At 46.2% G+C, this 72089-nt stretch overlaps 2 protein-coding genes across 2 annotated transcripts in view; one reads left to right on the top strand and one right to left on the bottom strand.

The window, feature by feature from the left end:
• Window positions 1-15474, top strand: part of LOC120035934 (E3 ubiquitin-protein ligase HECW2-like) — a gene marked incomplete at its 5' end in the record, with an annotated part of 25331 nt that extends 9857 nt beyond the window's left edge. Inside the window, 9 exon segments of the mRNA XM_038982414.1 lie at window positions 1020-1133; window positions 1320-1472; window positions 6718-6816; window positions 8545-8674; window positions 8818-8964; window positions 9377-9491; window positions 12081-12166; window positions 12531-12643; window positions 13327-15474. Coding sequence (XP_038838342.1) covers window positions 1020-1133; window positions 1320-1472; window positions 6718-6816; window positions 8545-8674; window positions 8818-8964; window positions 9377-9491; window positions 12081-12166; window positions 12531-12643; window positions 13327-13438 — 1069 coding nt within the window.
• Window positions 15475-62595: 47121 nt separating this feature from the next.
• On the bottom strand, window positions 62596-71207 carry LOC120035935 (dystrophin-like; the record flags this gene model as incomplete). The annotated part of the gene is made up of 5 exons (XM_038982415.1): window positions 62596-63898; window positions 65387-65476; window positions 65695-65809; window positions 70086-70329; window positions 71049-71207. Coding segments are annotated over 5 exons (706 nt in total), but the record flags the coding sequence as incomplete, so codon positions are not given.
• Window positions 71208-72089: the final 882 nt, after the last annotated feature.

The raw sequence follows: 72089 nt of genomic DNA, 5'->3' as shown, positions 1-72089 counted from the left end.
AGTATGGAGTGGGGCTACGGCCAGGGCCCAGGGAAGTTAAAGTATGTAGTGGGGCTACGGCCAGGGCCCAGGGAAGTTAAAGTATGGAGTGGGGCCAGGGCCCAGGGAAGTTAAAGTATGGAGTGGGGCTACGGCCAGGGCCCAGGGAAGTTAAAGTATGGAGTGGGGCTACGGCCAGGGCCCAGGGAAGTTAAAGTATGGAGTGGGGCCAGGGCCCAGGGAAGTTAAAGTATGGAGTGGGGCTACGGCCAGGGCCCAGGGAAGTTAAAGTATGGAGTGGGGCCAGGGCCCAGGGAAGTTAAAGTATGGAGTGGGGTTACGGCCAGGGCCCAGGGAAGTTAAAGTATGTAGTGGGGCTACGGCCAGGGCCCAGGGAAGTTAAAGTATGGAGTGGGGCCAGGGCCCAGGGAAGTTAAAGTATGGAGTGGGGCTACGGCCAGGGCCCAGGGAAGTTAAAGTATGTAGTGGGGCCAGGGCCCAGGGAAGTTAAAGTATGTAGTGGGGCCAGGGCCCAGGGAAGTTAAAGTATGTAGTGGGGCCAGGGCCCAGGGAAGTTAAAGTATGGAGTGGGGCCAGGGCCCAGGGAAGTTAAAGTATGGAGTGGGGCTACGGCCAGGGCCCAGGGAAGTTAAAGTATGTAGTGGGGTTACGGCCAGGGCCCAGGGAAGTTAAAGTATGGAGTGGGGCTACGGCCAGGGCCCAGGGAAGTTAAAGTATGGAGTGGGGCTACGGCCAGGGCCCAGGGAAGTTAAAGTATGTAGTGGGGCCAGGGCCCAGGGAAGTTAAAGTATGGAGTGGGGAGTATTTTGTATGTAGTATGTAGTGCTTGTATTTTCATGTGTGAATACTGTAATATGAAAGAATTAATACATTATTGATCTAGCTAAATGCTTTGGTGTTCCAGCCAAAGAAATAGAATCTCATTCTAGTTCTGTGGTCCACCCACATACCCTCCATCCACACCCTCCTGCCCTTACCAGTTCCCCCCTGTGTGTGTCTCTTCCTCCCCCAACCCCCAGGTTGATCATCCGTAGAGACCATCTCCTGGAGGATGCCTTCAACCAGGTCATGTGTTACTCCCGTAAAGACCTGCAGAGGAGCAAGCTCTATGTCAGCTTCCTGGGAGAGGAGGGGTGAGTCAGACAGACTGCCTGTCCTCTACTCTTCCAGAAGCTGGTGGGGGGAAATGATCCTGGGTTCAATAGAATGAAACATTTGAGGAATATTTCAGTTAGAAATGCACTTTGTCTGCTCTATGACGTTATATTTCTATCTACGCCGTTCCTGTGTGATAATGTGTCTTCCTGTATGTGTTGCAGGTTGGACTACAGCGGCCCGTCCAGAGAGTTTTTCTTCCTGGTGTCTAGAGAGCTGTTCAACCCGTACTACGGCCTGTTTGAGTACTCCGCCAACGACACCTACACCGTTCAGATCAGCCCCATGTCTGCCTTCGTAGACAACCATCACGAGTGGTGAGTGGACTGAAGACTGGGAGGGTTTGGGGTCGGAGGGGTCTGTGGTCTGTTGGCTGATCAGCAGGGTTGGGGTCGGAGGGGTCTGTGGTCTGTTGGCTGATAAGCAGGGTTGGGGTCGGAGGGGTCTGTGGTCTGTTGGCTGATCAGCAGGGTTGGGGTCGGAGGGGTCTGTGGTCTGTTGGCTGATAAGCAGGGTTGGGGTCGGAGGGGTCTGTGGTCTGTTGGCTGATCAGCAGGGTTGGGGTCGGAGGGTCTGTGGTCTGTTGGCTGATCAGCAGGGTTGGGGTCGGAGGGGTCTGTGGTCTGTTGGCTGATCAGCAGGGTTGGGGTCGGAGGGGTCTGTGGTCTGTTGGCTGATCAGCAGGGTTGGGGTCGGAGGGTCTGTGGTCTGTTGGCTGATCAGCAGGGTTGGGGTCGGAGGGTCTGTGGTCTGTTGGCTGATCAGCAGGGTTGGGGTCGGAGGGTCTGTGGTCTGTTGGCTGATCAGCAGGGTTGGGGTCGGAGGGGTCTGTGGTCTGTTGGCTGATCAGCAGGGTTGGGGTCGGAGGGTCTGTGGTCTGTTGGCTGATCAGCAGGGTTGGCGTCGGAGGGGTCTGTGGTCTGTTGGCTGATCAGCAGGGTTGGGGTCAGAGGGTCTGTGGTCTGTTGGCTGATCAGCAGGGTTGGGGTCGGAGGGTCTGTGGTCTGTTGGCTGATCAGCAGGGTTGGGGTCTGAGGGTCTGTGGTCTGTTGGCTGATCAGCAGGGTTGGGGTCGGAGGGTCTGTGGTCTGTTGGCTGATCAGCAGGGTTGGGGTCGGAGGGTCTGTGGTCTGTTGGCTGATCAGCAGGGTTGGGGTCGGAGGGTCTGTGGTCTGTTGGCTGATCAGCAGGGTTGGGGTCAATTCAAATTGAACTCAGTCAATTCTGGAAGCAAACTGAAATTCCTATTCAATAATTGAAAAAAATGAATCTATTTTTGTATTACTTTCAAGAAGCTTTTTGTTTCAAAAGTTTTTCAATTTTTGAATTTTAACTAATTAATTTCCTGAATTGAGTACTTCAATTCAATGGAGCCCAGCCCTGGTGTTAAGATGAATGGAAATGCACTGAAGGGACGAGCCAAAACATCTGTTGTGTATACTAGGACCTGGGTAATAACATCTGCTGTCTATACTAGGACCTGGGTAATAACATCTGTTGTGTATACTAGGACCTTGGTAATAACATCTGTTGTGTATACTAGGACCTGGGTAATAACATCTGTTGTCTATACTAGGACCTGGGTAATAACATATGTTGTCTATACTAGGACCTGGGTAATAACATCTGTTGTGTATACTAGGACCTGGGTAATAACATCTGTTGTTTATACTAGGACCTGGGTAATAACATCTGTTGTGTATACTAGGACCTGGGTAATAACATCTGTTGTCTGTACTAGGACCTGGGTAATAACATCTGTTGTCTATACAAGGACCTGGGTAATAACATATGTTGTCTATACTAGGACCTGGGTAATAACATCTGTTGTGTATACTAGGGCCTGGGTAATAACATCTGTTGTCTATACTAGGACCTGGGTAATAACATATGTTGTCTATACTAGGACCTGGGTAATAACATCTGTTGTCTGTACTAGGACCTGGGTAATAACATATGTTGTCTATACTAGGACCTGGGTAATAACATCTGTTGTCTATACTAGGACCTGGGTAATAACATATGTTGTCTATACTAGGACCTGGGTAATAACATCTGTTGTGTATACTAGGACCTGGGTAATAACATCTGTTGTCTATACTAGGACCTGGGTAATAACATCTGTTGTCTATACTAGGACCTGGGTAATAACATCTGTTGTCTATACTAGGACCTGGGTAATGACATCTGTTGTTTATACTAGGACCTGGGTAATAACATCTGTTGTGTATACTAGGACCTGGGTAATAACATCTGTTGTTTATACTAGGACCTGGGTAATAACATCTGTTGTCTATACTAGGACCTGGGTAATAACATCTGTTGTCTATACTAGGACCTGGGTAATAACATCTGTTGTGTATACTAGGACCTGGGTAATAACATATGTTGTGTATACTAGGACCTGGGTAATAACATCTGTTGTCTATACTAGGACCTGGGTAATAACATCTGTTGTTTATACTAGGACCTGGGTAATAACATCTGTTGTCTATACTAGGACCTGGGTAATAACATCTGTTGTTTATACTAGGACCTGGGTAATAACATCTGTTGTGTATACTAGGACCTGGGTAATAACATCTGTTGTGTATACTAGGACCTGGGTAATAACATCTGTTGTCTGTACTAGGACCTGGGTAATAACATCTGTTGTCTATACAAGGACCTGGGTAATAACATATGTTGTCTATACTAGGACCTGGGTAATAACATCTGTTGTCTATACTAGGACCTGGGTAATAACATATGTTGTCTATACTAGGACCTGGGTAATAACATCTGTTGTCTGTACTAGGACCTGGGTAATAACATCTGTTGTCTATACAAGGACCTGGGTAATAACATATGTTGTCTATACTAGGACCTGGGTAATAACATCTGTTGTCTATACTAGGACCTGGGTAATAACATCTGTTGTTTATACTAGGACCTGGGTAATAACATCTGTTGTGTATACTAGGACCTGGGTAATAACATATGTTGTTTATACTAGGACCTGGGTAATAACATCTGTTGTCTATACTAGGACCTGGGTAATAACATCTGTTGTGTATACTAGGACCTGGGTAATAACATCTGTTGTGTATACTAGGACCTGGGTAATAACATCTGTTGTCTATACTAGGACCTGGGTAATAACATCTGTTGTTTATACTAGGACCTGGGTAATAACATCTGTTGTCTATACAAGGACCTGGGTAATAACATATGTTGTCTATACTAGGACCTGGGTAATAACATCTGTTGTCTATACTAGGACCTGGGTAATAACATCTGTTGTGTATACTAGGACCTGGGTAATAACATCTGTTGTGTATACTAGGACCTGGGTAATAACATCTGTTGTCTATACTAGGACCTGGGTAATAACATCTGTTGTTTATACTAGGACCTGGGTAATAACATCTGTTGTCTATACAAGGACCTGGGTAATAACATATGTTGTCTATACTAGGACCTGGGTAATAACATCTGTTGTCTATACTAGGACCTGGGTAATAACATATGTTGTCTATACTAGGACATGGGTAATAACATCTGTTGTGTATACTAGGACCTGGGTAATAACATCTGTTGTCTATACTAGGACCTGGGTAATAACATCTGTTGTTTATACTAGGACCTAGGTAATAACATCTGTTGTGTATACTAGGACCTGGGTAATAACATCTGTTGTCTATACTAGGACCTGGGTAATAACATCTGTTGTCTATACTAGGACCTGGGTAATCACATCTGTTGTGTATACTAGGACCTGGGTAATAACATCTGTTGTGTATACTAGGACCTGGGTAATAACATCTGTTGTCTATACTAGGACCTGGGTAATAACATATGTTGTGTATACTAGGACCTGGGTAATAACATCTGTTGTCTATACTAGGACCTGGGTAATAACATATGTTGTCTATACTAGGACCTGGGTAATAACATCTGTTGTCTATACTAGGACCTTGGTAATAACATCTGTTGTCTATACTAGGACCTGGGTAATAACATATGTTGTTTATACTAGGACCTGGGTAATAACATCTGTTGTGTATACTAGGACCTGGGTAATAACATCTGTTGTGTATACTAGGACCTGGGTAATAACATCTGTTGTCTATACTAGGACCTGGGTAATAACATATGTTGTCTATACTAGGACCTGGGTAATAACATCTGTTGTCTATACTAGGACCTGGGTAATAACATATGTTGTCTATACTAGGACATGGGTAATAACATCTGTTGTGTATACTAGGACCTGGGTAATAACATCTGTTGTCTGTACTAGGACCTGGGTAATAACATATGTTGTCTATACTAGGACATGGGTAATAACATCTGTTGTGTATACTAGGACCTGGGTAATAACATCTGTTGTCTATACTAGGACCTGGGTAATAACATCTGTTGTCTATACTAGGACCTGGGTAATAACATCTGTTGTCTGTACTAGGACCTGGGTAATAACATCTGTTGTCTATACTAGGACCTGGGTAATAACATCTGTTGTCTATACTAGGACCTGGGTAATAACATCTGTTGTCTATACTAGGACCAGGGTAATAACATCTGTTGTCTATACTAGGACCTGGGTAATAACATCTGTTGTCTATACTAGGACCTGGGTAATAACATCTGTTGTCTATACTAGGACCTGGGTAATAACATCTGTTGTCTATACTAGGACCTGGGTAATAACATCTGTTGTCTATACTAGGACCTGGGTAATAACATCTGTTGTCTATACTAGGACCTGGGTAATAACATCTGTTGTCTATACTAGGACCTGGGTAATAACATCTGTTGTTTATACTAGGACCTGGGTAATAACATCTGTTGTGTATACTAGGACCTGGGTAATAACATCTGTTGTTTATACTAGGACCTGGGTAATAACATCTGTTGTCTATACTAGGACCTGGGTAATAACATCTGTTGTCTGTACTAGGACCTGGGTAATAACATCTGTTGTCTATACAAGGACCTGGGTAATAACATATGTTGTCTATACTAGGACCTGGGTAATAACATCTGTTGTCTATACTAGGACCTGGGTAATAACATCTGTTGTCTATACTAGGACCTGGGTAATAACATCTGTTGTCTGTACTAGGACCTGGGTAATAACATCTGTTGTCTATACAAGGACCTGGGTAATAACATATGTTGTCTATACTAGGACCTGGGTAATAACATCTGTTGTCTATACTAGGACCTGGGTAATAACATCTGTTGTTTATACTAGGACCTGGGTAATAACATCTGTTGTGTATACTAGGACCTGGGTAATAACATATGTTGTTTATACTAGGACCTGGGTAATAACATCTGTTGTTTATACTAGGACCTGGGTAATAACATCTGTTGTCTATACAAGGACCTGGGTAATAACATATGTTGTCTATACTAGGACCTGGGTAATAACATATGTTGTCTATACTAGGACCTGGGTAATAACATATGTTGTCTATACTAGGACCTGGGTAATAACATATGTTGTCTATACTAGGACCTGGGTAATAACATTTCTAATCTAAGTATCTTCTCTCTCTCTCCTTCCCTGTACAGGTTCCGTTTCAGCGGGCGTATCCTGGGTCTGGCTCTGATCCACCAATACCTACTGGATGCCTTCTTCACTAGACCCTTCTATAAGGGCCTGCTGCGCATGTACGTATCCACCACCTGGACTGTCTACTTCTAGCTATACACCAGGGATATTCAACTCTGACCCTACAAGGTCCAGCGCTTGCTAGTTTTCTGTTCTACATGATAGTTAATTGCACACACCTGGTGTCCCAGGTCTAAATCAGTCCCTGATTACAGGGGGACAATGAAAACAGCTGTGGTCCAGTGTTGAATATAGGGCATTACACTATACAACTAGAGAGTATTTTTCTGATATTTTAAGACTGTACCAGACATGTGGTTATGTAGATTAGTAGAGTTAACTGACCTCTTGCCTAAATCCATTCTACTCTACTCTATTCTACTATATTCTGTTCTACTCTATTCTACTCCATTATACACTACTCTATTATATTCTGCTCTATTCTAATCTGCTCTACTCTATAATACTCTGCTCTACTCTATTATATTCTGCTCTATTCTAATCTGCTCTACTCTACTCTATAATACTCTGCTCTACTCTATTATATTCTGCTCTATTCTAATCTGCTCTACTCTACTCTATAATACTCTGCTCTACTCTATTATATTCTGCTCTATTCTAATCTGCTCTACTCTACTCTATAATACTCTGCTCTACTCTATTATATTCTGCTCTATTCTAATCTGCTCTACTCTACTCTATAATACTCTGCTCTACTCTATTATACTCTATTATATTCTGCTCTATTCTACTATACTCTATTCTATTCTGCTATATTCTAATCTGCTATATTCTACTCTACTCTGCTCCACTCCACTCTGCTCCACTCTATTCTACTCTGCTCCACTCTACTCTACTCCACTCCATTCTACTCTGCTCTGCTCTATTCTACTCTACTCTATTCTACTCTACTCTATTCTGCTCTACTCTATTATACTCTACTCTATTCTGCTCTACTCTATTCTAATCTGCTCTACTCTGCTCTATTCTACTCTGCTCTACTCTATTCTACTATACTCTATTCTATTCTGCTATATTCTAATCTGCTATATTCTACTCTACTCTGCTCCACTCCACTCTGCTCCACTCTATTCTACTCCACTCCATTCTACTCTGTTCTGCTCTATTCTGCTCTATTCTACTCTACTCTATTCCACTCTATTCTACTATATTATACTCTACTCTATTCTGCTCTACTCTATTCTAATCTGCTCTACTCTGCTCTATTCTACTCTGCTCTACTCTGCTCTACTCTATTCTACTATACTCTATTCTATTCTGCTATATTCTAATCTGCTCTATTCTACTCTACTCTATTCCACTCTCTTCTACTCTACTCTACTCTGCTCTACTCTACTCTACTCTATTCCACTCTCTTCTACTCTACTCTACTCTACTCTACTCTACTCTACTCTACTCTACTCTACTCTATTCCACTCTCTTCTACTCTACTCTACTCTACTCTACTCTACTCTACTCTACTCTACTCTACTCTACTCTACTCTACTCTACTCTGCTCTGCTCTACTCTACTCTACTCTACTCTACTCTACTCTACTCTACTCTACTCTACTCTACTCTATTCTACTATACTCTATTCTACTATACTCTATTCTGCTCTATTCTACTCCACTCTATTCTATTCTATTCTACTCTACTCTACTCTGCTCTACTCTGCTCTATTCTATTCTACTCTACTCTATTCTACTCTACTCTACTCTACTCTACTCTATTCTATTCTACTCTACTCTATTCTACTCTGCTCTACTCTGCTCTACTCTGCTATAGCCTATGTGAGCTGAGTGATCTGGAGTATCTGGATGAGGAGTTCCACCAGAGTCTCCAGTGGATGAAGGACAACGACATCGAGGACATGTTGGACCTCACCTTCACTGTCAATGAGGAGGTGTTCGGACAGGTGTGTGTGTGTGTGTGTGTGTGTGTGTGTGTGTGTGTGTGTGTGTGTGTGTGTGTGTGTGTGTGTGTGTGTGTGTGTGTGTGTGTGTGAGTTGTAATGTGTGTGTGAGTTGTAAAGCTTATGTGTATGTACTGTGTGTGTAGATCACAGAGAGAGAGCTGAAGCCGGGCGGGGCCAACATCCCAGTGTCAGAGAAGAATAAGAAGGAGTACATTGAGCGCATGGTGAAGTGGCGTATTGAGAGAGGAGTGGTTCAACAGACAGAGAGTCTGGTCCGGGGATTCTATGAGGTACCATCTAATATCTCCTCAAATATCTCCTGGTACAGATTCTGATAAAGGTAGACTCAGCAGTATCATCATACACACTGGGGCAACTTCCTGCTCACAGACATCAACAACAACTGAATTCTAATTGGGCAAGATGTAGCTAAAGGCTGTATGTGATAGGATGTGATAGGAAGACTGTATAATGGGATTGAGTTTGTTGTTGTTGTGTTTGTAATAATAATACATGCCATTTAACAGACTGTTTTATCCAAAGCGACTTACAGTCATGCGTGTATACATTTTACATATGGGTGGTGCCGGGAATCAAACCCAGCACCGTTACAAGCGCCAGCCTCTACCAACTGAGATACAAACGACCACAAAGGTTGTGGTCATGGTTTGTAGCCTGGATGCCCTGTGCTGTGTCATGCAGGTGGTGGATTCCAGGCTGGTGTCAGTGTTTGATGCCAGGGAGCTGGAGCTGGTGATAGCTGGCACCGCTGAGATAGACCTGGTGGACTGGAGGAGCAACACTGATTACAGAGGAGGTAGGAACAGGGGGGAGAGGAAGAGACGGGGGGAGACGAGGGGGGGGGAGACAGGGGGAGACGAGGAGAGACAGGGGGAGACGGGGGGGGGGGGGGAGACAGGGGGGAGAGGAAGAGACAGGGGGGAGAGGAAGAGACGGGGGGAGACGGGGGGGGGAGACAGGGGGGGGGGGGAGACAGGGGGGAGAGGAAGAGACGGGGGGAGACGGGGGGGGGGAGACAGGGGGGAGAGGAAGAGACGGGGGGAGACGGGGGGGGGGAGACAGGGGGGAGAGGAAGAGACTGGGGGGAGACGGGGGGGGGAGACAGGGGGGAGAGGAAGAGACGGGGGGAGACGGGGGGGGGGGGAGACAGGGGGGAGAGGAAGAGACGGGGAGAGACAGGGGGGAGAGGAAGAGACGGGGGGAGACGGGGGGGAGAGGAAGAGAGGGGGGAGAGGAAGAGACTGGGAGAGACAGGGGGGAGAGGAAGAGACGGGGGGAGACGGGGGGGAGAGGAAGAGAGGGGGGAGAGGAAGAGACTGGGAGAGACAGGGGGGAGAGGAAGAGACGGGGGGAGACGGGGGGGAGAGGAAGAGAGGGGGGAGAGGAAGAGACTGGGAGAGACAGGGGGGAGAGGAAGAGACAGGGGGAGACGAAGAGACAGGGGGGAGAGGAAGAGACAGGGGGAGACGGGGGGGGAGAGGAAGAGAGGGGGGAGAGGAAGAGACTGGGAGAGACAGGGGGGAGAGGAAGAGACAGGGGGAGACGGGGGGGGAGAGGAAGAGAGGGGGGAGAGGAAGAGACTGGGAGAGACAGGGGGGAGAGGAAGAGACAGGGGGAGACGAAGAGACAGGGGGAGGAAGAGACAGGGGGAGACGGGGAGAGACAGGGGGAGGAAGAGACAGGGGGAGACGGGGAGAGACAGGGGGAGGAAGAGACGGGGGGAGACGGGGGGGGGGGGGGAGACAGGGGGGAGAGGAAGAGACGGGGGGAGACGGGGGGAGACAGGGGGGAGAGGAAGAGACAGGGGGAGACTAGGAGAGACAGGGGGGAGAGGAAGAGACGGGGGGAGACGGGGGGGACAGGGGGGAGAGGAAGAGACGGGGAGAGAAAGGGGGGAGAGACAGGGAGAGACACAGGGGGGAGAGGAAGAGACAGGGGGAGACAGGGGGAGCAACACAGATTACAGAGGAGGTATGAACAGGGGGGAGAGGAAGAGACGGGGGGGACAGGGGGGACAGGGGGGAGAGGAAGAGACGGGGGGAGACAGGGGGAGCAACACAGATTACAGAGGAGGTATGAACAGGGGGGAGAGGAAGAGACGGGGGGAGACGGGGGGGGGGGGGGGGGACAGGGGGGAGAGGAAGAGACAGGGGGGAGACGGGAGGAGACAGGGGGAGAGACAGGGGAGACCGGGAGCCCAAATGACACCCTATTCCCTATATAGTGCACAGCTCTTGTCAAAGGTAGTGCACTATGTAGGGAATAGGGTGCCATTTAAGACACAGACAATAACTTTGTGTATTGCACCTTTCATTATGTCATTTTGAGCTGCTGTCTGGGTCTCAGGCAGCAGTAAAGACAGTCCATTGTTCCATTCAGATGGAGAAGGAAATGTTTTTAAATGTCTTTCCAATTAGGAAGAGCTGTTACAGAAATAAGTGTATATAACAGTATACCCTAGCTAGCTGTCTGGTTGAACAGCTGAAGTAACTAGGCCTACCAGAGAGAAAGGCCAGTATATAACAGTATACCCTAGCTAGCTGTCTGGTTGAACAGCTGAAGTAACTAGGCCTACCAGAGAGAAAGGCCAGTATATAACAGTATACCCTAGCTAGCTGTCTGGTTGAACAGCTGAAGTAGCTAGGCCTACCAGAGAGAAAGGCCAGTATATAACAGTATACCCTAGCTAGCTGTCTGGTTGAACAGCTGAAGTAACTAGGCCTACCAGAGAGAAAGGCCAGTATATAACAGTATACCCTAGCTAGCTGTCTGGTTGAACAGCTGAAGTAGCTAGGCCTACCAGAGAGAAAGGCCAGTATATAACAGTATACCCTAGCTAGCTGTCTGGTTGAACAGCTGAAGTAACTAGGCCTACCAGAGAGAAAGGCCAGTATATAACAGTATACCCTAGCTAGCTGTCTGGTTGAACAGCTGAAGTAGCTAGGCCTACCAGAGAGAAAGGCCAGTATATAACAGTATACCCTAGCTAGCTGTCTGGTTGAACAGCTGAAGTAACTAGGCCTACCAGAGAGAAAGGCCAGTATATAACAGTATACCCTAGCTAGCTGTCTGGTTGAACAGCTGAAGTAACTAGGCCTACCAGAGAGAAAGGCCAGTATATAACAGTATACCCTAGCTAGCTGTCTGGTTGAACAGCTGAAGTAGCTAGGCCTACCAGAGAGAAAGGCCAGTATATAACAGTATACCCTAGCTAGCTGTCTGGTTGAACAGCTGAAGTAACTAGGCCTACCAGAGAGAAAGGCCAGTATATAACAGTATACCCTAGCTAGCTGTCTGGTTGAACAGCTGAAGTAACTAGGCCTACCAGAGAGAAAGGCCAGGCTGCTGAGTGACTCATGTCTGTCTGTCTTCCTGCCTCCCCCAGGTTACCATGACAACCACATAGTGATCCGTTGGTTCTGGGCGGCGGTGGAGAGGTTCAACAACGAGCAGAGACTCAGGCTGCTACAGGTGGGGGTGCACACACACACACACACACACACACACACACACACACACACACACACACACACACACACACACACACACACACACACACACACACACACACACACACACACACACATACAAACAAAGACACACACATACTAACAAACAAACACACATACACAAACAAACACACACACACACATACAAACAAACACATACACATACAAACAAACACACACACACACACACACACACACACACACACACACACACACACACACACACACACACACACACACACACACACACACACACAGACATACAAACACACACACACACACACACACAGTGAGTAACAGCGACCTTCTTCTTTCTGCTCTGTTAGTTTGTGACGGGTACCTCCAGTATTCCCTACGAGGGTTTCGCCTCTCTCCGAGGCAGCAACGGACCCCGCAGGTTCTGTGTGGAGAAATGGGGCAAAGTTACCTCTCTACCCAGGTAAACTATTGTGCTGACTTCACTTGTAAGGCCAAGGGAACTGACTTCACTTGTAAGGCCAAGGGAACTGACTTCACTTGTAAGGCCAAGGGAACTGACTTCACTTGTAAGGCCAAGGGAACTGACTTCACTTGTAAGGCTAAGGGAACTGACTTCACTTGTAAGGCTAAGGGAACTGACTTCACTTGTAAGGCTAAGGGAACTGACTTCACTTGTAAGGCCAAGGGAACTGACTTCACTTGTAAGGCCAAGGGAACTGACTTCACTTGTAAGGCTAAGGGAACTGACTTCACTTGTAAGGCCAAGGGACGTGACTTCACTTGTAAGGCCAAGGGACGTGACTTCACTTGTAAGGCCAAGGGACGTGACTTCACTTGTACGGCCAAGGGACGTGACTTCACTTGTAAGGCCAAGGGACGTGACTTCACTTGTAAGGCCAAGGGACGTGACTTCACTTGTAAGGCCAAGGGACGTGACTTCACTTGTACGGCCAAGGGACGTGACTTCACTTGTAAGGCCAAGGGACGTGACTTCACTTGTAAGGCTAAGGGACGTGACTTTACTTGTGAGGCTAAGGGAACTCATGTAGTATATTATCAATTTGAGTATAATGTATGAAAAGGTATTATACAGACAGTATATTGTTGTTGTTTTCACTGTGTTTGCGGTTGTCTCCTCCCCAGGGCTCACACCTGCTTCAACCGGCTGGACCTCCCTCCATATCCATCCTTCTCCATGCTGCACGAGAAGATGCTCACTGCCGTGGAGGAGACCAGCACCTTCGGCCTGGAGTGATGACCCCTATCACCTTTAACCCCCACTCCTCCTACAACCTTTGACCCTGACCTCTGAACTGTAGTATCACAGAGGTAGAGGAACCCAAGGGGTTCAAGGGGATGACTGTCTAGTCTGTCTGGCACCCTGTTGTATCTTTATACACACTCACCTTCCTGAAGTGAGCTGAACAGAGCAGAATAGACCGATGTCTATCAGAGGGTATGACCCCTGCACAACGCCAGGGGTCACTGTGATGGTTAAGGTCACTTAGACACACTGCCAACACAAACCAAAGGAGAGCACCCTAACACTCACACCCTTGTTACTCCATTAGACCAATGGGAGAGATGGAGTCGTAAGCCTCCAACCAATCGCACAATGAAGGAACAAAAACCAAGACCTGGAGTGAGACTCCAGCTGGCTCATCACGTTTTATTATTTAAAATACGGATTTCCAATGGAGTCTCGTAAGGAAGGTGGTGGTCGAGCTTTTCCTGGAAAGCAGAAGAAACACAGATGCTTTATCTCACAGAGAGGCTGAGGCGGACATCACAGGACATCGCTCCTCTGAGAGGCTGAGGTGGACATCACAGGACATCGCTCTTCTGAGAGGGTGAGGTGGACATCACAGGACATCGCTCCTCTGAGAGGCTGAGGTGGACATCACAGGACATCGCTCCTCTGAGAGGCTGAGGTAGACATCACAGGACATCGCTCCTCTGAGAGGCTGAGGTAGACATCACAGGACATTGCTCCTCTGAGAGGCTGAGGTGGACATCACAGGACATTGCTCCTCTGAGAGGCTGAGGTGGACATCACAGGACATCGCTCCTCTGAGAGGCTGAGGTGGACATCACAGGACATCGCTCCTCTGAGAGGCTGAGGTGGACATCACAGGACAGTGTTGCTCCTGGAGAAGGGGATGAGAGGAGAGAGGAGGAGATGAAAGAAGACAAGACAGGTGCTCTTCAGCTGCTGTGGCCACGCCTCCTGCCCTGTCAGGGAGAGAACCAACCAATCAAGTTCCAGGCAGCTTTGTGACCTGCCCTTGTTGAACACTCTGACAGGTGTGTTCTAGAACAGAACACTGAAGTAGCCCATGGTGATGCGGTGGTGTCTGTGTGCTGAAGCTGACCTTGTTGAACACTCTGACAGGTGTGTTCTAGAACAGAACACTGAAGTAGCCCATGGTGATGCGGTGGTGTCTGTGTGCTGAAGCTGACCTTGTTGAACACTCTGACAGGTGTGTTCTAGAACAGAACACTGAAGTAGCCCATGGTGATGCGGTGGTGTCTGTGTGCTGAAGCTGACCTTGTTGAACACTCTGACAGGTGTGTTCTAGAACAGAACACTGAAGTAGCCCATGGTGATGCGGTGGTGTCTGTGTGCTGAAGCTGGACTCTCTCTACAGGCTTTTCATCTATCTGCAAAATGTCTTTTGTAACGGCCACAAACAATGATATGTTTTTGAATGTACTGACTGATATCACGATGATGCGCTTGAATGTGTCGTTTTTGTACGTCGCTCGATGACTCGTCAAATCAAAATGGCTGCCTCATTCTTAACAAACTTCAGGGCAAGCTATAAGCACGAATAACCAAACTCAGCTACGGTTTGTTCGATAAAGACATTACATTGAGTTGGCTTTCCCATAATGTTAGACACAAGCTCACACACACACTCTTTCAGTGTTTTAGCTGTTTTCATTGTTTGCAAGTATGTTGATTGTCATCGTCGCTTTATCATTGAACTACACTGCCAGAGTAGAGGGTGATCTGAACTTTTAAAATCCGTCATGGTTGTTTGTTGCTCTTGTTTTTAACTTGCTTCTACTTTTTCTCCTTATGTACATTATCCTGATTGGCACCTAATTGAATACGTTGGTTTGATCTGTTCCTATTTCAATAGGGGTTGGGACCCCGATATAACATCATATAATGACAAATGTTCGTATGACCGTGATAATGAAAGTAAAACATGGTGATTAACAACCTGCATGTCGAGACACACACACACACACACACACACACACACACACACACACACACACACACACATGCAATTATAATGTGATCTGTGTGTGGGTGATGGTGAGGTGAAGGGACATTTATAGCTTTATAGAGACTCGTGACAGAGAACATGTTGAAGTCATACACAAGCACAGATGCCCATGGTATGCTATTACACTGACTGTTTTGATGGGGGAAATGTTTTTTATAGACGCATCTACAGTACTGGGAAGTTTTAAGACGATGAGTAATGAGAACATGATTTTACAGACGCATCTACAGTACTAGGAAGTTTTAAGACGAGGAGTAATGAGAACATGATTTTATAGACGTATCTACAGTACTGGGAAGTTTTAAGACGATGAGTAATGAGAACATGATTTTATAGACGCATCTACAGTACTGGGAAGTTTTAAGACGAGGAGTAATGAGTATATGAAGGAAGAGTCATAGAAACAAATACATATTTGTCATGTTTTTCACTTCATACCCTGCCTTAGAAAGCATTAGTCTGCCTTCTGATACCACCATATTCTACTCTCAGGGTGCGTTCCAGGTCACCTTTATTGCAGTCGCGCTGCTGCTGAGCATTTTAGCCGATTACTATATTATATGTATATCATATTATTGTGGTTCCAGAGAGGTAAATACTTTTCCAGACGTTGTGAGGGACTATCATCTGAGCAGTGTGTCGACTGCAATAACGATTACATGAAACGCGCCCAATGTCTTTGTTTCAGGGATGTGACCCCACCCAGCCACCATCACATCCCGAGACTGTGGAATGTAGCTAACGGAATGTAAGGGACTGAAATAGAACAACTTCCTGCATTCTCTTCCATCATCCCAGGGCCAGTGAGACTGAGGGCAGATATATTACATGTTTTACGTTAAAAACATAATTTAAAAAAAGGGAAGTGCACAGTGGCATAACATGTATTTATTTTTGGACATTTTAGTAATTTATCAGACGCTCTTATCCAGAGCGATTTACAGTTAGTGCATTCATCTTCAACTGTAGCTAGGTGGGACGGGCTCTGGTGTAGTTTTGAGCATAGACTGAAAGACTGAAGCTAGGGAGGGACAGTTTCTCTTGCTGTTTCGTAGGTATGCACCATGGTCTTGTAGTGGATGCGAGCATTATGGGAATACTGTACATGAGCTGGGATGGCTTGCAAGAAGTTCTTCTAACTTTTTACGTACTGACAGTACACCTTTCTTTCATTCTGACTCCCTCTCTGTCTGCAAATGAATGATTGTGCTGTCCTGTGTAGGCTATGTATTTTCACCAGGGGTCTCCAACAGGTCGATCGCGAGCTACCAGTAGCTCGCAGTCTACCTATGAGTAGCTCGCCAAACAATTCTGAAAGTACTTGCAATTTTCACGTGTTCCACGACAAACTGTCATAAACAAATCCCACAAGTGTCAGACACCGCAAGCTCCCAGCTACTATCTAATTAACGCAAAATTGACATGTTAAAAAGCCAAACCTAACAATATCTGCCAATGAATTCCCAGCAATATTGCCCCTGTCTGTCTGTGTGGTGCGCGCGTTTGTCCATCACTCCAGACAGTTGACGTGATAAACCATCTTGTGAGTTGACCAAAATACTTTCCCCAAAACCTTTTCATTTAAATATTTATTGCAAGTAGGCTTACCTGGCATAAGTATATAATGAGTATCTATTATTTGTTATTTGAAAACTTGAAATGAAATGAAATGTGTAGCAGTATGGAACCATTGCTATACTGGCACATTCCTCACTCAGATGCGCAATTAAAGGGTCAGATGCACAATTACAGGAAAATTGCACATTTGTTAGTTTCCTTCCAGACCTAAAAAAAATTGTCCTCAGAGGCGATTTAAGAATTGACTTGGACTCAGAACATCCCATTTCATTGTTTCTCTATGAATAATTATAATTTTGAGAGTGAAAACAATTCTAAAACCAGGAAAAACAACACTGACAACAAATTTCTGATTTTAGAGTTGTTTATTAACCATTATTTTACCAGGTATATTGACAGAAAATATAGTGCACTACTTTCTCTTGTAGTGCAAGGACCCGGAGAAGAGTTACAGGGGAGAGGAGAAGAATGGGCCTATTTTAAAATCTAGAAAGAAATGAGTAGATCTAATGCCAGAAAAGGTTGGAGACCCCTGATTTGCACTGAATGTACCAATGTTTTGGGGCTTTAATTGGGACTTTTGACTCTCTTCATCCAAGTCTCGGTCTCTCAACCTCCATGGTCTTCACATTCACCACCATCACTGAGTAACCGATAGCCCATCACACCAAGCCACTACTTCTTTACTCACAAAAACACTTTAACTACAACACAACATGCATATATATATTATCACCAATTGTGACCAATTTGAAAGTTGCATCCATGTTTCAGTTGTTCTCACCTTTTTGTAATGGAATGTTCTGTCTGTTCCTCTCTGGCTGGCTGTCTGCCTGTCTGGTCCTGTGACCGGCAGGACTCTAGGATTAGATACTGTCTGCTGGGGGGTTCAAGGCTGTGTCTTTGTCAGAGCTTCACTCTATGCAAAGCTTTTTTCTCCACGTCACTCCTTATGATTGTATGAAAATGACGATAAAAAGACTTGATTAAATTTGTCTCTGTGTCTTTTGTGTTGGGAGTTGAACATGGATGAAGTTTCTACTAGTAGTGGTATATTAAGTATTACGTTTTTTTGGCAATTTCTTTCATAAATTAATAAATAAATACATTTCAAAGGTAAGATGCCATTGCGCATAACTGATCCCTCCCCTTCAACCTGTTGCTAAGAGCAACCGAAGCGTCAGGGGACTGTACACAGAAGAGAAATGCTAGCTAACGTCAGCTAGCAAGCTAACAGCTGGAAGTGGCTGTTTTAGTTTACGTTAAGTTCAAGAAATGTCATAATATAATGCAATTTGATTCAAGTCAATAGGTTAGTTTCTCTCGAAAAACGGTAAGGAAATGCCACCAAAAAGAGTAAAAAGCGGGACAGTGTCTGCTGCTGGTGCAACGACAGTTGGAAACAAAGGTTGGGAAACTGGACTCACTACTGCACCATTTGAGGAGGTAGGTAACGTTAACAGCTTGCTAACTTTAGTAAAGCTAGATATCTAGCTAGTGAAACACTATTTAAACACACTAAACTTTAAGGGGCCAGCCACAAAAGCAGGGAATGACTTTACTTGTCACAGACCTGTCACTTGGCTATGTTGTTGTTCTTCACTGATCAGTGTTGTCTGATGATGATGATGATGATGCTAGGAGACTTGGAAGGCCAGCATTTCTCTGGTGGTGGGAGAGAGGCTGGAGGATGAGGAGCTGATCGGGGCTCTGCTGCTGGCTGTACAGCAGCCCCTACGCAGGCTCTTCAGCGTAGTCACCTGGAACACCACCCTAGAAAAGGTCAGTAACACAAAGTCTGATTGTTCACAGTCAAGCATATATCAACCAATGAATGAAATGCTTCACAGATCCATGAACTGGGAAACCCAAAAATCAAGAAGACCAAGGATGCACCCATGTTTTACGAGGTATGTAAATGCACCCATTTTTCAGTAAAATGTGCTCTATAGGCTATTCATTTCAAAAGACACATTTACGAAGCAGCAGAGAAAGAGTTTTGCACAATAAATTAGAACTATTACTCACTTTCTGTCTATTCTACATCAAGTATGTTGTTTGTCTATAAAGGTGATGGAGGCAGCCAAGGTCCTGATGGATGCAGGAGAGGAGCTGCCCTGTGACCTGCTGGGTAAACTTCTCAAGTTCCAGCTCCTGGGAGTCAAGGCCAACGACCAGCAGAGGAGAGCCACAGAGATGAGGGTAGGAAGGAACTCCTGACAGCCATCAACAATCATCAGTCATCTTATCGCCCTGGCAACAGCCAGCTTTCCTAGAGAATCTTTTGAAGTGTTATTGTCAGAGAGTCAGAGTTATAGTAGTATTGTAACATGGGTGATAAGAAACCTTGTCTGAGACATGAAGACTAGCCTGCGCTACCTGTTAATGCCTCGGCTTCAGCTCAGCAGGCTATCGCAGTCTTCTGGCACAGAGGAGACCCGCATTTGAACCGCAGTATTAGCACCACTTAGTTTAATCCACTCTCTCCCAGGCTGCTGAGGAGAAGGGTAAGGGCAAGGCTGGCAATGCCTCCCCAACCAAAGACAAAGGTGGTGCCAAGCCTGCCGCCAAAGGTGACAAGGGGAAGAAAGGGGCAGAGCTCAGTGCCCCAACCAAGGACACCAAGCTGAAAAAGAGGGGCGAGGAGGATGAGACCAACAAGTATATAGGTGAGCAGTCTACTCTGTCTCAATGATCACACATACAGTATAGTAGTACTGTTTGGTTGTTAGTATGAGGTTGGTTGTCACTTTGTGTTGGGGAGACTGGGTGGTTGTCTCTCTCTCTCTCCCTCTCATGCTTTCGTGTGTGTGTGTGTGTGTGTGTCTAGACGATGAGCCAGACGATGGTCCTCAGCACTACGTTCTGGTGGTGGGCTTCCAGCAGGCTCAGCTGGTCTCTGTGCTGGACTCCCTGGGGGTCCATGTGTCCAACGTTATCAACCTGACCTCACAGAGACCAGACCGGCCAGAGGGATCACTGGAAGGGTGTGATGCCAAACCCCTGGATGGGGGTAAGACTCAGATTGGCATCAATGTGAGGTTTGGATTGATTTAGCCTGGGATCTTGAGTCTTTTGTTCCACTGGTTTCATTGTACAGTCAGGGTCAACTGAATGAAACACAGCAGAGGTATTTGACAGTATTTCATATTGGCAGTACAGTATTGATCTATCAATCAATCTAATTTTAATGTGATTTGTGTTGCTAAATGCTGCTATTGTGTTCCTGTAGACACGGAGACTAACATTAGGAGAAGACAGCGGGAGCAGTTCTGGGGTCAGTTGGAAGGGGTGCTAAACAGTGGCTCAGCATTCTCCAAGCTGTTTGATGTGGCCCGCCTCAGTCACACCGCTAAAGAGATCCTGCCACCACAAGACAAGGATAGCCCAGAGGCTATGGTGATTTCCTTGTCTTCTTCTGCTTCTGCTGCTTCTTCTTCTGCTGCTTCTTCTGCTTCTTCTGCTTCTGCTGTTTCTTCTTCTGCTTCTTCTTCTGCTGCTTCTTCTGCTTCTGCTGCTTCTTCTTCTGCTGCTTCTTCTGCTTCTTCTTCTTCTGCTGCTTCTGCTTCTTCTTCTCCTTCTTCTTCTGATTCTTCTTCTTCTGCTTCTTCTTCTTCTGCTGCTCCTTCTTCTTCTTCTGATTCTTCTTCTTCCTCTTCTTCTGATATCAATCAAAGCTCTGACGAGAAGGCAGAGATTCTGACACCTAAGCAATAAACATTGGCAAGAGCAGTGTGCGGGTCTTCCTTTAATTATAATTATTTTTTATAATGTACATAAAATGCCATGTTAATATGTTGTGTTGTAGCTTGGGTTTGGGACACGTCTGTTTGAGGATGTGGCGTGTCTGATCTATGACTGTCTGGACTGGAGGAGACAGCATCAACACTACCTGAACAACATGAGACTGGTCCAGGTGCCATCTGTCCCCAGGGCTGGGGCACGCACCACCCAGGAAAGCCCTGCAGAGGTACTGTACCAGAAACACACATGCATGCACACACAGGATGAACTGACTGGTGGACGGAGCAGGAAACCATACTGAATATACACAATACTGTCTTTATTTCATGTAGGCCTGTTTTCTGTTTCTACATGTAGCAGAAATGTTGAGGAATATTTTCTGTCATATCTTAGACGGTTCAGACCACAACGCCTCAGACACCTGGGTCCAAGAAGAGACAAGTCCCAGAGGAGACCACTCCAGGTATTCTACAGCTTCACAAACACTCACTGTAGGGCAGTTGATGTTATAATGGATAGTTCAAGTAAATGATTACAGTTAACTGGTAGCTGAATGAAAGTGAATTGACCCTAACCCAGGGAGCTGTTGTCTGTTGTCCCCCCAGCAGACCCTGAACCAGCTGCTCTGAGTACTGATGTGGACATGCGTTACTATAACGACCTGCTGGACCAGATTCCTCCTGAAGCCTCCTCTGTTCCACTCATACTACACTGCATGCTGGAGCAGGTTCTGTTCTGTTCCCTTCATACTACACTGGAGCAGGTTCTGTTCTCTTCATACTACACTGGAGCAGGTTCTGTTCTCTTCATACTACACTGGAGCAGGTTCTGTTCTCTTCATACTACATTGGAGCAGGTTCTGTTCTGTTCTCTTCATACTACACTGGAGCAGGTTCTGTTCTGTTCCCTTCATACTACACTGGAGCAGGTTCTGTTCCCTTCATACTACACTGGAGCAAGTTCTGTTCTGTTCTCTTCATACTACACTGGAGCAGGTTCTGTTCTGTTCCCTTCATACTACACTGGAGCAGGTTCTGTTCTCTTCATACTACACTGGAGCAGGTTCTGTTCTGTTCCCTTCATACTAAACTGGAGCAGGTTCTGTTCTGTTCATACTACACTGGAGCAGGTTCTGTTCCATTCCCTTCATACTACAGTGGAGCAGGTTCTGTTCTGTGCTGTTCATACTACACTGGAGCAGGTTCTGTTCTGTTCCCTTCATACTACAGTGGAGCAGGTCCTGTTCTGTTCATACTGCACTGGAGCAGGTTTTGTTCCCTACACTGGAGCAGGTTCTGTTCCATTCATACTACACTGGAGCAGGTTCTGTTCTGTTCATACTACACTGGAGCAGGTTCTGTTCTGTTCATACTACACTGGAGCAGGTTCTGTTCCATTCCCTTCATACTACATTGGAGTAGGTTCTGTTCTGTTCATACTACACTGGACCAGGTTCTGTTCTGTTCATACTACACTGGAGCTGGTTCTGTTCCATTCCCTTCATACTACACTGGAGTAGGTTCTGTTCTGTTCATACTACACTGGACCAGGTTCTGTTCTGTTCATACTGCACTGGAGCAGGTTCTGTTCTGTTCATACTACAGTGGAGCAGGTTCTGTTCTGTTCATACTACACTGGACCAGGTTCTGTTCTGTTCATACTACACTGGACCAGGTTCTGTTCTGTTCATACTACAGTGGAGCAGGTCCTGTTCTGTTCATACTACACTGGAGCTGGTTCTGTTCTCTTCATACTACATTGGAGCAGGTTCTGTTCCATTCCCTTCATACTACACTGGAGCAGGTTCTGTTCCATTCCCTTCATACTACATTGGAGCAGGTTCTGTTCTGTTCATACTGCACTGGAGCAGGTTCTGTTCTCTTCATACTACATTGGAGCAGGTTCTGTTCCATTCCCTTCATACTACACTGGAGCAGGTTCTGTTCCATTCCCTTCATACTACACTGGAGCAGGTTCTGTTCTGTGCTGTTCATACTACACTGGAGCAGGTTCTGTTCTGTGCTGTTCATACTACACTGGAGCAGGTTCTGTGCTGTTCATACTACACTGGAGCAGGTCCGGTTCTGTTCCCTTCATACTACACTGGAGCAGGTTCTGTTCTGTTCTCTTCATACTACACTGGAGCAGGTCCTGTTCTGTTCCCTTCATACTACACTGGAGCAGGTTCTGTTCTGTTCTGTTCATACTACACTGGAGCTGGTTCTGTTCTGTTCTCTTCATACTACACTGGAGCAGGTTCTGTTCTGTTCTGTTCATACTACACTGGAGCTGGTTCTGTTCTGTTCTCTTCATACTACACTGGAGCTGGTTCTGTTCTGTTCATACTACACTGGAGTAGGTTCTGTTCTGTTCATACTACACTGGAGCAGGTTCTGTTCCATTCCCTTCATACTACACTGGAGTAGGTTCTGTTCTGTTCATACTACACTGGAGCAGGTTCTGTTCCATTCCCTTCATACTACACTGGAGCAGGTTCTGTTCTGTTCATACTACAGTGGAGCAGGTTCTGTTCTGTTCATACTACAGTGGAGCAGGTTCTGTTCTCTTCATACTACATTGGAGCAGGTTCTGTTCTCTTCATACTACATTGGAGCAGGTTCTGTTCTGTTCATACTGCACCGGAGCAGGTTCTGTTCTGTTCATACTACAGTGGAGCAGGTTCTGTTCTGTTCATACTACAGTGGAGCAGGTTCTGTTCTGTTCATACTACACTGGAGCAGGTTCTGTTCATACTACAGTGGAGCAGGTTCTGTTCTGTTCATACTACAGTGGAGCAGGTTCTGTTCATACTACACTGGAGTAGGTTCATTTCCCTTCATACTACACTGGAACAGGTTCTGTTCATACTACACTGGAGCAGGTTCTGTTCATACTACACTGGAGCAGGTTCTGTTCATACTACACTGGAGCAGGTTCTGTTCATACTACATTGGAGCAGGTTCTGTTCATACTACATTGGAGCAGGTCCTCCACTGTAGGCCCCAACCATCATCACCATACTAGTCAACCAGGACAACAGTTGTTCAGATCTGTTTGTGTTTTATCCATGTGGTTCATTGTATTACTGCATGTGTAATGTCTTACCCTCAGAGGTCAGCGTTGAAGTATTGTAGTTGAGAAAACACCATTCTCCTCCATACCTTGACTTAGATTTGACATGAAAGACACTCCAGACATTATATATGTATATATAGTGGACAAGTAGAGAATCCTGAGGATGAATGGTTGAGCTCCTTTAGTTGACTCTGTGTGTGTGCGTGTGTGAACGGTGTGTGAACGGTGTGTGTGTGTTCAGGTGGTGGCCACAGAGCAGGACATCCCTCCCCTGTCTGCAGCAGGCTCAGAGAAGGGAGTGTACAGCCTGGAGAAGAGCCTGGCAGACTACATGCTGTCTGCTGTCATGTCTCTGCCTCGCTCAGACCAGGAGAAGAAGGTACATTACTGTAGACTACACCATGACCATCTATACCTGTTAAACTGTTTCCCCAGTATAGTATGGTTTCATTACTGTAGACTACACCATGACCCTCTATACCTGTTAAACTGTTTCTCCAGTATAGTATGGTTTCATTAGTGTAGACTACACCATGACCCTCTATACCTGTTATACTGTTTCTCCAGTATAGTATGGTTTCATTACTGTAGACTACACCATGACCCTCTATACCTGTTAAACTGTTTCTCCAGTATAGTATGGTTTCATTACTGTAGACTACACCATGACCCTCTATACCTGGTATACTGTTTCTCCAGTATAGTATGGTTTCATTACTGTAGACTACACCATGACCCTCTATACCTATTAAACTGTTTCTCCAGTATAGTATGGTTTCATTACTGTAGACTACACCATGACCCTCTATACCTGTTATACTGTTTCTCCAGTATAGTATGGTTTCATTACTGTAGACTACACCATGACCCTCTATACCTGTTAAACTGTTTCTCCAGTATAGTATGGTTTCATTACTGTAGACTACACCATGACCCTCTATACCTGTTAAACTGTTTCTCCAGTATAGTATGGTTTCATTACTGTAGACTACACCATGACCCTCTATACCTGTTAAACTGTTTCCCCAGTATAGTATGGTTTCATTACTGTAGACTACACCATGACCCTCTATACCTGTTAAACTGTTTCTCCAGTATAGTATGGTTTCATTACTGTAGACTACACCATGACCCTCTATACCTGTTAAACTGTTTCTCCAGTATAGTATGGTTTCATTACTGTAGACTACACCATGACCCTCTATACCTGTTAAACTGTTTCTCCAGTATAGTATGGTTTCATTACTGTAGACTACACCATGACCCTCTATACCTGTTAAACTGTTTCTCCAGTATAGTATGGTTTCATTACTGTAGACTACACCATGACCCTCTATACCTGGTATACTGTTTCTCCAGTATAGTATGGTTTCATTACTGTAGACTACACCATGACCATCTATACCTGGTATACTGTTTCCCCAGTATAGTATGGTTTCATTACTGTAGACTACACCATGACCCTCTATACCTGGTATACTGTTTCTCCAGTATAGTATGGTTTCATTACTGTAGACTACACCATGACCCTCTATACCTGTTAAACTGTTTCCCCAGTATAGTATGGTTTCATTACTGTAGACTACACCATGACCCTCTATACCTGTTAAACTGTTTCTCCAGTATAGTATGGTTTCATTACTGTAGACTACACCATGACCCTCTATACCTGTTAAACTGTTTCTCCAGTATAGTATGGTTTCATTACTGTAGACTACACCATGACCATCTATACCTGTTAAACTGTTTCTCCAGTATAGTATGGTTTCATTACTGTAGACTACACCATGACCCTCTATACCTGTTAAACTGTTTCTCCAGTATAGTATGGTTTCATTACTGTAGACTACACCATGACCCTCTATACCTGTTATACTGTTTCTCCAGTATAGTATGGTTTCATTACTGTAGACTACACCATGACCCTCTATACCTGTTAAACTGTTTCTCCAGTATAGTATGGTTTCATTACTGTAGACTACACCATGACCCTCTATACCTGTTAAACTGTTTCTCCAGTATAGTATGGTTTCATTACTGTAGACTACACCATGACCCTCTATACCTGTTAAACTGTTTCTCCAGTATAGTATGGTTTCATTACTGTAGACTACACCATGACCATCTATACCTGTTAAACTGTTTCTCCAGTATAGTATGGTTTCATTACTGTAGACTACACCATGACCCTCTATACCTGTTATACTGTTTCTCCAGTATAGTATGGTTTCATTACTGTAGACTACACCATGACCCTCTATACCTGTTAAACTGTTTCTCCAGTATAGTATGGTTTCATTACTGTAGACTACACCATGACCCTCTATAGCTGGTATACTGTTTCTCCAGTATAGTATGGTTTCATTACTGTAGACTACACCATGACCCTCTATACCTGTTAAACTGTTTCTCCAGTATAGTATGGTTTCATTACTGTAGACTACACCATGACCCTCTATACCTGTTAAACTGTTTCTCCAGTATAGTATGGTTTCATTACTGTAGACTACACCATGACCCTCTATACCTGTTATACTGTTTCTCCAGTATAGTATGGTTTCATTACTGTAGACTACACCATGACCCTCTATACCTGTTAAACTGTTTCTCCAGTATAGTATGGTTTCATTACTGTAGACTACACCATGACCCTCTATACCTGTTAAACTGTTTCTCCAGTATAGTATGGTTTCATTACTGTAGACTACACCATGACCCTCTATACCTGTTAAACTGTTTCCCCAGTATAGTATGGTTTCATTACTGTAGACTACACCATGACCCTCTATACCTGTTAAACTGTTTCTCCAGTATAGTATGGTTTCATTACTGTACCATACAATGTACCTGCAATCTGTTACTGTGTATTTGGTCATTCTCTACCTCAAAATTGACTTGAGTTGAGGCTAATATTTTCAGTACAGAGATTATACACTGAATATACAAAACATTAAGAACACCTGCTCTTTCCATGACATAGACTGACCAGGTGAATCAAGGTGTAAGCTCTGGTCCCTTATTTATGTCACTTGTTAAATCCACTTCAATCAGTATAGTGTTCCTAATGATTTGTCCAATCAATGTATAGAGCTGCATAACATAGAGTATGATGTATTTATTGTTAGACGTTGAGGGAGACGTTTGGTGCTGTGGGGAACACCCAGCAGAACACTGAGCACCAGAGACCTCTACTGATCAACTGTCATGACGAGAGAGCCCTGAGACTGCACCACCTGCCTGTGAGACACACACACACACACACACACACACACACACACACACACACACACACACACACACACACACACACACACACAGACACACACACAGACACACACACAGACACACACACACACAGACACACACACACACACACACATGCTCTCTAATTAGCAGCAGCTGTATCCTCCAGGTACGGTCTATGAGGGATGTGTTGTGTTGTATTATACCAGGTCCATAACAGCTTTGATGCGGTGAAGACAGAGACAGAGATGATGAGAAACACTCCGGTGTGGAATCTTCTCCGCTCCGTCCGCCCCCTGAGTGGAAATAGAACCAAACTGGCCCGCATCCAGGAGCTCACACACTACTGCACCGACGGTGAGGAGAGAACACACAGACACACACAGACACACACACAGACACACACTACTGCACCGACGGTGAGGAGAGAACACACAGACACACACAGACACACACACAGACACACACTACTGCACCGACGGTGAGGAGAGAACACACAGACACACTTACACACAGCCTTGCACACACACACTCACTCACACAGACACACACATCACACCACACCACATACTCACACACAGCCACACACCACACACACACACACATGCATATACAAAACACACACACAGACACACAGACACGCACACACACCACACAGACACACACACTCAGTCACAGCTCTCTGCGTTTTTTTATAGCCTATGGAATTTTATGCAGACCAATTTAGCGTGATAGCCAGATTGCATTGTGGCTCAGGTGTGCTGAGTAGTGTTATTATTGCAGCCCAACCTGTATTTAGTCAAGGTAATTACAAAGCACAGTCCCACTAAAGACCAACAGATGGTGGGATGCTGTTAAATGATCACCCTGGCTTGTTGGTTCTGGGCTGGGGATGAGACTACCCACTGGGCACAGACGTCAATTCAACGATGTGTAAACAACGTTGATTCAACCAGTGTGTGCCCAGTGGGTCGCTACTGTTACTGGCTGGTGGGATGAATACATTCTCCATGATGTTAGAGAGAGGAGACGGAGAGTTAGACTGAATAAATAGTCTGGGAGAGTCTGAGCTGTGGGCTACTTTATAAGGAAGGAGAGGTTCCATACTGTACTATCACTACCAATGTGGTGCTCTGTTAGATCAGCAGAGTGAAATGCTGAATTCCAGATAGACTCCTACCTCCTACTCTCCAGGCATTCCTGAAGATCTGAAGAATCTGATAGGTTTAAAAAATATGGTAATTACTTCCCCTTCCCCTAGACTGAATCAAGTTTTCAACGGATAGCTCTATACCATATTGCTGTATACAGTTGAAGTCAGAAGTTTACATACACTTAGGTTGGAGTCATTAAAACTCGTTTTTCAACCACCCCACACATTTCTTGTTAACAGATTATAGTTTTGGCAAGTCGGGTTAGGACATCTACTTTGTGCATGACACAAGTCATTTTTCCAACAATTGTTTACAGACAGATTATTTAACTTATAATTCACTGTATCACAATTCCAGTGGGTCAGAAGTTTACATACCCTAAGTTGACTGTGCCTTTAAACAGCTTGGAACATTCCAGTAAATTATGTCGTGGCTTTAGAAGCTTCTGATAGGCTAATTGACATCATTTGAGTCAATTGCAGGTGTACCTGTGGATGTATTTCAAGGCCTACCTTCAAACTCAGTGCCTCTTTGCTTGACATCATGGGAAAATCAAAAGAAATCAGCCAAGACCTCAGAAAAAAAAGTGTAGACCTCCACAAGTCTGGTTCATCCTTGGGAGCAATTTCCAAACGCCTGAAGGTACCACGTTCATCTGTACAAACAATAGTACGCAAGTATAAACACCATGGGACCACACAGCCGTCATACCGCTCAGGAAGGAGACGTGTTCTGTCTCCTAGAGATGAACGTACTTTGGTGCGAAAAGTGCAAATCAATCCCAGAACAACAGCAAATGTCCTTGTGAAGATGCTGGAGGAAATAGGTACAAAAGTATCTATATCCACAGTTAAACGAGTCCTATATTGACAACCTGAAAGGCCACTCAGCAAGGAAGAAGCCACTGCTCCAAAACCGCCATAAAAAAGCCAGACTACGATTTGCAACTGCACATGGGGACAAAGATCATACTTTTTGGAGAAATGTCCTCTGGTCTGATGAAACAACAATAGAACTGTTTGGCCATAATGACAATCGTTATGTTTTGAGAAAAAGGGGGAGGCTTGCAAGCCGATGAACACCATCCCAACTGTGAAGCACGGGGGTGACAGCATCAGGTTGTGGGGGTGCTTTGCTGCAGGAGGGACTGGTGCACTTCACAAAATAGATGGCATCATGAGGGAGGAAAATGATGTGGATATATTGAAGCAACATCTCAAGACATCAGTCAGGAAGTTAAAGCTTTCAAAGTGGCTTAAGGACAACAAAGTCAAGGTATTGGAGTGGCCATCACAAAGGACCTCAATCCTATAGAAAATGTGTGGGCAGAACTGAGAAAGCGTGTGCGAGCAAGGAGGCCTACAAACCTGACTCAGTTAGACTTGCTCTGTCAGGAGGAATGGGCCAAAATTCACCCAACTTATTATGGGAAGCTTGTGGAAGGCTACCCGAAATGTTTGACCCAAGTTAAACAATTTAAAGGCAATGCTATCAAATACTAATTGAATGTATGTAAACTTCTGACCCACTGTGAATGTGAAGAAAGAAATAAAAGCTGAAATAAATCATTCTCTCTACTATTATTCTGACATTTCACATTCTTAAAATAAAGTGGTGATCCAAACTGACCTAAGACAGGGAATTTTTGTTAGGATTAAATGTCAGGAATTGTGATAAACTGAGTTTAAATGTATTTGGCTAAGGCTATATGGATAGCCCTATACCTATCCATATTTAATTGTTTTTATTTTACCTTTATTTAACTATGCATGTCAGTTAAGAACAAATTCTTATTTTCAATGACGGCCTAGGAACAGTGGGTTAACTGGGGCAGAACGACAGATTTTACCAAGTCCAACGTGGAGGCTTCTGAGGGGAGGACGGCTCATAATAATGGCTGGAACGAAGCAAATGGAATTCCACCTATTGCACTCCAGCCATTACCACGAGCCTGTCCTCCCAAATTAAATTGCCACCAACCCCCTGTGTTGTTCTGATGGGTGTCTTTACAGAGTCTCTGAGCTGGCCGGAGGTGGAGAGAGTGGTCAGACAGTTTGTGTTTGAGAGCATGCCCCTGACCCAGCTGGAGGAGGGGGGCCTACTGACCTCTGCTGATTCCCCTCAACCTACCTGCCTGCCCTGGGACGACCCTGTCTGCTTCGCCAAGAACTCCCTCAGACACATCAACAAGACACAAGGTACAGACGTTCTATGAACTCTGACACTAGGGATGTTAACGCTTAACCGTTAATCGGTTAGCCGCCGAAAATTCATTGGACCGGTCATGCTTATCGTTCTATAGGTTAATTTGCATAATTTAGTGGAATTTAATTGCCGCTTGTGTATTTTCATTAGTTGTCATGCATCTTATTTATCACAGGCGCACAGCATACAGAGACTAGTTTGAGGAGATGAATATCCTACCACCTGTCAGACAACAGCAGTAGCTCCTCAACAAGCCTGTAGGTTACTGAAGTGATGTTGGAAGCCCAGTCATTACGCAACAAATAAACATCTTAAATGCAATCGCGTGTTAAAAACTTTGGTGACATTTATTAACAAATAAAAATGTACTGTGACACATATTGATCTGAATCCAGACTAGTCTACTACCAGATCTGTTGGTCTGAATCCAGACTAGTCTACTACCAGATCTGTTGGTCTGAATCCAGACTAGTCTACTACCAGATCTGTTGGTCTGAATCCAGACTAGTCTACTACCAGATCTGTTGGTCTGAATCCAGACTAGTCTACTACCAGATGTGTTGGTCTGAATCCAGACTAGTCTACTACCAGATCTGTTGGTCTGAATCCAGACTAGTCTACTACCAGATCTGTTGTTCTGAATCCAGACTAGTCTACTACCAGATCTGTTGGTCTGAATCCAGACTAGTCTACTACCAGATCTGTTGGTCTGAATCCAGACTAGTCTACTACCAGATCTGTTGGTCTGAATCCAGACTAGTCTACTACCAGATCTGTTGGTCTGAATCCAGACTAGTCTACTACCAGATCTGTTGGTCTGAATCCAGACTAGTCTACTACCAGATCTGTTGGTCTGAATCCAGACTGGTCTAGTCTACTACCAGATCTGTTGGTCTGAATCCAGACTGGTCTAGTCTACTACCAGATCTGTTGGTCTGAATCCAGACTGGTCTAGTCTACTACCAGATCTGTTGGTCTGAATCCAGACTAGTCTACTACCAGATCTGTTGGTCTGAATCCAGACTAGTCTACTACCAGATCTGTTGGTCTGAATCCAGACTAGTCTACTACCAGATCTGTTGGTCTGAATCCAGACTAGTCTACTACCAGATGTGTTGGTCTGAATCCAGACTAGTCTACTACCAGATCTGTTGGTCTGAATCCAGACTAGTCTACTACCAGATCTGTTGGTCTGAATCCAGACTAGTCTACTACCAGATCTGTTGGTCTGAATCCAGACTAGTCTACTACCAGATCTGTTGGTCTGAATGCAGACTGGTCTAGTCTACTACCAGATCTGTTGGTCTGAATCCAGACTGGTCTAGTCTACTACCAGATCTGTTGGTCTGAATCCAGACTAGTCTACTACCAGATCTGTTGGTCTGAATCCAGACTAGTCTACTACCAGATCTGTTGGTCTGAATCCAGACTAGTCTACTACCAGATCTGTTGGTCTGAATCCAGACTAGTCTACTACCAGATGTGTTGGTCTGAATCCAGACTAGTCTACTACCAGATGTGTTGGTCTGAATCCAGACTAGTCTACTACCAGATGTGTTGGTCTGAATCCAGACTAGTCTACTACCAGATCTGTTGGTCTGAATCCAGACTAGTCTACTACCAGATCTGTTGGTCTGAATCCAGACTAGTCTACTACCAGATCTGTTGGTCTGAATCCAGACCAGCAATAGAGTTGTCAAGACTGCACCAACAGATCTGCAACCAGGCTGTTTATGATGATCTGATATACACTGCTCAAAAAAATAAAGGGAACACTTAAACAACACAATGTAACTCCAAGTCAATCACACTTCTGTGAAATCAAACTGTCCACTTAGGAAGCAACACTGATTGACAATACATTTCACATGCTGTTGTGCAAATGGAATAGACAAAAGGTGGAAATTATAGGCAATTAGTAAGACACCCCCAAAAAAGGAATGGTTCTGCAGGTGGTGACCACACACCGCTTCTCAGTTCCTATGCTTCCTGGCTGATGTTTTGGTCACTTTTGAATGCTGGCGGTGCTTTCACTCTAGTGGTAGCATGAGACGGAGTCTACAACCCACACAAGTGGCTCAGGTAGTGCAGTTCATCCAGGATGGCACATCAATGCGAGCTGTGGCAAAAAAGGTTTGTTGTGTCTGTCAGCGTAGTGTCCAGAGCATGGAGGCGCTACCAGGAGACAGGCCAGTACATCAGGAGACGTGGAGGAGGCCGTAGGAGGGCAACAACCCAGCAGCAGGACCGCTACCTCCGCCTTTGTGCAAGGAGGTACACTGCCAGAGCCCTGCAAAATGACCTCCAGCAGGCCACAAATGTGCATGTGTCTGCTCAAATGGTCCGAAACAGACTCCATGAGGGTGGTATGAGGGCCCGACGTCCACAGGTGGGGGTTGTGCTTACAGCCCAACACCGTGCAGGACGTTTGGCATTTGCCAGAGAACACCAAGATTGGCAAATTCGCCACTGGCGCCCTGTGCTCTTCACAGATGAAAGCAGGTTCACACTGAGCACGTGACAGACGTGACAGAGTCTGGAGACGCCGTGGAGAACGTTCTGCTGCCTGCAACATCCTCCAGCATGACCGGTTTGGCGGTGGGTCAGTCATGGTGTGGGGTGGCATTTCTTTGTGGGGCCGCACAGCCCTCCATGTGCTCGCCAGAGGTAGCCTGACTGCCATTAGGTACCGAGATGAGATCCTCAGACCCCTTGTGAGACCATATGCTGACACATGCACATTTGTGGCCTGCTGGAGGTCATTTTGCAGGGCTCTGGCAGTGCACCTCCTTGCACAAAGGCGGAGGTAGCGGTCCTGCTGCTGGGTTGTTGCCCTCCTACGGCCTCCTCCACGTCTCCTGATGTACTGGCCTGTCTCCTGGTAGCGCCTCCATGCTCTGGACACTACGCTGACAGACACAACAAACCTTTTTGCCACAGCTTGCATTGATGTGCCATCCTGGATGAACTGCACTACCTGAGCCACTTGTGTGGGTTGTAGACTCCGTCTCATGCTACCACTAGAGTGAAAGCACCGCCAGCATTCAAAAGTGACCAAAACATCAGCCAGGAAGCATAGGAACTGAGAAGCGGTGTGTGGTCACCACCTGCAGAACCATTCCTTTTTTGGGGGTGTCTTACTAATTGCCTATAATTTCCACCTTTTGTCTATTCCATTTGCACAACAGCATGTGAAATTTATTGTCAATCAGTGTTGCTTCCTAAGTGGACAGTTTGATTTCACAGAAGTGTGATTGACTTGGAGTTACATTGTGTTGTTTAAGTGTTCCCTTTATTTTTTTGAGCAGTGTATCTCATTGTTCCTCTCTTTGTATCTTTGACGTAATAACTAATGAAACATTTTTCCTCTACAGTTAAAGTGTTCCACCACCAGGATGAATCAGAGGAGAGTTTGTCTGATGTGGTAGATGTGACTGAGATCCAGAGAAGCCGGATGCGATCGCTCAGTGACTGGCACTATACTGAGCACCACAATGCCAATGTCTTTCCCCAGGTCAACATGAATCAATACTCACATTTATTGTAGCTATTTGCCTTCTGATTTCTGGCTCATTTTTGTGACCATTTGTGATCCTTAGGGAACACAGAGAGTAGGGAAACAACCACAACATGATCTTGTAACCCCCCTGTTGTCTTGCTGTAGATTCTCCAGTCTGCCTCTCAGTCCTACCGCTGCATGGACACCTTCTGTGGTAGTCTGGACAACACCCTGTTCATCGTCTGTCACAATCCCATTAGCCCTCAACGCCAGTGCAAGGAATTATGGGACATGGCCCTCCACACCAATGTCGGGTTCAGGTACAGCTGTTAAAAAATATATATATATAGCAAATTTCACATTTGCTACAAATCAGTTGTTTGACAGTTGGATATATATTTTCTTCAAACCCATTTTGTTGATTTCTTTTTGTGTCACAAAACGATAAAAGTACAGAGTACATTAGACTCTGGATACTGTTTATGATTGTATTTATTCAAATCCGAACGCTTTCCACCGTTCCCTCTCTGTCGTCAGGAAGTACCTTGAGCACGTGGCCAACTCTATATCTGACTGGACCAAGGAGGAGGAGGTGAAGTGTCTAGCTCTGCAGGCCAAGAGAGAGGCAGAGAAGCTGAGAGTGCCCACCCCGTCTGACTCCTCAGAGAAAGGCAGGGCAGAGTCGGCTAAGGGCACCAAGAAGAACACTGTCTCGCCAAAACACACGGCAAGTAAGGAAGCCAAATATCAGTCAAAACAGGCTGAAATCCATTGGTATAACATACATACTCATTAACACGGATACATAAATGAGGATAGATGAAAAACATCAAAGCACTAAGAGTAGTACTAGTAGTCACAGTGCTGCAGTCCCCCTGTGATGTAAACGTTGTGTCCCTGTGTTCCTGAAGCCTCCCCAGCCAAGTCTCCTATCCCAGAGGAAGGTCCTCCAGACCAGTACATCAGAGAAGACTCGCTCAAAGTAACGGACTCTGTCTTGCTGTCTTCCACCCCGTTTTATAGTGTGATTCATTTTATCAGTATCTTTAATACATTCTGATGATTGTAACTGTGCTGGTGGTGTTCTATACAAACTCATCTCTCTCCAGGCGTGGAAGATGGAGGAGAACAGACAGAAGGAGGAGGAACAAGTGAAGAAAGCTAAGAAAGAAAAAGGAGGGAAGGGAGCGGAGCGAGCCGACTCGTCCAAAGAGAACAAGAAAACTACCCCCTCCACCACTAAGAAGAGCAGGGAGGACGTGAGTAAGACCCCGGACCTGGCTGTGGGGACCCCTGGAGAACAGAGAGCAAAGCTGCAGTCGCCCACCGACGTCTTCACTGTGAGTCTATAAACACCCTTTAAAGGCAAAATATGCCATTCCACCTTCATAATGACATCATTCTGTGGTTGTAAACTGGTTTTCTGGTTGAGGAGATATGGTGATATAGTCCCAGCAGATACTACCGTAATTTCCGGACTATAAGCCGCTACTTTTTCCCACGCTTTGAACCTTGCGGTTTATACAATGACGCGGCTAATTTATGGATTTTTCCCGCTTTCACAAGATTCATGCCGCCAAAAAACTGAGCACCGTCACATAATGTGACGTAAATCGAGCGCGCTCAAACTTTCCATAATTCTGATTACGGTAGTCATTTTGTCACCCTCATCATGGCAAAGACACAGAGAAATTGTCACGTTCCTGACCTGTTTTTCCTTTTTCTTGTATTTATTTGGTTGGTCAGGGCGTGAGTTGGGGTGGGTTGTCCATGTGTTATTTTTCTATGTCGGGTTGTTTGTGTTCGGCCGGGTATGATTCTCAATCAGAGGCAGCTGTAAATCGTTGTCCCTGATTGAGAATCATACTTTTTGTATCTCGTGTTGTATTCGGGTCGTTTCTCTTTTGTCATTTTGTTTCGTTAGTGTTCCGTTTATTTGGTTAATAAATAATCATGGACACAAACCACTCCGCATATTGGTCTGATCCTTCTCGCCTCTCCTCCTCGTCCAATGAGGAGGATTACGCCGACCGTTACAGAAATGCATATGATGCAGCTTTTAATTTGAAGGCGATCGATCTGGCTGTTGGAAAAGGAAATAGAGCTGCTGCACGGGAGCTTGGCCTTAATGAGTCGATGATAAGACGTTGGAAACAGCAGCGTGAGAAACTGACTCAGTGCAAAAAGACAACAAAAGCTTTCAGAGGAAAGAAAAGCAGATGGCCCGAAATAGAAAATGAGGCTTGGATGACAAGTGGGGAGAAATCCTTCACTAAAACGGGCCGCATGCGAAGAGCAACTTATGGTCAAGTCTGCCAGTGGGTCCTGACAGCGTGGAGCATTGTCAAAAAATAAATAAAAATCCACTATCATCAACGGGTTTCGAAAGGCTGGACTGCTGCGTATTGAAGAGGGCAGCATGAGCTCAGCGGGGAATTTGCCTCCGGATGAAAGTGACGAGAGCGACAATGAAAACGATCCAACATCGGATGAAGCAATTCTGAGGCTATTCAACTCCGACACCAAAGGAGATGACTTCAGTGGTTTCAGTGCACAGGAGGAGGAAGATAGTGACCAATGACTTTCTTGGTAGGCTACTGTTTACTGCTATTTTTTTTAAATTTGTTACAAGCCGTGTTTCGTTAAAGCCTATTTATTTTTGTTACAAGCCGTGTTTCCTTTAAAGGCTGTGTAAAGTTAATTTGTTTCAATGTACCGGTAGGCACCTGCGGCTTATAGACATGTGCGGCTTATTTATGTACAAAATACATATTTTTTTTTAATTCAGTGGGTGCGGCTTATATTCAGGTGCGCTTAATAGTCCAGCAATTACGGTAGATAGATCATGTTTTACTGTGCTGTTATGGCATGTTGCCTTTCACCCAAAAAGTATCTGCTGCAACAATATCAACAGAATGCTGACCTTTTAAAAAATGTTAAATACTGTGTGTGTGTGTGTGTGTGTGTGTGTGTGTGTGTGTGTGTGTGTGTGTGTGTGTGTGTGTGTGTGTAGGGATTCACTGGCTACAGCATGGAGGGACAGCTGATCCAGGTCTCAGGCCAGGTCCACTCCCTATTCCCCTCTGACGGAGGCCACATCCAGGTGGAGACCATCCACTTTGTCCAGGGTGAACACACACCACTATTACGATACACACTTTCGCTCTCTTTTATTCACATGTTGATTCTCTAAGGCTGCGTTTACACAGGCAGCCAAATTCAGATTTTTTTTTCTTCACTAATTGGTCTTTTGACCAATCAGATCAGATGATGTGAAAAGGTCTAATGTGATTGGTCAATAGACCAATTAGTGTTAGCCTGTGTAAACATAGCCATAGCCAATGTTCTATTTCCAGGGTCGACGCTCATCAAGGTGTGTGTGATGAAGGACAAGCATCATTTCTACAGCCACATCACCCAGCCAAACAGACACCAGGAGGAGAGCCCAAAGGACGCAGTTCCCATGGAGACACAGAGCACCACCAATAAGAGTGTTAGGCTGGGCTCCTTCTCAGCTGTGCTGGACAGCGGCATCCACCTCTCCTACAGTCACTACGGCCCAACAGGGGAGCAGGGTGAACACCTTACACTGATGCTGTCTGTTTCTCTGTCATTAAACCACGTGGTGTACTGTTCCTGTTTTGGGGACCTAGTATGGTCCCTATGTTGTGTGTGGTGATGTCTAGCTTTAAGGTGACCATGGTAACAGTCTGGTTGTTGACGTGTCTGTAGGTGAGATGGAAGCTGGTCAGGACTCTGATCTGGACATGCCCACAGACTCCAGTCTCTCCCCTGTCCCCTCGACCCTCCTCTCCTCCTCATTGTCCCGGAAGAAACTCAACTCCTCCCACAGCGCCAAGGGGGTGCAGCCGTCCAAAGAGACCAACACGTCTCCAACACACAGAGAGGAAGAGGAGCAGGTGGATCCATACTATCCACCGTCACCAACAGATACATTTAGTTTCCACAGCGTCTGTTCAGTTGAACTGTTTTGTTGTTGATAATGTAATATCATTGATATCAGTATTACAACGGTATGTTCTCGTCGTCTATGTTCTTCCTGTTGACGTACCTGCTGTCTGTTATTCCCTTCATGTGTCTGGCTGTGTTGTCCCCTGCCAGACCAGAGAGTGTGTGGGTCAGGCTGCATTAGCTGGCAGTGCTCCGTTCCAGAGACTAAACGTCTCCACCCCCAGTGGTCTGCTGCTGCAGTTCCTCAGTGATGATACAGATGGTCAGTGTGTGTGTGTGTGTGTGTGTGTGTGTGTGTGTGTGTGTGTGTGTGTGTGTGTGTGTGTGTGTGTGTGTGTGTGTGTGTGTGTGTGTGTGTGTGTGTGTGTGTGTATCCAGACAGTGTGTGTGTGTGTGTATCCAGACAGTGTGTGTGTAACTGTAGTTTTGGTTACTGTAGGCAGTACTCCAGAGGGTCAGTGTGTGTTGGTGAGACAGAGTTTCCCCCTACACTGCAGTGACAGTAGGGAGCCTCACCTCACAGACCCATCGTTACACAGTGAGCTGTCTAGGGTCATCACTGGTCAGGGCACCGTGGTCAAGTACATGAGAGACGGATCAACACGGGTACTGGCAAACACAACACACGCACACACGCACGGACGCACGCACGCACACACAAACACACACACACACACACACACACACACACACACAATACACAAACACACACACACACACACACACACACACACACACACACAATACACACACACACACAATACACAAACACACACACACACACACATTAAGCTCCTCCCTGTCTCTGCGTAGGTGCTGTTTGCAGACGGTTCAGTCAGTAGCAGTACAGACTCAGGACCCATCATCTCATCTCCCCCTGAAGCCCCTGCTAAGGAGGAAGAGGTAGTGAAGGAGACTGCGATACCAGAGAGAAAAGACAGCAAGGACAAGAAGGGTAGTCACATCTCTAACAAATCATATGGACCTTGATTTAGATCCGTTGGTCTTTTATACAGAACCAGTCAAAACCTACTTATTCCATGGGTTTTTCCTTATTTGTACTTTTTTTCTACATTGTAGAATAATAGTGAAGACATCACAACTATGAAATAACACATATGGAATCATGTAGTAACCAAAAAAGTGTTAAACAGATCAAAATATATTTTCTGTTTAAGATTCTTCAAAGTAGCCACCCTTTGCCTTGATGGCAGCTTTGCACACTCTTGGCATTCTCTCAACCAGGTTCATGAGGTAGTCACCTGCAATGCATTTCAATTAACAGGTGTGCATTGTTGAAAGTTCATTTGTGGAATTTCTTTCCTTAATGCGTTTGAGCCAATCAGTTGTGTTGTGACAAGGTAGAGGTGGTATACAGAAGATAGCCCTATTTGGTAAAAGACCAAGTCCATATTATGGCAAGAACAGCTAAAATAAGCAAAGAGAAATGACAGTCCATCATTACTATAAGACATGAAGGTCAGTCAATACGGAACATTTCAATAACTTTGAAAGTTTCTTCAAGTGCAGTTACAAAAACCATCAAACGCTATGATGAAACTGGCTCTCATGAGGACCGCCACAGGAAAGGAAGACCCAGAGTTACCTCTGCTGTAGGATAAGTTCATTAGAGTTACCAGCCACTACTAAAGGACACCAATAAGAAGAAGAGACTTGCTTGGGCCAAGAAACACGAACAAGGGACATTAGACCAGCGGAAATCTGACATTTGATCTGAGTCCAAATTTGATATTTTTGGTTCCAACCGTTGTGTCTTTGTGAGACGTAGAGTAGGTGAACGGATTATCTCAGCATGTGTGGTTCCCACCGTGAAGCATGGAGGAGGAGGCGTGATGGTGTGGGGATGCTTTGCTGGTGGCACTGTCTGTGATTTATTTAGAATTCAAGGCACACTTAACCAGCATGGCTACCACAGCATTCTGCAGCGATACACCATACCATCTGGTTTGCGCTTAGTGGGACTATCATTTGTTTTTTCAAACAGGACAATGACCCAAACCACACCTCCAGACTGTGTAAGGTCTATTTGACAAAGGAGAGTGATGAAGTGCTGTATCAGATGACCTGGCCTCCACAATCACCCGATCTCAAACCAATTGAGATGGTTTACTGATGAGTTGGACTGCAGAGTGAAGGAAAAGCAGCCAACAAGTGCTCAGCGCATGTGGGAACTCCTTCAAGACTGTTGGAAAATAACTCCTCATGAAGCTGGTTGAGAGAATGTCAAAGTGTGCAAAGCTGTCATCAAGGCAAAGGGTGGCTACTTTGAAGAATCTAAAATATGAAATATATTTTGATTTGTTTAACACTTTTTTGGTTACTACATGATTCCATATGTGTTATTTAATAGTTTTGATGTCTTCACTGTTATCCTACAAAGTAAAAATAAACAAAACCCCGGAAAAGGGTAGGTGTGTCCAAACTTTAGACTGGTACTGTATATTTCATTTGTCTTCCTATTAGACTTTTACTGTGTCAGTCTGAAATCTATTGGCTTCACAACCTTTTGTGTTGTTGAGTATCGGTGCTTGAGAAAGACAAAGGGGAGATGAGGAGTTATGTGTGTGTGGGCAGGTAAGCTGGGTTCCAAGCAGAGCCTGGGGGCTGACCAGAGTCAGAGTGACCCAGAGCCCAGGGAGGAGCAGAGGTCGTCAGGCCAGACCCAGGGCGGACAGGGGGTCTGTTGGGTCACCACCAGCCCCTCCGGACACAGAGTAGCCACCATGGGGGACCAGACCACAGACCCTGGTCCGGTCTTGGCCTTCAGAGCCACAGACCCTGTCAGCCAAACTGTGAGCATACGAACCAGCAACATGATTTGCTAACATCGTGGTTGTTAATAACACATTTTAGTTTTCTCACGACCTTTGCAAAAGTCCCAAATGGTTGGTTAGCTGATACTCTGAAGGTGTCAACATTTTGACGTCCTACACATGTGATATGTAAAAGTAGCTCTTCTGCCTTGCCTCTGTGTGAGCAGGTTGTGATCACGCGGGAGGACAAGGTGATGTCTGTGCTGGACAGAGACGGGACGATGATCGTCGACCATGCAGACGGAACCAGGATCACTACCCTGTACCAGGAGAGAGAGGCTCTCAGTGTCTGGTCCCAGGAACACATTCACACAGGTACCCAACACCCCTAACCCTAACTCTAACCCTGTACCAGGAGAGAGAGGCTCTCAGTGGCTGGTCCCAGGAACACATTCACACAGGTACCCAACACCCCTAACCCTAACCCTGTACCAGGAGAGAGAGGCTCTCAGTGTCTGGTCCCAGGAACACATTAACACAGGTACCCAACACCCCTAACTCTAACCCTGTACCAGGAGAGAGAGGCTCTCAGTGTCTGGTCCCAGGAACACATTAACACAGGTACCCAACACCCCTAACTATAACCCTGTACCAGGAGAGAGAGCCTCTCAGTGTCTGGTCCCAGGAACACATTCACACAGGTACCCAACACCCCTAACCCTAACTCTAACCCTGTACCAGGAGAGAGAGGCTCTCAGTGGCTGGTCCCAGGAACACATTCACACAGGTACCCAACACCCCTAACCCTAACTCTAACCCTGTACCAGGAGAGCGAGCCTCTCAGTGTCTAGTCCCAGGAACACATTCACACAGGTACCCAACACCCCTAACCCTAACTCTAACCCTGTACCAGGAGAGAGAGGCTCTCAGTGGCTGGTTCCAGGAACACATTCACACAGGTACCGAACACCCCTAACTCTAACCCTGTACCAGGAGAGAGAGCCTCTCAGTGGCTGGTCCCAGGAACACATTAACACAGGTACCCAACACCCCTAACCCGAACTCTAACCCTGTACCAGGAGAGAGAGGCTCTCAGTGTCTGGTCCCAGGAACACATTAACACAGGTACCCAACACCCCTAACCCTAACTCTAACCCTGTACCAGGAGAGAGAGGCTCTCAGTGGCTGGTCCCAGGAACACATTCACACAGGTACCCAACACCCCTAACCCTAACTATAACCCTGTACCAGGAGAGAGAGGCTCTCAGTGGCTGGTCCCAGGAACACATTCACACAGGTACCCACCGCCCCTAACCCTAACTCTAACCCTGTACCAGGAGAGAGAGGCTCTCAGTGGCTGGTTCCAGGAACACATTCACACAGGTACCCAACACCCCTAACTCTAACCCTGTACCAGGAGAGAGAGCCTCTCAGTGTCTGGTCCCAGGAACACATTCACACAGGTACCCAACACCCCTAACCCTAACTCTAACCCTGTACCAGGAGAGAGAGCCTCTCAGTGGCTGGTCCCAGGAACACATTCACACAGGTACCCAACACCCCTAACTCTAACCCTGTACCAGGAGAGAGAGGCTCTCAGTGGCTGGTCCCAGGAACACATTCACACAGGTACCCAACACCCCTAACCCTAACTCTAACCCTGTACCAGGAGAGAGAGCCTCTCAGTGTCTGGTCCCAGGAACACATTCACACAGGTACCCAACACCCCTAACCCTAACTCTAACCCTGTACCAGGAGAGAGAGCCTCTCAGTGGCTGGTCCCAGGAACACATTCACACAGGTACCCAACACCCCTAACCCTAACTCTAACCCTGTACCAGGAGAGAGAGGCTCTCAGTGTCTGGTCCCAGGAACACATTCACACAGGTACCCAACACCCCTAACCCTAACTCTAACCCTGTACCAGGAGAGAGAGCCTCTCAGTGGCTGGTCCCAGGAACACATTCACACAGGTACCCAACACCCCTAACCCTAACTCTAACCCTGTACCAGGAGAAAGAGGCTCTCAGTGGCTGGTCCCAGGAACACATTCACACAGGTACCCAACACCCCTAACCCTAACTCTAACCCTGTACCAGGAGAGAGAGCCTCTCAGTGGCTGGTCCCAGGAACACATTCACACAGGTACCCAACACCCCTAACCCTAACTCTAACCCTGTACCAGGAGAGAGAGGCTCTCAGTGGCTGGTCCCAGGAACACATTCACACAGGTACCCAACACCCCTACCCCTAACTCTAACCCTGTACCAGGAGAGAGAGGCTCTCAGTGGCTGGTCCCAGGAACACATTAACACAGGTTAAAGGCTATCATACTAACTGCTAAATGATCTGATACAGGTTAAAGGCTATACTACTAACTGCTACCTGGTCTGATACAGGTTAAAGGCTATACTACTAACTGCTACCTGGTCTGATACTGGTCTGATCGGGGTGGCAGGTAGCCTAGTGGTTAGAGTGTTGGGACAGTAACCGAAAGGTTGCAAGATCGAATCCCCGAGCTGACAAGGTAAAAATCTGTCGTTTTGCCCCTGAACAAGGCAGTTAACCCACTGTTCCTAGGCCGTCATTGTAAATAAGAATTTGTTCTTTTAACTGACTTGCCTAGTTAAATAAAGGTAAAATAATAAATAAAAAAATACAGGTTAAAGACTATACTACTAACTGCTACCTGGTCTGATACAGGTTAAAGACTATACTACTAATTGCTACCTGGTCTGATACAGGTTAAAGACTATACTACTAATTGCTACCTGGTCTGATACAGGTTAAAGGCTATACTACTAACTGCTACCTGGTCTGAAACAGGTTAAAGACTATACTACTAATTGCTACCTGGTCTGATACAGGTTAAAGACTATACTACTAATTGCTACCTGGTCTGATACAGGTTAAAGGCTATACTACTAACTGCTACCTGGTCTGATACAGGTTAAAGGCTATACTACTAACTGCTACCTGGTCTGAAACAGGTTAAAGGCTATCCTACTAACTGCTACCTGGTCTGATACTGGTTAAAGGCTATCCTACTAACTGCTACCTGGTCTGATACAGGTTAAAGGCTATCCTACTAACTGCTACCTGGTCTGATACAGGTTAAAGGCTATACTACTAACTGCTACCTGGTCTGATACATTAGTAGTATGTATTATGTGTTACAGTGTGAGACAATAGTGTGTGTAGGAAGGATAGTTCATGGTGTGATAATGTATACGTTGTGTTACCAGGGGAGAAGTCCAGCAGCGGTGTGTGTAGGAAGGATAGTTAATTGTGTGATAATGTATACATTGTGTTACCAGGGGAGAGGTCCAAGCAGCGGTGTGTGTAGGAAGGATAGTTCATGGTGTGATAATGTATACATTGTGTTACCAGGGGAGACGTCCAGCAGCAGTGTGTGTAGGAAGGATAGTTTATGGTGTGATAATGTATACGTTGTGTTACCAGGGGAGATGTCCAGCAGCGGTGTGTGTAGGAAGGATAGTTCATGGTGTGATAATGTATACATTGTGTTACCAGGGGAGAGGTCCAAGCAGCGGTGTGTGTAGGAAGGATAGTTCATGGTGTGATAATGTATACATTGTGTTACCAGGGGAGAGGTCCAGCAGCAGTGTCTGTCATAAGGAGAAGGTGGTGATGGTGGAGCGGCTGGGGTTTGCCACGGTAACCATGTTCGGCGAGGACAGGTCCTGCAACGTGTTCTTTGGAGACGAGAGCGTCGTCACCGCCACCTGCAACGGAGCGTACCAAGTAAGAGAAACCGGGGGTGAATGTTAAAAGTCCCTCCTCCATTCCTCCCGTCGTCTTCCCACCTCCTTCTCATAACGTGGAGAGCATCGGAGGAGAAGATCCAAGCTTCCTTTCATGAGTCTAGCAAATGACTGTGTTCTGAGGTGCTCTATTCATTCTAGGTGACTCTCCGTGTCCCCGTGTGCCCTCTAGGTGTACCCGTCCAGTGTAGGTCTGCTGTTCATCAACCAGGACGGTAGTTGTGTGTACACGTCAGACCCTGAACACAGCCCAGCCCTGAGTCTAGCCAGCTGGAGTCCCAGAGAGCAGCCAGGCAGCTACAGGATGAACCACACCTTTACCTCAGACACACTGTGTGAGGTCACAGACCACCACGGGAACCTCTTCCAGGTGGGTCGGCTCTAATCACGTCCCTTATGACACCCCTGTTCCCTTCTTATAGCCTGGTCCCAGATCTGTTTGTGTTGTCTTGCCATTTGGCTTGATGATGACCATAGGAGTTGGCAAGACAGCACAAACAGATCTGGGACCAGGGCATAAGGCTTGTGCACTATATAAGGAATAGGGTGAGATTCCAGACAGTTTGTTTTCCCATCAGGCCAAATATTCAGAGGATTATCGTACGATACACTGAACTCTGCAAGCCCCAGAAATGTTCATTTTGAAAACTTGTTTGACAAAGTGAATTAGGAAACATCTCTGTAGGATTCCTAGGGCATGTGTAGGGCATGTGTAGGGCATGTGTAGGGCATGTGTAGGGCATGGTGGAGTTATAGTGACAGTGCATCAAATGGTCCTGTGTGCAGGTGATGAAGGATGGCCAGGCATCAGTGGAGATCTCTAGCCCTCTGGACAGCAGAGTGGAGGAGGAGGAGATGGAGGAGGAGGGAGGGCTGCCAGAAGAGAGAGAGCTGGCCAAGCACCCTATTGGACGTAAAGTCCACATTCCCAGGTAGGCTTCAGTAACTCTGCTCCTCATCTGTACAGTGTAACTCCTTTTTCATTCCAATGTCCCCCAGTTAGGCACCTTTTAACCCTTTTAGTGTTCCAGCTGGGCTGAAGCATGATGGGTACTGTCTCATCCTCTATATCCATAATAAACAGGTTGTTCATGGCCCATGAGGATGGTTCAGGCACAGAGCTGCTGTACTCTCAGACAGTAGAGGAACGTCTGTATGAGGACTACTCTGACCCTGCTGTCGCCCTGCTTAAAGAACCCCTCCCAGGCCTACAGGGTAGGATTCTGTTTATTACTCTACCTCCATAGACCTGTTTCCTCCTTGTTTACCCATAGACACGTCTGTGGTCTCCTCCCTGTCCTGCAGGTGTGCTGGGTATAACGGTGCTGAGACCCTCTCGTCAGGACGTGTGGTCCAGATGGGTCATCCAGAAACAAAACAAGGACATCATCCCCACCAACCTCCAGTCCCGTCGCTGGGACAACTTCCCCTCAGTAGAGGTAGACTGAGAAAATCAAAGAAAAAATGCAGTTGAAATAGACGCATAAAGTATTAGCAAATCATGCTAGTTTTCACGTGTACTTGAATTTAAGGTAATTTTATACATGGTCAAAACACACTTTAGTCATAGGGTTTGATGATTTTGATACCTTAACATTGAAATAAATAAATAATAAACTACTTTATGCCCTAAAAACATATTCTTTAAACATCTACTGTAAACCCCCCCCCCCCCCAGAGGAAGACGCCAGGTCCTCCGTTCGGGACCACCCTGGGCCGGGGTCTGACCCTGAGAGAGAAGCCTGTTTCTGAGGCCTTCAGGCCCGTGCTGAGCTGTCCTGATACCCTGGAGGTCCGACAGCTGCTCCAGTACCAGCCAGTCAGCAGACAGCTCCGCAGGACTCTGGAGACTCGCCTCAAGGTACAGCACTGTAGCTCATCTCACTGTCCTGCGTGTATTCTTTAAGGCAGTCTCCATTAAAGCAGCCTTAACCCAGTGTAGAAGCAGATATAGTCCAATGTCTGGCCATAATAATAATCAGCATTTGGTGGGTGCTTATATTTGTCCTATTTCACTAATGTACCCATGTGTATTATACACGTGTGTGAATTGGAAATGTGTTTTGTTGCATATCCCAACTCCCCCTGAGACAATTAGGGTTAAGTGCCTTGCTCAAGGGCACATTTACCGTTTTTTTGTCACCTTGTCAGCTCAGGGATTTGAACCAGAGACCTTTAGGTTACTGGCCCAATGCGCTAACTGCTAGGCTACCTTTATATAGATGTTCCATCACAACATGTGTTTGGTATGTGGTGTAATCTGTATGTCAAGATGTGTTTGGTATGTGGTGTAATCTGTATGTCAACATGTGTTTGGTATGTGGTGTAATCTGTATGTCAACATGTGTTTGGTATGTGGTGTAATCTGAATGTCAACATGTGTTTGGTATGTGGTGTAATCTGTATGTCAACATGTGTTTGGTATGTGGTGTAATCTGTATGTCAACATGTGTTTGGTATGTGGTGTAATCTGTATGTCAACATGTGTTTGGTATGTGGTGTTTAATCTGTATGTCAACATGTGTTTGGTATGTGGTGTAATCTGTATGTCAACATGTGTTTGGTATGTGGTGTAATCTGTATGTCAACATGTGTTTGGTATGTGGTGTAATCTGTATGTCAACATGTGTTTGGTATGTGGTGTAATCTGTATGTCAACATGTGTTTGGTATGTGGTGTAATCTGAATGTCAACATGTGTTTGGTATGCGGTGTAATCTGTATGTCAACATGTGTTTGGTATGTGGTGTAATCTGTATGTCAACATGTGTTTGGTATGTGGTGTAATCTGTATGTCAACATGTGTTTGGTATGTGGTGTTTAATCTGTATGTCAACATGTGTTTGGTATGTGGTGTAATCTGTATGTCAACATGTGTTTGGTATGTGGTGTAATCTGAATGTCAACATGTGTTTGGTATGTGGTGTAATCTGAATGTCAACATGTGTTTGGTATGCAGTGTAATCTGTATGTCAACATGTGTTTGGTATGTGGTGTAATCTGTATGTCAACATGTGTTTGGTGTGTGGTGTAATCTGAATGTCAACATGTGTTTGGTATGTGGTGTAATCTGTATGTCAACATGTGTTTGGTATGCGGTGTAATCTGTATGTCAACATGTGTTTGGTATGTGGTGTAATCTGTATGTCAACATGTGTTTGGTGTGTGGTGTAATCTGAATGCCAACATGTGTTTGGTATGTGGTGTAACCTGTATGTCAACATGTGTTTGGTATGCGGTGTAATCTGTATGTCAACATGTGTTTGGTATGTGGTGTAACCTGTATGTCAACATGTGTTTGGTATGCAGTGTAATCTGTATGTCAACATGTGTTTGGTATGTGGTGTAATCTGTATGTCAACATGTTGTCCTCTCCTGTACCTAGTCCTGTCTCAACATGTTGTCCTCCTCCTCCTGTACCTGGTCCTGTCTCAACATGTTGTCCTCTCCTGTACCTGGTCCTGCCTCAACATGTTGTCCTCTTCCTGTACCTGGTCCTCTCCTGTACCTGGTCCTGTCTCAACATGTTGTCCTCCTCCTGTACCTGGTCATGTCTCAACATGTTGTCCTCGTCCTCCTGTACCTGGTCCTGTCTCAACATGTTGTCCTCCTCCTGTACCTGGTCCTGTCTCAACATGTTGTCCTCGTCCTCCTGTACCTGGTCCTGTCTCAACATGTTGTCCTCCTCCTGTACCTGGTCCTGTCTCAACATGTTGTCCTCCTCCTGTACCTGGTCCTGTCTCAACATGTTGTCCTCCTCCTCCTGTACCTGGTCCTGTCTCAACATGTTGTCCTCCTCCTCCTGTACCTGGTCCTCTCCTGTACCTGGTCCTGTCTCAACATGTGGTCCTCTTCCTGTACCTGGACCTGTCTCAACATGTTGTCCTCCTCCTGTACCTGGTCCTCTCCTGTACCTGGTCCTGCCTCAACATGTTGTCCTCTTCCTGTACCTGGTCCTCTCCTGTACCTGGTCATGTCTCAACATGTTGTCCTCCTCCTGTACCTGGTCCTGCCTCAACATGTTGTCCTCTTCCTGTACCTGGTCCTGCCTCAACATGTGGTCCTCCTCTTCCTGTACCTGGTCCTCTCCTGTACCTGGTCATGTCTCAACATGTTGTCCTCCTCCTGTACCTGGTCCTGTCTCAACATGTTGTCCTCCTCCTGTACCTGGTCCTGCCTCAACATGTTGTCCTCTTCCTGTACCTGGTCATGTCTCAACATGTTGTCCTCTTCCTGTACCTGGTCCTGCCTCAACATGTTGTCCTCTTCCTGTACCTGGTCCTGTCTCAACATGTTGTCCTCCTCCTCCTGTACCTGGTCCTGTCTCAACATGTTGTCCTCCTCCTGTACCTGGTCCTGTCTCAACATGTTGTCCTCCTCCTCCTGTACCTGGTCCTGTCTCAACATGTTGTCCTCCTCCTGTACCTGGTCCTGTCACAACATGTGGTCCTCCTCCTGTACCTGGTCCTGTCACAACATGTGGTCCTCCTCCTGTACCTGGTCCTGTCACAACATGTGGTCCTCCTCCTGTACCTGGTCCTGTCTCAACATGTTGTCCTCCTCCTCCTGTACCTGGTCCTGCCTCAACATGTTGTCCTCTTCCTGTACCTGGTCCTGCCTCAACATGTTGTCCTCTTCCTGTACCTGGTCCTGCCTCAACATGTTGTCCTCTTCCTGTACCTGGTCCTGCCTCAACATGTTGTCCTCCTCCTGTACCTGGTCCTCTCCTGTACCTGGTCCTGCCTCAACATGTTGTCCTCTCCTGTACCTGGTCCTCTCCTGTACCTGGTCATGTCTCAACATGTTGTCCTCCTCCTGTACCTGGTCCTCTCCTGTACCTGGTCCTGCCTCAACATGTTGTCCTCCTCCTGTACCTGGTCCTGTCTCAACATGTTGTCCTCTCCTGTACCTGGTCCTGTCTCAACATGTTGTCCTCTTCCTGTACCTGGTCCTGCCTCAACATGTTGTCCTCTTCCTGTACCTGGTCCTGCCTCAACATGTTGTCCTCTTCCTGTACCTGGTCATGTCTCAACATGTTGTCCTCTCCTGTACCTGGTCCTGCCTCAACATGTTGTCCTCCTCCTGTACCTGGTCCTGTTTCAACATGTTGTCCTCTTCCTGTACCTGGTCCTGTCTCAACATGTTGTCCTCTTCCTGTACCTGGTCCTGTCTCAACATGTTGTCCTCCTCCTGTACCTGGTCCTCTCCTGTACCTGGTCCTGCCTCAACATGTTGTCCTCTTCCTGTACCTGGTCCTCTCCTGTACCTGGTCCTGCCTCAACATGTTGTCCTCTTCCTGTACCTGGTCCTCTCCTGTACCTGGTCCTGCCTCAACATGTTGTCCTCTTCCTGTACCTGGTCCTCTCCTGTACCTGGTTCTGTCTCAACATGTTGTCCTCCTCCTCCTGTACCTGGTCCTGTCCTGTACCTGGTCCTGTCTCAACATGTTGTCCTCTTCCTGTACCTGGTCCTGTCTCAACATGTTGTCCTCCTCCTGTACCTGGTCCTCTCCTGTACCTGGTCCTGCCTCAACATGTTGTCACTTCCTGTACCTGGTCCTCTCCTGTACCTGGTCCTGCCTCAACATGTTGTCCTCCTCCTGTACCTGGTCCTCTCCTGTACCTGGTCCTGCCTCAACATGTTGTCCTCTCCTGTACCTGGTCCTCTCCTGTACCTGGTCCTGCCTCAACATGTTGTCCTCCTCCTGTACCTGGTCCTCTCCTGTACCTGGTCCTGTCTCAACATGTTGTCCTCTTCCTGTACCTGGTCCTGTCTCAACATGTTGTCCTCTTCCTGTACCTGGTCCTCTCCTGTACCTGGTCCTGCCTCAACATGTTGTCCTCCTCCTGTACCTGGTCATGTCTCAACATGTTGTCCTCTTCCTGTACCTGGTCCTGTCTCAACATGTTGTCCTCCTCCTGTACCTGGTCCTGTCTCAACATGTTGTCCTCCTCTTCCTGTACCTGGTCCTCTCCTGTACCTGGTCCTGTCTCAACATGTGGTCCTCCTCCTGTACCTGGTCCTCTCCTGTACCTGGTCATGTCTCAACATGTTGTCCTCCTCCTGTACCTGGTCATGTCTCAACATGTTGTCCTCCTCCTGTACCTGGTCATGTCTCAACATGTTGTCCTCTTCCTGTACCTGGTCCTGCCTCAACATGTTGTCCTCCTCTTGTACCTGGTCCTGTCTCAACATGTTGTCCTCTTCCTGTACCTGGTCCTGTCTCAACATGTTGTCCTCTTCCTGTACCTGGTCCTGTCTCAACATGTTGTCCTCTTCCTGTACCTGGTCCTGTCTCAACATGTTGTCCTCCTCCTCCTGTACCTGGTCCTGTCTCAACATGTTGTCCTCCTCCTGTACCTGGTCCTGTCTCAACATGTTGTCCTCCTCCTGTACTTGGTCCTCCTCCTGTACCTGGTCCTGTCTCAACATGTTGTCCTCCTCCTGTACCTGGTCCTGTCTCAACATGTTGTCCTCTTCCTGTACCTGGTCCTGTCTCAACATGTTGTCCTCTTCCTGTACCTGGTCCTCTCCTGTACCTGGTCCTGCCTCAACATGTTGTCCTCCTCCTGTACCTGGTCCTCTTCCTGTACCTGGTCCTGTCTCAACATGTTGTCCTCCTCCTGTATCTGGTCATGTCTCAACATGTTGTCCTCCTCCTCCTGTACCTGGTCCTCCTCCTGTACCTGGTCATGTCTCAACATGTTGTCCTCTTCCTGTACCTGGTCCTGCCTCAACATGTTGTCCTCTTCCTGTACCTGGTCCTGTCTCAACATGTTGTCCTCCTCCTGTACCTGGTCCTCTTCCTGTACCTGGTCCTGCCTCAACATGTTGTCCTCCTCCTGTACCTGGTCCTGTCTCAACATGTTGTCCTCTTCCTGTACCTGGTCCTGCCTCAACATGTTGTCCTCCTCCTGTACCTGGTCCTGTCTCAACATGTTGTCCTCCTCCTGTACCTGGTCCTGTCTCAACATGTTGTCCTCTTCCTGTACCTGGTCCTGTCTCAACATGTTGTCCTCCTCCTGTACCTGGTCCTGTCTCAACATGTTGTCCTCCTCCTGTACCTGGTCCTGTCTCAACATGTTGTCCTCTTCCTGTACCTGGTCCTGCCTCAACATGTTGTCCTCTTCCTGTACCTGGTCCTGTCACAACATGTTGTCCTCCTCCTGTACCTGGTCCTGCCTCAACATGTTGTCCTCCTCCTGTACCTGGTCCTGTCTCAACATGTTGTCCTCCTCCTGTACCTGGTCCTGCCTCAACATGTTGTCCTCCTCCTGTACCTGGTCCTCTCCTGTACCTGGTCCTGCCTCAACATGTTGTCCTCCTCCTGTACCTGGTCCTCTCCTGTACCTGGTCCTGCCTCAACATGTTGTCCTCTTCCTGTACCTGGTCCTCTCCTGTACCTGGTCCTGCCTCAACATGTTGTCCTCCTCCTGTACCTGGTCCTCTCCTGTACCTGGTCCTGCCTCAACATGTTGTCCTCTTCCTGTACCTGGTCCTGTCTCAACATGTTGTCCTCCTCCTGTACCTGGTCCTGTCTCAACATGTTGTCCTCCTCCTGTACCTGGTCCTGTCTCAACATGTTGTCCTCTTCCTGTACCTGGTCCTCTCCTGTACCTGGTCCTGTCTCAACATGTTGTCCTCCTCCTGTACCTGGTCATGTCTCAACATGTTGTCCTCGTCCTGTACCTGGTCCTGCCTCAACATGTTGTCCTCTTCCTGTACCTGGTCATGTCTCAACATGTTGTCCTCCTCCTGTACCTGGTCATGTCTCAACATGTTGTCCTCTTCCTGTACCTGGTCCTGCCTCAACATGTTGTCCTCTTCCTGTACCTGGTCCTCCTCCTGTACCTGGTCCTGCCTCAACATGTTGTCCTCTTCCTGTACCTGGTCCTGCCTCAACATGTTGTCCTCTTCCTGTACCTGGTCCTGCCTCAACATGTTATCCTCCTCCTGTACCTGGTCCTGTCTCAACATGTTGTCCTCCTCCTGTACCTGGTCCTGTCTCAACATGTTGTCCTCCTCCTGTACCTGGTCATGTCTCAACATGTTGTCCTCCTCCTGTACCTGGTCCTGCCTCAACATGTTGTCCTCTTCCTGTACCTGGTCATGTCTCAACATGTGGTCCTCCTCCTGTACCTGGTCCTCTCCTGTACCTGGTCCTGCCTCAACATGTTGTCCTCCTCCTGTACCTGGTCATGTCTCAACATGTTGTCCTCTTCCTGTACCTGGTCCTGCCTCAACATGTTGTCCTCTTCCTGTACCTGGTCATGTCTCAACATGTTGTCTTCCTCCTGTACCTGGTCCTGCCTCAACATGTTGTCCTCCTCCTGTACCTGGTCATGTCTCAACATGTTGTCCTCCTCCTGTACCTGGTCCTGTCTCAACATGTTGTCCTCTTCCTGTACCTGGTCCTCTCCTGTACCTGGTCATGTCTCAACATGTTGTCCTCCTCCTGTACCTGGTCCTGTCTCAACATGTTGTCCTCCTCCTGTACCTGGTCCTGTCTCAACATGTTGTCCTCCTCCTGTACCTGGTCCTGTCTCAACATGTTGTCCTCTTCCTGTACCTGGTCCTCTCCTGTACCTGGTCATGTCTCAACATGTTGTCCTCCTCCTGTACCTGGTCCTGTCTCAACATGTTGTCCTCCTCCTGTACCTGGTCCTGCCCCAACATGTTGTCCTCTTCCTGTACCTGGTCATGTCTCAACATGTTGTCCTCCTCCTGTACCTGGTCATGTCTCAACATGTTGTCCTCCTCCTGTACCTGGTCCTGTCTCAACATGTTGTCCTCCTCCTGTACCTGGTCATGTCTCAACATGTTGTCCTCCTCCTCCTGTACCTGGTCATGTCTCAACATGTGGTCCTCCTCTTCCTGTACCTGGTCCTCTCCTGTACCTGGTCATGTCTCAACATGTTGTCCTCCTCCTGTACCTGGTCCTGTCTCAACATGTTGTCCTCCTCTTGTACCTGGTCCTGTCTCAACATGTTGTCCTCTTCCTGTACCTGGTCATGTCTCAACATGTTGTCCTCTTCATGTACCTGGTCCTGTCTCAACATGTTGTCCTCATCCTCTACCTGGTCCTGTCTCAACATGTTGTCCTCTTCCTGTACCTGGTCCTCCTCCTGTACCTGGTCATGTCTCAACATGTAGTCCTCCTCCTCCTGTACCTGGTCATGTCTCAACATGTGGTCCTCCTCTTCCTGTACCTGGTCCTCTCCTGTACCTGGTCATGTCTCAACATGTTGTCCTCCTCCTGTACCTGGTCCTGTCTCAACATGTTGTCCTCCTCCTGTACCTGGTCCTGTCTCAACATGTTGTCCTCCTCCTGTACCTGGTCATGTCTCAACATGTTGTCCTCCTCCTGTACCTGGTCCTGTCTCAACATGTTGTCCTCCTCCTGTACCTGGTCCTCCTCCTGTACCTGGTCATGTCTCAACATGTTGTCCTCCTCCTCCTGTACCTGGTCATGTCTCAACATGTTGTCCTCCTCCTGTACCTGGTCATGTCTCAACATGTTGTCCTCGTCCTGTACCTGGTCATGTCTCAACATGTTGTCCTCGTCCTGTACCTGGTCATGTCTCAACATGTTGTCCTCCTCCTGTACCTGGTCATGTCTCAACATGTTGTCCTCTTCCTGTACCTGGTCCTGTCTCAACATGTTGTCCTCCTCCTCCTGTACCTGGTCATGTCTCAACATGTGGTCCTCCTCTTCCTGTACCTGGTCCTCTCCTGTACCTGGTCATGTCTCAACATGTTGTCCTCCTCCTGTACCTGGTCCTGTCTCAACATGTTGTCCTCCTCCTGTACCTGGTCCTCCTGTACCTGGTCATGTCTCAACATGTGGTCCTCCTCCTGTACCTGGTCATGTCTCAACATGTGTTCCTCCTCCTGTACCTGGTCCCGTCTCAACATGTGGTCCTCCTCCTGTACCTGGTCCTCCTGTACCTGTTCCTGTCTCAACATGTCCTCCTCCTCCTGTACCTGGTCCTGTCTCAACATGTTGTCCTCCTCCTGTACCTGGTCCTGTCTCAACATGTTGTCCTCCTCCTGTACCTGGTCCTGTCTCAACATGTGGTCCTCTTCCTGTACCTGGTCCTCCTGTACCTGGTCATGTCTCAACATGTTGTCCTCCTCCTGTACCTGGTCATGTCTCAACATGTTGTCCTCCTCCTCCTGTACCTGGTCCTGTCTCAACATGTTGTCCTCCTCCTCCTGTACCTGGTCCTGTCTCAACATGTGGTCCTCCTCCTGTACCTGGTCCTGTCTCAACATGTTGTCCTCCTCCTGTACCTGGTCCTCCTCCTGTACCTCCTCCTGTACCTGGTCCTGTCTCAACATGTTGTCCTCCTCCTGTACCTGGTCCTCCTTCTGTACCTCCTCCTGTACCAGGTCCTGTCTCAACATGTGGTCCTCCTCCTCCTGTTACTGGTATTGTAGGAGTACATGGAGCAGGTTGTCCAGAGAGAGAACCTGACAGAGAAGATGCAGCTGAATGACCCTCGTACTGAGGAGGAGAAGGTCCACGCTGCTGACCTGCTCAAACTGGTTCTGGTCAGTCAGTACACACACACACATACAAACACACACACACACACACACACACACACACACACACACACACACACACACACACACACACACACACACATACACATACAAACACACACACACGTACTGAGGAGGAGAAGATCCACGCTGCTGACCTGCTCAAACTGGTTCTGGTCAGTCAGTACACACACACACACACACACACACACACACACACACACACACACACACACACACACACACATACAAACACACACACACACGTACTGAGGAGGAGAAGATCCACGCTGCTGACCTGCTCAAACTGGTTCTGGTCAGTCAGTACACACACACACACACACACACACACACACACACACATACAAACACACACACACGTACTGAGGAGGAGAAGGTCCACGCTGCTGACCTGCTCAAACTGGTTCTGGTCAGTCAGTACACACACACACACACACACACACACAAACACATACACATACAAACACTCACACACACACACACGTACTGAGGAGGAGAAGGTCCATGCTGCTGACCTGCTCAAATTTGGCCGAATTACTCAGGTGCTGTAGTATTCTGTGACATCATGTCCATTTTTTCCTCCTCAGTCACTTCCAGAGTCAGAGCACCCCACTATAGAGAACAGAATCTGCCCCGGTGAGTCCTTCATTTTGGCTTGGCACTTTTATGGGGCTTGGAGATGATTTCCTAGCTGTAGCAATGAATTGGATAAGGGAAAAGGAATGGTGAGTTGAATAGGGAGTGTGTTTGTGTTTGTTCCACCTCAGTGGATGCAGCCACCCTGTACATCCAGGCAGTGAAGACTCCAGCCCTGCAGACAGAGGCCTCGCTCTCAGAGAAACACACAGACAGGTGGGTCAGAACTAGCCTGGTCCTAGATCAGTATCAGAACTAGCCTGGTCCTAGATCAGTATCAGAACTAGCCTGGTCCTAGATCAGTATCAGAACTAGCCTGGTCCTAGATCTGTATCATAACTAGCCTGGTCCTAGATCAGTATCAGAACTAGCCTGGTCCTAGATCAGTATCAGAACTAGCCTGGTCCTAGATCTGTATCATAACTAGCCTGGTCCTAGATCAGTATCAGAACTAGCCTGGTCCTAGATCAGTATCAGAACTAGCCTGGTCCTAGATCAGTATCAGAACTAGCCTGGTCCTAGATCTGTATCATAACTAGCCTGGTCCTAGATCAGTATCAGAACTAGCCTGGTCCTAGATCAGTATCAGAACTAGCCTGGTCCTAGATCAGTATCAGAACTAGCCTGGCCCTAGATCAGTATCAGAACTAGCCTGGTCCTAGATCAGTATCATAACTAGCCTGGCCCTAGATCAGTATCAGAACTAGCCTGGTCCTAGATCAGTATCAGAACTAGCCTGGCCCTAGATCAGTATCAGAACTAGCCTGGTCCTAGATCAGTATCAGAACTAGCCTGGTCCTAGATCAGTATCAGAACTAGCCTGGCCCTAGATCAGTATCAGAACTAGCCTGGTCCTAGATCAGTATCAGAACTAGCCTGGTCCTAGATCAGTATCAGAACTAGCCTGGTCCTAGATCAGTATCAGAACTAGCCTGGTCCTAGATCAGTATCAGAACTAGCCTGGTCCTAGATCAGTATCAGAACTAGCCTGGTCCTAGATCTGTATCATAACTAGCCTGGTCCTAGATCAGTATCAGAACTAGCCTGGTCCTAGATCAGTATCAGAACTAGCCTGGTCCTAGATCAGTATCAGAACTAGCCTGGTCCTAGATCAGTATCAGAACTAGCCTGGTCCTAGATCAGTATCAGAACTAGCCTGGTCCTAGATCAGTATCATAACTAGCCTGGTCCTAGATCTGTATCATAACTAGATCTGTATCATAACTAGCCTGGTCCTAGATCAGTATCATAACTAGCCTGGTCCTAGATCAGTATCAGAACTAGCCTGGTCCTAGATCAGTATCATAACTAGCCTGGTCCTAGATCAGTATCAGAACTAGCCTGGTCCTAGATCAGTATCATAACTAGCCTGGTCCTAGATCAGTATCAGAACTAGCCTGGTCCTATATCAGTATCAGAACTAGCCTGGTCCTAGATCAGTATCAGAACTAGCCTGGTCCTAGATCAGTATCATAACTAGATCTGTATAATAACTAGATCTGTATCATAACTAGATCTGTATCATAACTAGATCTGCATCGTAACTAGCCTGATCCTAGATCTGTATCATAACTAGATCTGTATCATAACTAGATCTGTATCGTAACTAGCCTGATCCTAGATCTGTATCATAACTAGATCAGTATCATAACTAACCTGATCCTAGATCTGTATCGTAACTAGCCTGATCCTAGATCTGTATCATAACTAGATCTGTATCATAACTAACCTGGTCCTAGATCTGTATCGTAACTAGCCTGATCCTAGATCTGTATCATAACTAGATCTGTATCATAACTAGATCTGTATCATAACTAGATCTGTATCGTAACTAGCCTGATCCTAGATCTGTATCATAACTAGATCTGTATCATAACTAGATCTGTATCATAACTAACCTGATCCTAGATCTGTATCATAACTAGATCTGTATCATAACTAACCTGATCCTAGATCTGTATTGTAACTAGCCTGATCCTAGATCTGTATCATAACTAGATCTGTATCATAACTAACCTGGTCCTAGATCTGTATCGTAACTAGCCTGATCCTAGATCTGTATCATAACTAGATCTGTATCATAACTAGATCTGTATCGTAACTAGCCTGATCCTAGATCTGTATCATAACTAGATCTGTATCATAACTAGATCTGTATCATAACTAGATCTGTATCATAACTAACCTGATCCTAGATCTGTATCATAACTAGATCTGTATCATAACTAACCTGATCTGTAGGTCATCTTTCTCATGAGTCTCTTATTAGTAGGTGTCTTATTTTCCCCTGTACTAATGGGTTCAGTTAAGCTATGAACATAAATATCTCCAGCTTTGAACCTTTTCCATTATCTCCTCATCATAATACAATCTCCTGTTTTACAGCTTCAGTGAAGAGGAACCGATGTGGAAGAGCAGGATAGAGCAACACAGGTAACTAACTAACTGCTCTGTGTTATAGAGCTGACATAGTGGACATTCACATCTTTTCCCAGGAATATTTATGTTATTAATGAATGTTTTAATGTTGCTGTACTGTTCAGACAGGAGCTGGACGAGGAGAAGGTTTACAGAGAGGCTCTAAGGAACAGAATCATTCCTCCTTATTTCCACTCAGAGAAAGAAGCAGCTTTTGAGTACTCGGAGGTGACACAGCTTTCTCATCAATGGATTGTATTCAGCACAGCTACGTAATGCCTGTTACCAGTTCCATTAGATTCATTAATACGCATCCATTGTCGCACAGCCCAGCCAGTCAATTTATAAACTTAATCTCAACTGGAAAAAAGCGTCTAGACAATATTTCCCAATGCTACTAGCCTAGCATTTGGTTTGGTACAGAGGAGGTTAATATAAGCTGCACTGTGTGCCTCTCTCTCTGTTGTCTCTCTGTTGCAGATTGTATTCAGCTCAGCTACTGTACGTATATAAAACAAACTCTCTGGGTTTTCCCGTCAGGTCCCTGATATGAGATCTCTGTCTCAGGACCTTCCTCCATTCCCCAAGACTCCCAACTCCCAGAACTACCTCAAGGATGCCCCTCGAGAGACAGGTTAAAGCTAGGCGACATTTATAACAATACTAATGATATTGATTATACAGTATTGAAGCATTGTGTCATTGTATCCTTCATTAAGAAAGTGACCCTGTTTTGCATGTTATTTGTTTTTGTGTGTGTTCTTGAAGCAGCCCAACGACCTTTGAACCCCACGCCCTCTCACGCAGCAGGAAGTGATGCGCTGCCTAGGAGACCCACCAACCCCACCCCTCAAACTGCAGGTCTGCTCAGTACATGACTTAGACTTGGGTTAGTGTTAGGGTAAGAATGGTGACAGCTAGTCTTACTGGGGTTCGAGTCATAACGAAAAAGACATTACAGACACATGACTTTACAATTTGCATAAATTTAAAAACCTTAATGTGTGTGTGTGCGTGTGTGTGTGCATCTATCAGTTACACATACATGTCAGTACTTACACACAACAAGTATGTATGTACTGTGGCGTTGTGCCGTGAGGTATTGCTTTATTCGTTTTTCTGGATCTGTGGACGTTCGTGTTTCTGGATACCTGGTGGCATGTCTGGTAGGCAGGGTTCGCACAAGGTGCTTGAATTTGTCCTGGACCTGGGGACTTTGAAAAGACCCCTGGTGGCATGTCTGGTAGGCAGGGTTCGCACAAGGTGCTTGAATTTGGCACTCTGAAATTCAAGTACTGGAATACCTTGAAAATCAGACATTTACTCAAGTTGGTAGTTAAAAGTTGTCCCACCTTGCCTTCTAAAGATGAATGCACTAACTGTAAGTGGCTCTGGATAAGAGTGTCTGCTGAATGACTAACATGCCAAATAGCATTCTATTTGGTCAAACACCATTTTCCCAACAGTTTGCAGACTCCTACTGTATATAAATCAGTCACCTCATCACGGTCTTGTATCTGTTACTCTGTTACTGATATGTAGATCTGTGTGTGTTCTCCTGTAGGGGACGGCTCTCATGGTGTCTCTACAGGGAAGCAGCAGCATGGCGGTGGTATTGAGCCTGGCAGTACCCAGGTGGACGTGGCAGGGAACCCACGCAGACACAGAGTCAAGCTGCCAGCCTCCATCCTCAGCTCCAAACCCTTCAGCGTGCCCAACCAGCAGGTAACACGCACGCACGCACTCACACACACACACACACACACACACACACGGGTGCACACACTAGTGTTCCTCACCCACCCAGTGAGAGGTGCATATGTCGATTGAGGAAATGTTTGTGACTGTAGGTGTGAATGTTGTGAATTGATGGGAGTGGGCTGGGGGACATATGGGAAGTGGGTGACTGGGGCCTTAGATATAATCTGTATCATGGAAGATCTGAGCTCTAGCGCCATTGAAATTTAAAGGGCAGTGTTCACGGAGACTGCTTTCACGGGAAACACTGCATATGTCGGATCAGTCAGAAATGACCTTTCACATTTTAGTGCTGCTATAACGTGGATCTTTCGCGATATGGATTTAGATGCCACAAGACGTCTTCTAGACGCCACAAGACGGTGTTATCCTGCTGAGCTAAAGCCTAGGCTGTAGCCCAGGGAGCTAACACAAGTCTTCTGGTCGGTTAACACTAATGTATCTGTCCTGCCAGTTCAATAAGTCATAGCTTACTGAGCTAGAGCCTAGGCATTACCATGGGGACCTAACACGAGTCTGGCTCTCAGTTCCTGTGTGTAGAGGAGCCGGTGAGGAGGAAGGTGAAGACTGCGTCTGTGACGGGGGGGCAGCTCGTCCCACGGGGGTTTGAGCTCCTCCCAGCAGAGGTCCAGTTTGGGGCCCTAAAGGAGGGCTGCACCTACAGCGTCCCCGTGCTCATGAAGAACGTGGGCTTCCACACCTGCAGGTCAGACCAGACACATAGATAGAAATAGATCCATGAACAATTAGTGTGGCTGTTTGTGGACATGTCTGTCCAAGATGGTGGTGCAGTGAAAATGACAAGGTTTAAGGTCTTGGTCGTCAGGGTGTGTTCTTCTCCGTCTATGTTCTGGTAAGTTCAGCGACTGTTCTGTGTTGTGGTACTTTAGGTTCAGTGTGAAACAGCCGTCCCCTGGTACTGGAATCAGAGTCATCTACACCCCTGGACCTGTGAGTTCTACTGAGCAGAGTGATAGTTACCGTAGTCAGCTATTCACTTCCTGATATGACTAAATTGACCCCTGACCTTTGTTGCAGGTGGCTGCTGGGATGAAGACTGAGCTTCAGGTGGAGCTGTGTGCCATGCCTATAGGTCTGGAGGAGTCTGCAGAGGGAGAGGTCTACATCTCCCACCACATCCACATCAAGACTGAGACTGAGATCTTCTACCTGCCTGTCTTAGCTAATATCCTTCTCAAATGGCTTCTAGTCCCATTTTATTTAGTCCCCTACGGATAACTTCCTAGGGTTATCAATATTTCCTATAGAGTTGGTAGCCTCAGTGATGTTTTCATTGTGCAGTGAGAGATCTACAACTAGTAGTGTAATGGTTATGGTTATAGAATAGCTAAAGTGAGGACATGATTGGTTTTTAGAGTTAATGGCAAAGGTCAAAGTTTCTCTCAGTGAAAGCAGTTTCTCTCAGTCTCTGTTGTCCCCTCCTTAACAAGTGGTCTCACCCATCCTCCCCGAGCGTCTGTATGACACCAGGACCAAGGATCATACCAACGGGCTCCAGACAGGGGTATCCAAGGTCCGCCTCATCTCCTCCACCCCCTCAGTCAGACGTGGAGTGGTCCTCCCTCGCAGACCTCTTCTCTCCACCATCTGAACACTGGAACTAATCACTCTCTAGAATGCCCTTCAAGCCAATCAGAAACCAGTATTCAACAATGCCATGGTATAAGAACAGGAAGTCATGTCTAACGGATGCTAAGGGTTTTACAAACGTTCACTCCCCACTGAAACGTGATCTTTTCCTTCCACTTCCAGGTGAAATTCAATCAGACGGATTGAGACAACTTATATAAAACTACTTTCACCGTGTTTTAGTCACATACTGCCGTTGTTCGATGGCTGTTGAATAGAATACAATGAATCTTAGCAATAAAGAACCGTGATATAACACATTCCTTGTTTGTCCTGTGAGTGAGGTGGTGTGTGTGTGAAATGGCTTTAGAGAAAGACAAGGAGGAGCTCAAGTCAACATCACCGCTTTATTGATAGACACAGTAAAGCATTTTATAATACAGTAGTAAGGCATATATTTGGTGGAATTTGATATGTTGTGAAACAAATGAGTTATTGAAAAAGATGGATAATACAACTCCAGGGTTAGAAATGAATAACGCAGTGTATTGGATTAATGAATCATTATCTTTGATCATGCTGCTATACCATGGTGCAAAAACAAATACAAAGGTGTTGTCATGAAACTATAATATAATCATGAAGAATACCTTCAATTGGTTGGATTTTAAATAAGCATGGGAATATTTAATCAACTGTGATCTCACACACACTGACGCCCCACAGCATGCAATTCCATAAAGGAACACACAAATGAAACAAAACAAATGCATTATCACACAGAAGATCAACTCTAGTCTGTCCAGGATGAATAACAGTAGTGCACCCTGGTCCAGTTTCCTTAACATGTCTGACATTTCATTTCTATGTCTTAATGAACCGCTGAGGACAGTACAGTGTCTGTATCTGAACACATTCAGATTGGAGGGAGTCATTCCATTTCAAAACATGGATGGGTTCTTTAAGATGGCATCCAGCTACGCTGAGGACACTACAGTGTACGTATCTGGAGGGAGTCACTCCTCCATTTCAAAACATGGATGGTTTCTTTAAGATGGCATCCAGCTACGCTGCGGACACTACAGTGTACGTATCTGGAGGGAGTCATTCCATTTCAAAACATGGATGGATTCTTTAAGATGGCATCCAGCTACAGTAGAATATTTTCTGCACCTTCCTAGGAAGGGAAATAGGGGATGGATCAGAATGAAAAAGAATGTGAAAGTTGGGTTTTGACCAATTAAAACGAGGTAGAGCTTGCATTACCGGGCGTTCTAGAATCATACACTTGTATCTTAAAACACTCCCAATCACACTAGGAGAGAACTCAGATCAAATCAAATAGATTTCAAATCAATAAAATCATCTCAGGATTACAAACAGCTGAATGTCACACTGTACCGTAGCTCTATTTTAAATGGTATTAAATTAAATTCCATAATCCTACAAAAGCACTATGAATAGCTATTAAAACAGCACTATTACTTTCTTTCTGTCAGTGTTAAAGGCCCAATCCTTAATTTTAAAAACAACAATAACGGCTGTTAATGTCCCAGATTGGCCCTTTCAGTATGTGCTCTATGGGTCCTCATGGTAGATTCAACACATAGGAGTGGACCAGAGCTGCGGTGAATGCAGGCAAAGGGCATAGAATCATATTATGATCATCAAACAGACACTACTAAAGAAAAAGATGACCTATGACCTATGGATGGATGGATGGTTTGATAAACAACAAGAGGTGCATCAGCCCAAAGCAAAAGCTATAATGCAATGTGGAAAATAGATTACCTTCACACACGTCACACACACACACACACATCCTTGCGTACCAAGACACACACAAACGTGCATACATACACACAGTCAGTCTCTCTACGCTGAAAGGGTACAGGACGACTGCATTGCCTTTACAGTATATCATGTTTTGTTGTTATAATAAACATAGTTTTGTAATATAAAGCACCCTTATGTTTACAATCTTTCTTTTTGATACAAATGTTGTGAAATGCGCTCCATACAAAGACATGGAAATACGTTCACAAGATTTACACATACTTTTTCTTTCTCTTATTTTTTTTTATACAATTGCATAGAAGTTTAAAAACCTGCCTTTTGTTAATAAAACCATTTTCAATACGTTTAAGAAACTACTGAAATCTACAAGTTTTGTAATGCTGATCCTTCACAAAAATATATGTATTTTTCTCTTTGTAAACGTGTCCAATCCAGTTGTTTTGACTAGAAAATCATGCGGGGGGGGGGGGGGGGGGGGGGGGTTGGTTGGGGAGTGGGTAAGGGGCGGGCCCTCGTCTGCCGCTACTCGCCGTTCTGTTCGTCCGTCATCACGTTGACCAATGACTCCATGGCTCGACCCAGGTCATCTGCCATGTGGAACAGACTGCCTACACTCAGTCCTGGAGAGGAGGGACAGAAGGGACCGTCAGACAGACTAACAGACAGACTGACAGACAGACAGACACTCTCACCCAAATATTAAACACTATTGAATGCATTTCTTAAAATACTAAAGTAAACAACCCCTCCCCCTCGAACAAACACTAAATGCACCAAGAAATATGAGAGATAGGGAAGAATAGAGAGGAATAGAGAGGAATAGGGAAGAGAGGAATAGGGAAGAATAGAGAGGAATAGGGAAGAATAGAGAGGAATAGGGAAGAATAGAGAGGAATAGTGAGGAATAGAGAGGAATAGAGAGGAATAGAGAGGAATAGGGAAGAATAGAGAGGAATAGGGAAGAATAGAGAGGAATAGGGAGGAATAGAGAGGAATAGGGAGGAATAGAGAGGAATAGGAGGAATAGAGAGGAATAGGGAAGAATAGAGAGGAATAGAGAGGAATAGGGAAGAATAGAGAGGAATAGGGAAGAATAGGGAGGAATAGAGAGGGATAGGGAGGAATAGAGAGGAATAGGAGGAATAGAGAGGAATAGAGAGGAATAGGGAAGAGAGGAATAGGGAAGAGAGGAATAGGGAAGAATAGAGATGAATAGGGAAGAATAGAGAGGAATAGGGAAGAATAGAGAGGAATAGGGAGGAATAGAGAGGAATAGGAGGAATAGAGAGGAATAGAGAGGAATAGGGAAGAATAGAGAGGAATAGGGAGGAATAGAGAGGAATAGGGAGGAATAGAGAGGAATAGAGAGGGATGAAATAGAGAGAGGAGAGAAGAGGAGGGAGAACTGGCCAGGAGAGGAGGGTACAGTAGACGGGGCTGATGACCCCACTGACCTCTCATTGGTTTCCCCTTCGACCTCCTGGGTCACAGAAACAGAACAGGGAAGAAGGAAACAAAGAGAAAGGAGGGAACAATCAGAGGACTGAGAGGAAAAGGGTCCATGTACTTCAAGAGGTCAAAGTGTAGAATGAATAACAGTACTCAAGATGCCACTGAGGCTGATCCTACTGTTTAGATCATTAGGAGAATGAACCAGCTGGACTGGAGTTCTAATATGAGGTGATGGGTGCATCTATGGAAATTGATTGAGTGAGTAGGATGTCCGTGTGTGAGCGTGTTTGTGTGCGTGTGTGTGTGTGTGTGCGTCCTACCTCGGCTGTATGTGTGTCCTACCTTGGCTGTGTGTGTGTGTGTCCTACCTTGGCTATGTGTGTGTGTGCGCGTCCTACCTTGGCTGTGTGTGTGCGTGTGTGTGTGTGCGCGTCCTACCTTGGCTGTGTGTGTGTGCGTGTGTGTGTGTGTGTGTGTGCGCGGCCTACCTTGGCTGTGTGTGTGTGTGCGCGTCCTACCTTGGCTGTGTGTGTGTGTGTGTGTGTGTGTGTGTGTGTGTGTGTGTGTGTGTGTGTGTGTGTGTGTGTGTGTGTGTGTGTGTGTGTGTGTGTGTGTGTGTGTGTGCGTCCTACCTTGGCTGTGTGTGTGTGTCCTACCTTGGCTGTGTGGGAAGGAGTTGTTTAGCTGCTCCATCACCTCCTCTAGCCCCAATGCATCTTGGGACGGACTCGACAGCTCATCGTCACCTACAGCAAAGAAAATGATTACAACCAGTACAAAGACTTCATAGGGAAACTTATTTTTAAAACCAGTACAATGACTTCATAGGGAAACGTATTTTTAAAACCAGTACAGCATCAACCTGACCAGAGCGTCCCAACAGATGACATAACACTGTAGCAACCAGTCTGGTCCAGTGGGCTCATAGCTGGTGATATTGTGCTGAGTGGAGTTCCAGTCTCACCCATAGTCTCTGTAGTCTGGCTGCCTGCTACACGCATCAGAGGCAGACTGGTGTCAGAGCGCTGGGACGAGGTGGAGGGAGAGGACAGGGCTGTACCGTTCACCTTGGAGTCAGTCTGGAGACACACAGGAATTATCCCACACACTCATCAGTCTGGAGACAAAGGCATTATCCCACACACTCATCAGTCTGGAGACAGACATTATCCCACACACTCATCAGTCTGGAGACAGACACAGGCATTATCCCACACACTCATCAGTCTGGAGACAGACACAGGCATTATCCCACACACTCATCAGTCTGGAGACAGACATTATCCCACACACTCATCCGTCTGGAGACAGACACAGGCATTATCCCACACACTCATCAGTCTGGAGACAGACACAGGCATTATCCCACACACTCATCAGTCTGGAGACAGACACAGGCATTATCCCACACACTCATCAGTCTGGAGACAGACACAGGCATTATCCCACACGCTCATCAGTCTGGAGACAGACATGATCCCACACACTCATCAGTCTGGAGATAGACACAGGCATTATCCCACACACTCATCAGTCTGGAGACAGACACAGGCATTATCCCACACACTCATCAGTCTGGAGATAGACACAGGCATTATCCCACACACTCATCAGTCTGGAGATACACAGGCATTATCCCACACACTCATCCGTCTGGAGACAGACACAGGCATTATCCCACACACTCATCAGTCTGGAGACAGACACAGGCATTATCCCACACACTCATCAGTCTGGAGACAGACATTATCCCACACACTCATCAGTCTGGAGACAGACACATGCATTATCCCACACACTCATCAGTCTGGAGACAGACATTATCCCACACACTCATCCATCTGGAGACAGACACAGGCATTATCCCACACACTCATCAGTCTGGAGATACACAGGCATTATCCCACACACTCATCCGTCTGGAGACAGACACAGGCATTATCCCACACACTCATCAGTCTGGAGACAGACATTATCCCACACACTCATCAGTCTGGAGACAGACACATGCATTATCCCACACACTCATCAGTCTGGAGACAGACATTATCCCACACACTCATCCATCTGGAGACAGACACAGGCATTATCCCACACACTCATCAGTCTGGAGACAGACACAGGCATTATCCCACACACTCATCAGTCTGGAGACAGACACAGGCATTATCCCACACACTCATCAGTCTGGAGACAGACACAGGCATTATCCCACACACTCATCAGTTTGGAGATAGACACAGGCATTATCCCACACACTCATCAGTCTGGAGATAGACACAGGCATTATCCCACACACTCATCAGTCTGGAGACAGACACAGGCATTATCCCACACACTCATCAGTCTGGAGATAGACACAGGCATTATCCCACACACTCATCAGTCTGGAGATACACAGGCATTATCCCACACACTCATCCGTCTGGAGACAGACACAGGCATTATCCCACACACTCATCAGTCTGGAGACAGACACAGGCATTATCCCACACACTCATCAGTCTGGAGATAGACACAGGCATTATCCCACACACTCATCAGTCTGGAGATAGACACAGGCATTATCCCACACACTCATCAGTCTGGAGACAGACACAGGCATTATCCCACACACTCATCAGTCTGGAGATAGACACAGGCATTATCCCACACACTCATCAGTCTGGAGACAGACACAGGCATTATCCCACACACTCATCAGTCTGGAGACAGACACAGGCATTATCCCACACAGTCATCAGTCTGGAGATAGACACAGGCATTATCCCACACACTCATCCGTCTGGAGATAGACACAGGCATTATCCCACACACTCATCAGTCTGGAGACAGACACAGGCATTATCCCACACACTCATCAGTCTGGAGACAGACACAGGCATTATCCCACACTCATCAGTCTGGAGACAGACACAGCCATTATCCCACACACTCATCAGTCTGGAGACAGACACAGGCATTATCCCACACAGTCATCAGTCTGGAGATAGACACAGGCATTATCCCACACACTCATCAGTCTGGAGACAGACACAGGCATTATCCCACACACTCATCAGTCTGGAGATAGACACAGGCATTATCCCACACACTCATCAGTCTGGAGATAGACACAGTGTAACGGCAGTCTAAGTCGTCCTCCTCCTCAGACGAGGAGAGGCGAGAAGGATCTGAGGACCAATGTGCAGCGTGGTAATTTTCCATTATTTAATTAACACAAAACAAGACACTATACAAAATGACAAAACAAACTAACCGTCACAGTCCTAGCTGGTGCAGACAAAACACAAAGACAGGAAACAACCACCCACAATCCCCAACACAAAACAAGCCACCTATATATGATTCTCAATCAGGGACAACGATTGACAGCTGTCTCTGATTGAGAACCATATTAGGCTGGACACAGAAACAGACTAACTAGACACACAACATAGAATTCCCACCCAGCTCACATCCTGACCAACACTAAACAAGCAAAACACATAAGAACTCTGGACAGGACGTTACACACAGGCATTATCCCACACACTCATCAGTCTGGAGACAGACACAGGCATTATCCCACACACTCATCAGTCTGGAGACAGACACAGGCATTATCCCACACAGTCATCAGTCTGGAGACAGACACAGGCATTATCCCACACACTCATCAGTCTGGAGACAGGCATTATCCCACACACTCATCAGTCTGGAGACAGACACAGGCATTATCCCACACACTCATCAGTCTGGAGACAGACACAGGCATTATCCCACACACTCATCAGTCTGGAGACAGACACAGTGTATATACAACAGTATGTGGACATGTATAAAATCAAGCACACAACCATGCAACATTTCTGCCCTGCTAGAACTGCCCCGGTCAACTGTTGTTGTTATTGTGAAGTGGAAACATCTAGGAGCAACAACGGCTCAGCCGCGAAGTGGTAGGCCACACAAGCTCACAGAACAGGACCGCCGAGTGCTGAAGCACTTAGCGTGTAAAAATCATCTGTCCTCGGTTGCAACACTCACTACCAAGTTCCAGCACAAGAACTGTTTGTCGAGAGCTTTATAAAATGGGTTTTCATGGCTGAGCAGCAGCACACAAGCCTAAGATCACCATGCGCAATGCCAAGAGTCAGCTGGAGTGGTGTAAAGCTCGCCGCCATTGGACTCTGAAGCAGTGGAAACGCATTCTCTGGAGTGATGAATCATGCTTCACCATCTGTCATTCCAACGGACAAATCTGGGTGTGGTGGCTGCCAGGAGAACGCTACCTGCCCCAATGCATAGTGCCAACTGTTAAGTTTGGTGGAGGAGGAATAATGGTCTGGGACTGTTTTTCATGGTTCGGGCTACGCCCCTTAGTTCCAGTGAAGGAACAGCATACAATGACATTATAGACGATTCTGTGCTTCCAACTTTGTGGAGAAGGCCCTTTCCTGTTTCAGAATGACAATGCCCCAATGCACAAAGCAAGGTCCATACAGAAATGGTTTTCGAGATCGGTATGGAAGAACTTGACTGGCCTGCACAGAGAACCTGACCTTAACACCATTGAACACCTTTGGGATGAATTGGAATGCCGACTGCGAGCCAGTCCTAATCACCCAACACCAGTGTCCAACCTCAGTAATGCTCTTGTGGCTGAATGGAAGCAAGTCCCTGCAGCAGTGTTCCAACATCTAGTGGAAAGTCTTCCCAGAAGAGTGGAGGCAGTTATAGCAGCAGAGGGGGGACCAACTCCATATTAATGTCTATGATTTTGGAATGAGATGTTCAACGAGCAGGTGTCCACAGTCTTTTGGTCATGTAGGATAGATGGATAGATAGACAAACAGACAGAGTCATTATAACTGGTTTTGGACTCTGTGTCTGGTGTGATCTGGTGTGTGTGCTCGCATGTGTGTGTCCTTTCTGTATACTGCGTGTATACTGTGTGTATAGTGTGTGTATACTGTGTGTGTGTGTATACTGCGTGTATACTGTGTGTATAGTGTGTGTGTATACTGTGTGTGTGTGTGTGTGTATACTGTGTGTATACTGTGTGTATAGTGTGTGTGTATACTGTGTGTATAGTGTGTGTATAGTGTGTGTGTGTATACTGTGTGTATAGTGTGTGTATACTGTGTGTATACTGTGTGTATAGTGTGTGTGTGTGTGTATACTGTGTGTACAGTGTGTATACTGTGTGTACAGTGTGTATACTGTGTGTATACAGTGTGTATAGTGTGTGTATACAGTGTGTATAGTGTGTGTATACTGTGTGTATAGTGTGTGTGTGTATACTGTGTGTACAGTGTGTATACAGTGTGTATACTGTGTGTATAGTGTGTGTGTGTACAGTGTGTGTTTCAGTACCTGTTCCAGTAGCTGTCTGAGTCGGTATAGCTGTGACTCCAGTTGTTTGTTATGGTCCTCCAGGATCTGCATGCGAGCCTCCAGCCGTCCTTTGTGCTGCCTCAGCAGTTTGGCCTCGGCGATCAGCTCGGCGTCCCGGGGGCTCTGGGGCGAAGCGGGCAGCATCTCCGGGGGTGAGGGGAGCGGGGACAGACCCTTGTGGTCGTGGGCCTTCTTCAACTTGTCATACTCAGCCTGTAGCTTCCTGAGAGGGAGCGGACAGCGGTTAAGAGCGTTGGGCCAGTAACCGAAAGGTCAGGTCCCTTCGAATCCCCGAGCCGACTAGGTGAAAAATCTGTTGATATGCCCTTGAGCAAGGCACTTGACTGACATGTACACAACGGGACTCGACTCTAGCCTAAAATCCAGAATCTGTTTTCTAACATTCCACTCCGTGATTTACCAAGGAGTTGAATATTACCTCAAACAGACTGGTACCCAGGCTAACTCAGCTCAGTCTAGTCAATTAATCCCTCAATCAAATTATTTTGTATCTGTTTTACAACAACATCAGTCACAAAGTGCTTTACAGTAACCTGGCCTAGATCCAAAAACCTCACTATCAACTCAGTTTCCACTAGTTACCACAGCCACAAAGTCAAAATTGGCTATAATATCGTCAAATTTCATGATAACAAAAATTTCCTTTTAGGTTTTAATTTAAGGTTAGGCATAAGGTTAGCAGTGTTGTTAAGGTTAGGGTTAGGTTTAAAATTAGATTAAAAAAAATAAAATAGGTGGGGTTTATGACTTTGTGGCTGTGGTTACTAGTGACGACCTATCATCCCACAAGACAACCGTAAACCGACTGTCTGACAACTGTAGAATCGTCTGGATCCAACATGGACGTTCGATGGAGAAGCTTGTCTATATCAGTTTGTCTGTGGATCAGTTGGTATGAATGTGTCACACTGTTCCCCTCACCTGTTGTCTGACTCCAGGTCATTGAGCACCCGCTCCAGCTCCCCCTTCTCCTCACTCTCCATGGAGATGAGGATCTGGGCGGGGCTGCGTGGCTGGCTGAGGGGAGAGCCCTGGTTCAGACTCTGACAGTAGTGCTGAATCAACAGGTGTTCATCATCACTACAGTGATAGAAGGAGGGAGGGAGAAGGAGAGGGGGGGACATACACACAGAGAGGTTGCTATTAGCTGCCAGTCACACCTAACAGCCTCACAACGGCCAGTCAGTCAACTAACAACATTCCTTTTCAGTGCCACAAAGACAGAGAGCCACAGAGACAGAGTGGAGACAACCAGCTATAAATTGACACATTTACCACAGATTGTTGTTCAGTATTCAATTATATTTGATTCAATTCAATGTTCAATTATCCACTCTGACAAATACTTATCCTTTGAGATGTAGACCTGTTGGCTTGGGGGTAGGGTTAACATTGTGATATCATTCTGGCTGATGGCTTGGGGGTAGGGTTAACGTTGTGATATCATTCTGGCTGATGGCTTGGGGGTAGGGTTAACATTGTGATATCATTCTGTCTGTTGGCTTGGGGGTAGGGTTAACATTGTGATATCATTCTGGCTGATGGCTTGGGGGTAGGGTTAACGTTGTGATATCATTCTGGCTGATGGCTTGGGGGTAGGGTTAACGTTGTGATATCATTCTGGCTGATGGCTTGGGGGTAGGGTTAACATTGTGATATCATTCTGGCTGATGGCTTGGGGGTAGGGTTAAAGTTGTGATATCATTCTGGCTGATGGCTTGGGGGTAGGGTTAACGTTGTGATATCATTCTGGCTGATGGCTTGGGGGTAGGGTTAACGTTGTGATATCATTCTGGCTGATGGCTTGGGGGTAGGGTTAACGTTGTGATATCATTCTGGCTGATGGCTTGGGGGTAGGGTTAACGTTGTGATATCATTCTGGCTGATGGCTTGGGGTAGGGTTAACGTTGTGATATCATTCTGGCTGATGGCTTGGGGGTAGGGTTAACGTTTGATATCATT

Source organism: Salvelinus namaycush, unplaced genomic scaffold (assembly GCF_016432855.1).
Source record: "Salvelinus namaycush isolate Seneca unplaced genomic scaffold, SaNama_1.0 Scaffold1158, whole genome shotgun sequence".
Taxonomy (NCBI): Eukaryota; Metazoa; Chordata; class Actinopteri; order Salmoniformes; family Salmonidae; genus Salvelinus; species Salvelinus namaycush.
Note: the sequence above shows the minus strand (reverse complement) of the source record. Positions and strands in the feature narration are given on the sequence as shown.